Raw genomic sequence first — 60,948 nt, forward strand, 5'->3', positions numbered from 1 at the left:
TGTGAGAGACAGTGAATTGTGGCAAAAGTTCAGTGTTCAACTCTGACACTTGTGGTGTGGTGTGGACAACAGCAGGAGCCGAACCTGTGTCTCACCTAAGTACATAATGGTCCTGACATCACGTGCCAGTTGTGAGGCTTATAGGTAATAGGGGTGGAATGACCCTTACCCAAAATGCTTGGGGCCAGAAATCTTTCAATTTTTCTTTTTCTTTTTTTTTTTCAAGATTTTAGAATATTTCCACACAAAGAATGAATTCCTTAAAAATGGGACCCAGTTCTAACACAAACATGATTGGTGTTTCTTACACAATTTACACACGTGGCCTGAAGGTGATTTTAGGAAATATTAAGATCTTGTAGCATCTTACAAATGCTCAGAAAATTTCGGATTTTGAAATTTTGGATTTTGAACTTTTGGGTTAGGAATGCTCAACTTGTATTGCCAAAATACTTGCCAGAAACATATATATTTGAGGAATGGAAACCAAAAAGGTTAAAAACTAAAAATTTGTTTGAGGGAATGCCTATGATTGCCCTGTTTGTTATTCCTGGATCCCCATTTAGAGGGTAAGACTCCTGGGTTCAGAAAACTCAATTAGATTCTTTACCTTTTGGGTACTGCCACCATCAAACCTTTTGTTGGGATTGAAATATTTTTTACTCGTGTGCTCTGATTTGGGGACACTTCTGAATATATATCCCTGCTTTAAGGTGGCATCAACAGTGGCTGCTTGGCTTGGCAGCCACCGTTAGTAGTTAGCAGATTCTCAGCTAGGACAATGCATCTCTAGCCGCTGAAAGTCCCAGACAGGAACAGCACATTAAACCATTGTCTTCTGCAGAGATTTAGCTTGAATTAATTCATGAATCAAGTTTAGATCTTAGAGGGAAGGAGACCCAAATAAGACTTAGGAGAAAGCTCACAATGGGTGTGATGACTTACAGAGAACAGATAGAAGTGAATTACAGATTCTTCAAAGGAAGAATTGGAAGGCCTCCTGGTAGGGAGCCATCCTGAACTGAGTCTGCCCACACTCAGGCTGTGCAGCATGAGGCAGTCCTGAACCTTGCTGAATTTGTTTGCTTATCCCCAAATCACAGCTTAGGCTGGCTGACCTCTGGGGTCATTGTGTGCATCAGTGCCTGGCCCATGTTCTGGCATTCAGTGACAGGTTCTTCCCAGAAAAAGTCAGTGCTATATTATGGTCAATACCATGAGTGCACCTGAACAAATAAATTATCATGTAACCTTGGAACGATTATTTGGTAGAATGCTTTGATGAGGAGCATTGATAAACTGGGGGCCTACCTGAGAACATTAGAATATGGAAATGGGGTGAAGAAAGGCAGGGAAACACTGGTAATGATGAAAGACACACTTGGCTACTAAGATCATCCGGGATCCACCATCGCCCATGATCTGGAATGACCAGGGATTTGATCTAAGTCAGAATTGCCTGAATCTAGTCAGGCAGGCTGAGTAAGTAGAAACCAGTTACTAGGTTCACAGCGGGCCTGGTGCTAAGCCTCCATATACACTATCATTCAATGCTTTCACAACATTGTGACCAGTCAATTTGCCTAACAGAATCTTCCCCTGCACTGGGATTTGGGTGCTCGAATTAGCTCTGACTCATGGACTGTGAGCAGGAGGGTTCCCAGACACACCTGTGCCAAGGGAAGAACAGCTGTGGCTGCTCCTTCGCCTCCTCTGTCTCTGCTTTGGTGAACATGAAAGCCACAGGTTGGCTCACATGGTGATGTCAGAAGACGGAAATTTCCCAGACCCCCAATTTGCCTCATAGCAGAGAAATCCCTCCTCTGGCATGAAGGAGAAAATAACCCATTGTGCTAGTTCACTGGGGTGCCTTGTTTTTTACTAGAGCGTAGCTTGGTCCATCCTAACAAACACAGTGTCTAACATTTCTTTAGAGCTTGCTGCTGCGGACTTTTTACATATATTTTTATATCTTTTTTTTTTCCCACACAAAAAAAGAATGAATAAATCATCTGGGAATATACAGACCCGATCAGAGCCCGAATCTGAACCCAGCATCCTGACATCATCGCTGCCTTCGGGCCAGCCACTCTGGATGTGGGAGTGTGCAGGACAGCTTGGCTTGCCTTCTTCTGAAACCCCAGCCTGCCAGGGTGCTGTAGGTACTCTGTCCCTTTCTGTCCCAGTAGCAATATAGCCCTTCCTCTGGGCAGCACTTCGATCATCACCATGGAGCTTTTGTGCTCAGGGCTTGCAAAACTCAGCAACGTGCTATGGGCGCTCCCTGGAGAAGCTGAGAGCCCTGCTATCGACAGGCAACAGGTGTATTGACTTTCAAAACCGCAGTGTTTGAGCCTCAGGGCGCTCTTTGACTCGCATTTTCAGTCTATAATGCCACAAAGGTCCAGACAGACAACGTGAAAGGCAGGCACAGTTCCACCCAAGTGGGTAATGAGGAGTAGACTGTGACCCAGAGGGAAAGAAATGAAAGATGTGACAATAGCAACTAACACTTGGGGCCCAGGTGGCAGGCAGGGGTGAAGCCACTCTGCGGGTATAATACCATGGAATTCTCGTGGCAGTGCTGAGAGACGGGAATTAGCCGATTTCACAGGGCAGAAGATTGAGATTTAGAAAGATTATGTTACTGATCCAAAGTTACACACTTGGAGTTAGAGATGGTACTGGTATTCTTTGGAATCGGGAACCTTGATTTGCATGGCTCTTTGTTGATGTTCTTCTATAGGGATTCACTTGAAAGTATTTTCAGTATGGACAATCCACTGGGGTTCTTATTTGTGAAGAACATTTGTGAATGTGAATATATATGATCCTTATAAAAATGATGTGAGGTAAGTAGGCATACCTGACGTCTTGTTTAAGGATACTGCTGCATAGAGAAGTAAGAATCTCACCCAAGTTCGCACAACCTAGGCAGGACCTAGAACCCAGGTCTTACAAAAGCTGGATGAACTTCTCCCCACGTGTCTCAGGGCTCTCTTCTCAGGAGCCTGGAATTGCCAAGGGGCATACAGTACAGGTTTGGGCATTGGGGCAGTGAGTACAGGCTTCATAGCTCAAGAGCTGTCTGAATTGTGGCTTTAAAATCTGAGTCCAGGTTTCCACAACCAAAATAATAAGAAGGAGAATATTATTATGGTTAATATGAGAATAATATTATTCTCATATTAACCATGAAGGTTAATGGTTAATAACCTTCATGGTTAATATGAGAATTCAGCCCAGGTCCCTGGTGCGTGCCTATCATCCCAGGGGCTCGGGAGGCTGAGGCTGAAGGTTCACAAGTTCAAAGTCCACCTCAGCAACTTAGGGAGGCCTTAAGCAACTGATTGAGACCCTGTCTCTAAATAAATAAATAAATAATCCCTGGTACCAAATATATATATATTTGAACTGTAAGCCCATGGAAAGTCAGCACTCTGTGAATACAAGCTGTTATTTTCATCACCTTATAAAATTTCTTTACCTATTACTAAGAAGAATCACATTGGGAAAAAAAAAAAAACCCATCGTGACTCTGATGGAACCTGAGACTCCTACCAGTTCGTGTGCGCTTCATCCTCTGAGATTTCCCAGGATGCTAACTGCAGCCAGTGCTGGTTTTGTGGATTCAGTGGAAAATGTCACTCAGTCCCCTCTCCACTGGCTTCTGGCCTCTGGGGAGGAGAGGTTGGCTTAGGGCTGCATTCAAGATCCTGCCCACCCCGTGTGGATGGGTCCCGAACCACACCGTCCTGGGGCGGCGGCCCTGCTCTCAGCTCTGCAGCTCCCTCCTAACAGCGATATTCTCTTTGGTCTTCTGGGAGCCCCACCAGCATCATCAATCAAAGCCCCGCGTTGCTTACTCGTACTGAAGTATCCTCACTGCCTCATCAATCATAAAAGCAGTAAAGAGTGCGCTTTGGATTTCTAAGGAAAGCTCCAGACAGCACCAAAAGAAAAAAAAAATTGTGTGGGGCTGAAGGGTGGGGGTGGGGGGGCTTAATTATCAGCTGGTCCTCGGCCCATCACTCACTCTGGAAATGTCTTTACAGCTTTATTTGGGTTGTGTCTCTTTTTAAATCCTAGTAAACAGCCGTTAAGCTAAAAACCCTCATTGCTCGGCACAGGGAGCCCCACTGGTTTTGAAGCTATTATTTTAATAAGGCCTATTTTACAATTAAGGCACCATGGGCTTTAAATTACATATAAAATAAAATGTGGAAATTGAAGCATTAAGTGTGTGCCTGCCGTTAGAGAAACAGCAGCCACTCTTCGTGGTAAAATGCTGTCTGTTATCAAACCCATAGAACAGAAGGCTGGGGTTATGTGCCGCCATGATCTCTCGTTCTCTCTCTCTCTCTCTCTCTCTCTCTCTCTCACACACACACACACACACACACACATTGTAAGAGAGGTCCATGCACTCTTCTCCAGGAAGGACTTGGGGTCATGCCTAAATGGACCTAAATAATAACAATGATAATAGTATTCATATTATTTCTAAGAATAACAACTAACTTTTTGAGCACCTGCTACATGACAGGTACCAGCCAAGAACTCTCTCCATGCTCCTACGAAGGTTAAGAGGGCCCCACCACTCTTATCCCCAGGATAAAAAAGAAAATGGAGACTTAGAGAGAAGGCCACTTTTTCCAAGGTACTCCGAGCTGAAGGTAAATCATTAATTTGATCAGCTAATATTTTTGAGCACCAAGAACTATTCTGGGCACTGGGAAGTTCATCGGCAAAGGAAACAACTCTGGTCTTGCCCTGATGGCACTTGTATCTATCCCTTGAACCTTCAAGGGGTAACAAGAAAATTGTGGCATGAATTTGGGTACAAATAGGGTGTGTGTCATGAAGGATACGAGTAGTGATGGAGATGAAGGAGAGAAGGGGATTCTTTGTAAACAGAGTGTTTGATGACCTCACTGATGAGGCGATGTGAAAGCTTAAAGATCCAACCACAAGATGAAACCTAGCATGTGCTGCAAGCCAGCAGAGGGAAAGCCCTTGGTGACGCCAAGCCACTGAAGGGAAAGCAGTGTTATGGCTTAAATGTACATTGTCCCCCAAAAGCTCATGTGTGAGACCATGAAAGAAAGTTTAGAGGTGAAATGAATGGGTAATGAGGGCCTTCATCTAATCCTGCATTGATCCACTGGTAGGGATTAACTGGGTGGTAACTGTAGGGTAGGGTGTAGATGGAGGAGATAGGTCACTAGGGATGTGCATTGGGGGTTTATATTTTGTCCCTGGTGAATGGAGCTCCTTGTGCTTCCTGGTGGCCATGTCCTGAGCTGCTTTCCTCTGCCACACTGTTCCGCCATCATGTTCCACCATGTTGTTCTACCTTGACCCTGGCTCAGGACAATGGAGTCACCATCTATAGACATAACTCTGAAACCTTGAGCCCCAAATATGCTCTTCCTCCTTTATGTTGTCTTTTGGTCAAAGCAATGAAAAAGCTGACGAAAACAACCAGTGAAGTCAGATGACTAACGAAAAAGAATGGGAAACAATGAAGATGGACTGGCAAATCAGGGTCAGGCCCACCAAGACCACAGTGAGGACAGGGCCTCACTCCCAGCCTTGAGAGTGCTTTAGCCAATGGAGACACATGCTCCCACTTTAAGTAAATGGCTAGAACTTCTAGTGAGGATAGCCCGGAAATGGGCAAGGTGAAATAGGGAGATGGGTCAAGGGGTTCTTGTAGTAGCCAAGGAGGACTTAAAAGGTGAGCCATGAAGATGGAGACTGGATATCGTCAAGATATATCTTGGAGGGCTGGGGATGTGGCTCAAGCGGTAGCGCGCTCGCCTGGCATGCGTGCGGCCCGGGTTCGATCCTCAGCACCACATACAAACAAAGATGTTGTATCTGCCAAAAACTAAAAAATAAATATTAAAAAAAAATTCTCTCTCTCTCTCTCTCTCTCTCTCTAAAAAAAAAAAAAAAGATATATCTTGGATGCAGAAATAGCAAGTTGTTCATCCACCATGCATCTCTCATGTGTTCCCATGAGATCCTCCTTGGCCTCCTAGTGAAGGTTCCATTGCTTCTCCTAAGTAAAGTTCTGTTTTCCAAACTGTTGTTTTTAAGCTACTACTCACTCTCCTCGTGCTCTCTGTGGTTGGCATTTAGTGCACAGAGCTTGAAAAGTTCTGAAATGGGGACTGGGGTTGTGGCTAAGTGGTAGAGCACATGTGTGAGACACTGGGTTTGATTCTCAGCATCACATATAAATAAATGAATAAAATAAAGGTCCATCAACAACCAAAAAAATAGACCAAAAAGAAAGAAAGTCAGTCCCCAACTAAAACATATTTTGAAAGATTCTTTATATGTAAATATGCCCATGCAAACCTGACCTGTCTCTGAAGACAGCTGTCAGTGGTGTGGGGTGGTGGAGGGTGACCCCAGAAGAACTCATTTGCCTTGTAAAGCATCACAGCCCCAGGGGCAGGAGACCTTTAAGGAACAACATTGAAGGGATGTGCAGGAGTCGCATCTGCCCCAGTGACTAAGGACATCATGGTGGCAAGTCCTCACCCTCCCTCAGAAGAGGAACCTCCTGTATGAGAAACAGAGGGTGTAACCAGTTGTGTCATGAACTTGGAAACATTTCACTTTTTGTCTACAAAAATCCAGCTCCTGGGTGATACCAAGTCAAACTCGTGAACATCTGACAGCTGTTCAGTGGTTTGTGGAAAATGACCCGTGGCTCACAATTCAAGTCCCATCTTGACCTTCCAGAGGCGAACACTTCTTGGTCAACCACGACAGAGGTCCTGTGTTGGGGTGAAGGCCCTTCTCAGAGACGTGATCCTTTGGAACTCGACTTGCATCTCAGCTGCAGAGCCCAGTGTTGGCACGGTGGAGCTGAGGACCTTCCAGAGATGCTCGGTGGGGGTCTGCCTTGATGAATCTTCCTGGGAAATACATGCAAACGATTCTAAGCAGACATTCTTTATCTGGTTGTTTATCAGGACCACCCGAGGTAGAGTGTATGTTCTGCTTTCTAAGACCTAATCCGCTCACCCTCCTCAGTCCACATGCTTCCTGAGAAAGAGACCACATCATTTGCAGTGTGACCCACGCTCTGCCTTCATTTAATGGAAGACCTACCAGACGCACTCTCCTAGGAAAGTAGGAGTGAGATTAAGGTTTCAGTGGGGGCTGATCTCTCAAACAGAGGAAATAAAACCCTGCTAGCTGGGGAAAACCAGGTTTTTCTCCTGGGTAGTATTAGGGAAATTAACACCACATCCCACAATAGAAAGACTGCAGATCTTGTGGGCTTAACACCGTAAAGTGTATTTCTCATTCCTCCTTGTAGGAATGCCACATGGGCACGTGGCTGCCAGGAGGGTATAGCAGATTCAGAGATGCTTATGAAGGAAAGTTTTAAGGACGAGTCCTTATGTCACCTCTATTTGCATCCCATTGGCCTAAATTAAGTTAAAGGGACCAGGTGTCATCACAGGAGAGGCGGGAAAATGGAACCTCTCTGCATGCCAAGGAAGAGGAAATGGTACAGTGAGTATTTGGCATTTCTTAGCCATATCCGTGGACCAAAAAAAGAAAGAAAGTCAGTCCCCCAAAGGAGGGGCAAACAAAGCAGGCACAAACGACATCCTTACAACAAACTCTCATTGCAGCCTGAGTGAGTTTGAGCGGGTCCCTGTGCTCACAAACAGAAAGGTGTAGAAACAGAGTTTTCAATAGCCACAGCCCCAAAGAGTCTTCAAAAGACTTGAAGATAACCCTGCTCAAGGTCAAGTGCAACTCCTCACAGCAATAAAGAGGCGAGTTCTACACAAGTACACACCTGGGAGCTTCTAACCATCAAGGGTCTTGAAGGCACCTGTGTTCTGGTGCTGCGGAAGTCTGTTGGCTCAGGGTTAAAGTTAAAACTTTTCATACCACCGACTGAGAGAGTACTCTTCAATGCAGTCTTTTTCTTTTTCTTTTCCTTTTTCTTTTCTTTTTTTTTTTTTTTAAGTGTGTACTGTCTTCTTGCAAAGGTCGTGCTCAGTTTCCTTTCACACAAAGGGCTGTGGAGTGGGGGGTGGGGCGGGGAGCAGCTCCAGAGAGACCAGTGCAGGATTAGTAGGAGCACGTCCATGTGCAGGTGAGGGGGACATCCGGGTGCTCTGACTTCGGTGGTGGGAGGAAAACCTCAGGTTGGCCAACATCTCTTGCACTCTGCTGCCCATCCCTGCAACCCCATCCTAGGGACTTCACGATGCCCGTAGCTAACGTCTTTAAAAAATCTTCCCAGCCTCACCGTCTTGCCTCTGTGTTCCAAAGCTGCTGATTCCTGCTCTGCTCCCCAGACTCTTCCTCCAGTCTGTCTGCCTTGCTCGGCAGGACACTCCCTCTGCCTGTCATCACACAAAATTCCACTACTTTCCTCCATTCTCTGCAGTTTTCCCGGTGCAGCCCAAGGTGATCATCCACTCTCTGTGGTACCGTTCCCTCTCATTGCTCTGTCTTGTCGTTATTTGCTTCTCAGTGTCCCCTGTCCCTGCCCAGATCCCAGGACCCTGCCAGGAAGGTAGGAGTTCTTGTCACTCGTGTTTGGAATTCAGTGCAAATATCTATTATGTGACATGAAGTAGGTGTTCTTGTCACTCGTATTTGGAATTCAGTGCAAATATCTATTATGTGACATGAAGTAGGTGCTCAGTAAATGTTGCCTAAATAAAAGAATGAGATAGCAAACAAAGAGGTGGATGGACAAATCAGTAGAGGATAACAAATCAGGCCTTGGAGATTATTTAGTGTGGATCAATTGATTTGAAGCTTTGGGGCAAAGGAAGACAGTTTTGGATACTGCAGCTAAAGGCATTGCTTTTTTCTCTCTGGCTTTCCCCCCTGGAATGCTTAGGTTCTTGTCTCCTTCTCTGGGGTTTCCAACTTTAATTTTCTCTCCTCTGTCTTTTCCTATCATTTACTTCTGTCTTAGCCTCCCCAGCTGGTACACACAACCTCATGGGCATGTAGGATAGTATGAGAATGCTGGTTTCACTGGGGAAGAGACCATGCGAATCTGGCCCACCAGCATCCCCAGTGCAGTACCTGGCATGTAGTAGGTGTTCAGTTAAGTACTTGTAGACTAAAGAACAGAGTCAACAAATAAATAAATATTTAAAAGAGAAAGATCTTTTCCAATAATATGTTGCTGATGTGTTGGGAATTAGTCTGGGTTTTAGGCAGTTTTTCCCCCCTGATTATAACTTGATTGCATCTCATTTAGAACTCTAATCAAGTGGCAGTGGCTAGCTGGACCATCATACTGAGAATTCCAATTAGCATCAGTGGAAGAAGAAGACCGTGATTGATCACGGATGTCTGTCATGAAGAAAGTGGGAATGTCAGGAGAAAGTGGGAATGACTCCTTAAACTACAGAAAAATTGAAGGTACTACGTAAATAAGACTTGACTGTATGGTTCAATGCAAAGAGGTAAGAAGGAATATAGGAGGGCTGGGAGGGTAGCGTTGCCTAGGATGCTGAAGAACTTCACAACTATTTTTTATTTTTTTAATTTGGTAAGACGTTTTCAAGGTAAATTGATTTTTAAACTTCCATTCAAACGTGTAAGTAAATCTGATGACCTATTTAAATGGCTAGAGCACCAAAATATGAAGCTGCAGGAAAACTTGGATGACACAGAGACTGCAGCAGTTGTTTGGGGGCTGCTGTGGTGGTGTTTGTGGGTGCACCCCAACAGTTCCTGTGTTGGAAGCTTGTCCCTGATGTGGCAGTATGAAGAGGCTATGGAACCTGGAAGAGGAGGGACCTAGTAGAGGCAAATCCAGTGGAGGTGGTTTAGAGCCTTGCTCTCAGAAGGGGTTGATGCTGGTTCAGTGGAGAGAGGGAGTTCCCGTGGATTGCAGGTTATAAAAGGAGTAAGCCTGGCCCTTTCCACTCTCTGGCTTCCTGTCATACATGTTTCTGACATTGTGATTCCCTGTGCCATATGATCCTCACCAGAACCGAGTAAAAGCTGCCGCCGTACCTTCAGACCTCTAGAACTGGGACTGAAATAAGCATCTTTACCTGTTAAATCTCCCGGTCTCAGGCTTCTTGTGATAGCAAGGGAAAATGGATTGGGACAGATTTGGAACAAATCACCTTGAGATTCTCTATGGTACTCCTCAATGCCATTTATCAAATATTGCCAGAACTTCTTCTTTTAGGTACCTGGTAAGACTACATCTTCCCTGGCCCCTTGGCTGTGATCATAAGATCTGTTTTGGCCAATGAAATGAGAATAGAGGTGACCTGAGTTCCCTTTGGGGAAGAAACCTTTAAGAGACAGTGAGTGATTTACTCTTTTTCTTTGCATCTCCCAAGGCCAGAGCTCCAGATGGTGGACTATTTTAGCCTGGATTCCTAACTGAAGACAGCACGGAGCAGAGCGGCGTCCCCAGCTGATCCGCTGTGGACATATAGCTTGAATGATAAATAGCCCTTTGTTAACATTTTTAAACCACTGGAAATTTGGAGATTGTTTATCACCACAAGTCTGGCTGAGCCTGTCCTGTCTGAGACCGTCTCCAAATTAAGAATCATGATATGTCACGGCACCAGGTAGAGATAAGACCAGTCGCCAAGGACCAGTGACTTGGCTAAGCAGCCCCTTCTGGAAACTGTGGCTTCTGTTCGTCTGAAATATTTAGGGAAAGAATCAATAGAGGGAGAAATGAAAGCTCTCCCTCCCGCTGCTCCCCGTCATGAACCCTAGGCTCCAGCTGAACAAAGCAAGGCCTGGGCTTTTTATCACGCGAGGCTTTCTCATTTCATGCCTTTGTTCCCACTGTCCTCTCTCCTTAGAAAACTTTTCGGTCACCTTGTATCCAAGTCGGTCCCCTCTCCCAGCCCAGCTACAATGCCTCCTCTTCCAAGTGCACCTGCCTACCCTGTGTGGGGATGATGTCTCCCTCCTCTGAGGGCTCGGGCTCCTTGATCATCTCCCTGTGACCCTTTTTACTGTCAACCAAAGGGCTTCACTGCATGATTATAGGAAGGAGCAGAGGGAGGGAGGGAGGGAGGAGAAAGAGAAGGAAGCAAATCCAGGGAATCCTGGGCCGCGGCATGGAAATAACATTTGCCCCATTTGGAAAATTGGTCTCCGCCTGGTTTCTATCCTGAGCTTCCTTCTACTGTCTCCTTCTCTTGGGTCCCACAGTTGTCTTCAGAGACGCCTTTTGATTAGTTGTGATAGGTCGATTGTTCAGGTCGATGTCTCTTTGTTGACAGGTGAAGGAGAACTGTGATTCTTCCTAATTAACCTAATGGGTACTTCTTCTTCAATCCTTTTTTTTGATTGTTTGTTTGTTTAATGTTTATTTTTAGTTTTTGGTGGACACAACATCTTTATTTTATTTTTATATGGCGCTGAGGATAGAACCCAGCGCCCTGCGCATGCCAGGCGAGCGCACTACCGTTTGAGCCACATCCCCAGCCCTCCAGGTACATTTTTAAAAATTTTTTTATTGGTTGTTCAAAACATTACAAAGCTCATGACATATCATCTTTCATACATTTGATTCAAGTGGGTTATGAACTCAACTCCCATTTTTACCCCAAATACAGATTGCAGAATCACATCGGTTACACATCCACATTTTTCCATAATGCCATATTAGTGACTGTTGTATTCTGCTGTCTTTCCTATCCCCTACCATCCCCCCTCCCCTTCCCTCTCATCTTCCCTCTCTACCCCACCTGCTGTTATTCAATTCTCTCCCTTGTTTTTTTTTTCCCCTTTCCCCTCACAAACTCTTATATGTAATTTTGTGTAACAACGAGGGTCTCCTTCCATTTCCATACAGTTCTCCTTCTTGGTGCCTCATGTTATATTCTAGGTCCCTGGGATGCACATAGCATATGAAGCATTGTAACTTCGACTCCTTGAATGGACCTTTTGGAAAGACACGATTTTTTAGGCTCAGTGCAAATTAAAAATCCTGGGAAATTAAAAATCCTTGTTGGAAAGTTACTGAGAATTTCAAGATGGCCCTAGCAGAGCATAAAACCAATGGTGAGGCCCTTCTAATAGCAAGGCTCTGGGCAGTTACCCAGGTTGCCCACCCATGAGATCAGCCCTGGTGTTTGACGTGAAAGAGTTCTTAGTGCCTTTAAAGTACACAATGTAGGTGACAGATGATTTCAGTTATTAATTAGATCCTCTCTAAACTGACACTGCCTCTATCATGCTCCTCTATTAGGCATGTCCTAACCATTATATGAAGACTCTGACTTCCTGGAATCAACTGTCTACGGAGTTGGTCTCTTGAGTGTTTAGTCTCTGCGCAGAAAATGGGCTGGGATCTCCAGGATCTGAGCCCAACTCAGAGAGGCTTCTTCCTGCCACCTTTGGAGGCGTCAAGGAGGTCTTGCTACGTCCTCATTTTTCCTTTAACTACCATGTTTGTCTATAAGACAAATGTTCTACTTCTTGACAGTGTTGAAATTTGACCCACATCTTCCAAGAACTGTGGTGTTGATGACATGGGAGTATATTTTATTTTATCTTAAAATTTTTTTTTTCTTCCTACCTAAATCAAAGGAAGGTTGAGTTAACTTATGTTGTCTCCAGTTCACTTCCACATCAAGGTAACAGAGAAACTGTGGAATGTTCTCCAGTAGGGCAGACCAGCAGGAGTTCCCAGCATGGATCTGTCGTGCTCTGTGATCGGCTCGGGGCTTTGTGAGAGTACACCACTCACAGGGGATAACTAGCCTACCCTTCTTCATAATGCCAGGATGTACCACAAGATTGCTAGGAGGACCTGTAAGTCACATTGCCAATTTGTTTTTCCCCTCCTTTGACAAACCAAGTCAGTAAGTTTGGTAAGTGAGTACACAGCACAGTGAATTCCAGGTGCTGGGTTTGATTATCATTGCGCCCAGGCTATGATGCACTGTTACCTGTATTGGCCATTTATAGCTCATGTCTGCAGTGATTTGGCCAGTTTCCATACAGGTGTCTATTGTCCCATGTCAGTTGTCCCATGTCACATCAGTTGTTAAAATACATCTGCTATCATCACTGGAATGAAACCCAGGGCAATTTTCAAGTTGGTGTCTCGCAAAGGTGACTGAGGGCTCTGGAGCAGTGGTGTGGGGGAGCCAGCTCACACAGCTCTTCCCAACCCTTATTCCTTGATACAACATGATAGCTTACAACTGTACTACGGAAATAGGTGAATACTGCAAACCAGAGAGGGCCCTGGTGTTCTTTAGAGAGAGTTGATCTGTCAGCCCGTCATAGATCTTAGGTGGGGACAGATGTGTGGCTCCTTTGTTGAGTCATTCCTCCCTTCTTTTAGCCATGATGGAGTCAAAAACAGTTTTTGCTATATAATTTATCTCCCAAAGTAGGACACTTTAAAGAATAAAAGAAGATGCTATTAAAAATGATAACCAGGACGGTGCAGAGTAAAAGGAAACTGTCCTTTACTGCCACCACATTGCATCTCTTCTAGGCCACTGGGCTTGTCTCTCTTTAGGACATAACTGATCTCTTCTGTCATCAAATGCCATTATTTACTGCTTCGTTTTCCCGTAAGTACTATCAAGGGCTTCAATCAAGGACTATGAGAATAGTTACATCAAAGCTGTTTTTTTTAAATCATCTAATTTAAAGAAATTTGGAGTTGTGACTCCACAGAGTAATTTGAGTGTCCTATGAAAACAAACCACCTAAACACTCCCACGTGGTCACCCTGAGAGCGTGTTCTTACCCCAGTGGGACTGCCACTCCTACAACACTCAGACCCCAAGAGTTTGAAAAGCACTGATTGCTGCCAGTCTCTATCCTCGCAGTGTGGATTTGACTTTTGAAATGGATCAAAAGTCCTTTGGCATTAAGTCTGATGAAGAAAAGAAAGAAGCCCAGCCGGGTAGAACCCTTTGGTTTAGAACAGGGTGAAATCAGAAGGTCATGGGATGAAGTTTCCTGCCTAGTTAGCTAAAGTGGCTTTGCAAATAGACCCTCCCAAGGAAACATTTAAAGTCCAGTTACACTCAATTCATTTGGATAGGCGTGTTTGATTTTTTCAAATCATTCCAGGAGCTTTTGGTCACACCTTACACAGCACAGGCACGAGAGAAAAGCAAGGTTGCAGTGGTTTGAAGAACTCCCGGTGGCCTGATATTTATGTCACAGATTCAAAAGAAGCTTACCTATGCATTTTTTTCAAGTCGACCGCAGGCTTTGAAATTTTGCTATGGAGAGAGAGAGCAGTGGCTCTGGTTTGTAGACTTAGAGATGGGGTCCTCACAAGAATTCCTGACAGTGAAACTAAAGTGGAGCCCAGCTCTGTTTTGTCTCCATTTGCTCCACAAAGAATCAAGAAGCTCTGGCAATGTTTCAGGGCTCAGCCCTGAGTCTGGGGCAGTGAGGAAAATTTGCAAGACTCCTATTCCTGCAGAAGTTCCCACCTAGCAGGAGAGACTTTGATCCCACAAAGCACAAATAAAATGATTAGTTTCAAGCTTCTGTGCCAAATGCCACAAAAGGAGAGCCCTCCAGAAGAAGGAAAGTTGAAGCCAGGAGGTGAGGGATGAGCTGGTTAAAGGAGAGAACAAGCTGGGAGGGGGAGAGAACAGCTTGTGCAGAGACCCAGGAGCACCCATTGGGACCAGCCATTCTGCTTCAAAGATCATGTGATCAAACTCCTTTTTTGGTAAGTGAGGAAGGAGGAAAGGTCGGGTCTAGAGACCAGATGTCCTGACTCACATCTTGTTCAGGGCATTTCTCAGCATTATTCTGTCTCTTCTTGAATTCCAGATGTCTCTGGAACATGCAAAGAACCTAATAGCTGGGGGGAAGTCAGCAGAGTGTTGCTTTTGAGGTTAGCATCTGGGACTATACACACACACACACACACACATACACACACACAATGCACACACACACACACAATGCACACACACACATAAACGTACATACATATACATTTAAATATATATTCACATGCATATGTAAATACAAGTAGATGCACATGCACACACACACATCTGTGTGCAAACATATATAAATGCATTTACATGCAAGTGTACACACAAGTACATACATATGCACACCACACACACACACACACACACACACACACACACACACACACATATTTGTTTATAAAAAAGACCATTTTTTTCACTTTCACCTGAGCAACAAGGTAGAGTAGCAGACAGGATGCTGAGCTTTACCCCTAGCCATATAAGTACAAGTCATACATCATTCTGTGCCTCTGTTTCCTTGCCTATAAAATCTGGTCAAAGTAATGGGACAAACCTTGTCCAAGGGACACATTGGATTTCAGTGAGATGATAATCAGATGGTTAATATCCAATTGTTAGATATACTCAATACATTCTTATATTGTCATGAAGCAGTCAGAAAAATTGGTGGTTTTAACTGATGGTTTGGAGGGGTCTTCTATGTCAGGACACTATGACTCAGCCTCCTTCTTTGCTGTTAATCTGCAAATTTTTCTTTCCCACAAGGCCACTTGGTAGAGGCTTCAGAGATCTAACACCCTGAGAACCATCCCAACAGGCGAGGAGCAAAGCCCTTCCAAGCAGAGTTCAAGGTCAGGAGCTTTGGAATCAGTTTAAACCCAGCTCACTCTCCTGCTCTGTTACTTTCCAGCTCTGTTACCCTGGGAAAATGTATTTAAATCTCCTGGAGACCCAGTTCCCTCATTTATAAAATTTGGATGTGAATATTTCCTTCATAGACTTGTGAGAAATAGGGGCTATTTTTGGAATCCCTGGGGCCCCGTCTGGTACACAGGAAGCCTCCAGAGGATGTATTTGGCAGGTCAAGTGCTTTGCTTCCAGCAAAAGCCCCAAACATCACGGAGCCCAGATGTCCTAGGTGTCTGTTGTACCATATTGGGTCTGTCATTCCTTAAACACTAGAAAGTCTTTTTGGAAAACTATTTGTATTTTCAAGCATTTTCCATATCTTGGTGTTGATTTGATTGCTTATTTATCCAACAAAACATTTTACAGGTCGCCTACCGTGTGTCAGATACAATCCTAGGCATTCAATGTGCATGCTTGCCCTCGTCCGGGAAGACAGAGAAGCAATAAGCCCAGCGGTTTAGCGAATTCTGAAGTGTGTTAGAAAATGTTCAGTGTGAGAGAAAATGACAGCAGTGTGGGGGACTGGGGATGACAAGCATGGGGTGACAAGTGACGCTTTCCCTAAGGTGGTCATTGTAAGGGTAGTTGGAAAGAAATCATTTCAGCAAAGACTCACAGGAGGTGAGAGAGTGAGTCCATGGCTACACCTAGAGCAGAGTGGAGAGAACATTCCAGGCAGATGGAACAGACGCTTGGCTGACTTGAGGGAAGAATGACAAAGAAGCCCGTCTGAGCAGAGGGGCCATGGAAGAAGAGAGGGTTGAAGAGTTAGGGGAAGGCCAGGTTATTTAGGCCTTTGTAGGCATGGCTTGGATTTTACCCAGAATTGACAGATTTGGTCAGGAGGTACTAGGATTCTGCTTCACGCATAGCCACCTGTTTGAAGTCACAATGGCCAGCAAGGTGTCAGAAGTAAGAAGAAATAACAGCATGTCTCCTGGGAGTTAAACCAGTGTGCAATCAGCAAGTTTATTAGTTTACCATTTACTTTTCTTATCTGTTCCGTGCCCTAAGCCCTTCCTTTGGTGGTCGTCAGGATATAAAGCTGAGTATATAAAGCAGAGAGGGTTCTGACTCACAGGGAGGTTTCAGTCTAAGGGTCTCTCCACGTTGGCACCAAGAGCAGAGGGGGACATTTAATCCTTGTTGGTTTTTTTTTTTTTTTGAGGGGGGAGCTGTCCCCACTAGAGTGCCCTGTCAGAGGTTGAACAGCATCCCTGTCCTCTACCCACTAGATACTGGTAACAGATCTTCCGGTTCAGAAAACCAAACACATCTTCAGATGTCATAGACATGCCTGAGTGGGGGTGAGCAGAATCATCCCCAGAGAATCACCAGTCTAACTAGAAAGATACTTTTGCCATTATTTCTGGCTGGTGATACTGGATGCTTTTTCTGTTGTGTTTTGAATCCTTTATTTTATGAGACCTGAAGGCCAGCAGAATCCTCCTCTCCTATGGACTGAATGTTTGTGTCTTTCTCAAAATTCATGTCAAAGCTCTGGAGCCCAATATGATGGTATTTGTAGATAGGGCTTTTGGGGTGATTAGGTTTAGATGAGGCCATGCAGGTGAGGCCTCCAGAAGGGGACTGGGGTATTCATGAGATGAGAAAGAGAGCCCAGAATATAAGCATTCATTCTCTCTCTCTCTCTCTCTCTCTCTCTTTCTGGCATTTCCAAGGTAGGAAGAGGGCCTTTGCTAGGAACTAAATGGGCCACAGCTCCTTGATCTTGAACTTCCAGCTTCCAGAACACTGAGAAATATGCCTGTTGTTTAAATCACCAGACTAAGGTGCTCTGATATGACAGTCCAGTTGACCAAGGCAACTCCTTTACAGATCGGAATGCCCCAAACTTGCCTCAATACCTACCCCATCAGCGGAAGCAAGGACCTAGGCTGGACTAGTCATGGGTATTTGTTCCTAGCTCTATATCCAAAGATAGAGCTGCGGATAGGCAGAGCCCTTAAAGATAGAGCTGCGGATAGGCAGAGCCCTTTGTGGAGAGTTCTTTTGCAGTGATAGTGGGTGCAGCAAGATAGAGTTTGCAGGGAAGAGAAATGGTCCTGGAGATAGCCTGATCTAGAGAGAAACAAAGTCCAGTATCCAGTGTCCCATTACCAAAGGAAACATTCTCCTGTCACGCCATTCTGGGACTGGTTGGGTCTTTTCCAGGCTAACAGTTGCTGAGTTTGGTTCCCACTGATGTTTGACACCCTGTCCTTTTTCTGTATGAGGTGGCTCACTTTACTCTCTATTGCTTGCTAACAAGAAGATAAGATACTAAAAGGCAGAGACTGTACTGTGACAAAATGAACTATAACTGAGTAATTTCTGTTCATTTGGGTATTTCATACCCAAATGGCCCCTGAGTTTTTAAAAAAGAAGAAAGACCCCCCCCCAAAGTTTGAAGATCTCAAAGAGACTAACAATTGGGGGTGGGGCGGGAATCTGATCTAGATGTGCAGAGCTGGGGTATAGGACAAAGCCTTAGAGAGCTCCAATGAATCCAATACTCCCAATATTCAAATTTATCTTGAAGTACTAAGGGAAGAAGTGATGTTTTTACAAGAACATTTTTGTGGTTTGTTTGGGGCCATTAATGGCCAACCTTCATGACCTAAGACCTTCTGGTTATCTCTACTGGGTGAAATCTGTGTTTGTTAAGCTGGTCAAGTTTCTATAAGAGAATCACATTCTGATGCCTTAGTACATTGGTTGTATGTAATGAGAGAGAGAAGGGGAAGAGGAGAGAGAAAGGAAAGAGAGAGAGAGAGAGAAGGAAAGAGAGAGAGGAGACTAAACGCATCACATAAAGAGGCTCAACTCCTTTCATTTTGTTGCTGTGATCTGATTAATTAATATTCCCATTTTATAGATGATATAAGAAAAGCATTGAGTAGTTAACTCATTTGCCCAAGATCACAGAGTCAAAAGAGGCTGAGCAGAGAGACTGATGACTGATGGACTAAAGGGCACCTACTCCCTTCAGCATGGCGGTTCGGTCCACTGGCCTTGAAGCCATAGATTCAACACATTGGAGCATGTCAACTGTGAACTCTGCTGCTTACAGGTTGTTCAAGTGTATCTGTAACTCCAGTTTTCTAAAGGTTAAAATAAACAAGGAGTATCTTACCTCTTAGGGATCTAAGAAGAGTAAATGAGTTGATGTGAAAACCTAGAATAGTGCCCAGGATGAAGGAAAATAGTCTATAAGTGTTAGCTTATGTTACTAATGTTATTGTTATTTCTTCACCTATACCTTAGGCAGACAGAGCATCCGTCAGCTCCTTGTATTGCATTTTGATAGGTTCTGTGTCCCCAGCTCCTCATCTGAATGGCTGACACATGTTAAGCAGTCTATAAGTATTTGATGGGAAAAACAATGAAGAAAGAGCTGAATTGTTGAAGAAATTAGCAAGAGATGGAGAAGATAATTGAGTCATTCTACTGTGTGAAGTTGGAAAGTGGAAACACAAATAATCACCTGTGTTTAATATAACTAATGGATCAAAAAATGTGCCTTCCTTTCTTTCCCACATGAAGGGAAACAGCAGGCCCCAAGACCCCCAGGCACCCGGCCCTGGCTCCTCCTCACGTTCTCTCTCCTTCTCCATTGTGTCTAAACCCCAGGCTGGTCTGTGCTGTGAATTTCATGGCCATAGCTTATGCCAGTAAAAAGCCTTTCACGCTCTGCTAATGTGGCATTTGTTTGGTAATATGCAGGAGAGAGCATTAAAAATAAATCCAGAAATGGCATCTTATAAATTTGGATTTTCCGTTCTCATAATTTATAGGAGTTCATGTTAGGGAGCACTGTCTTATGCATAAATACCATTTCTTTGTAAGCTGATGATGGAATTTATATCAAAAGGGGTCGAACATATACTTCATGAACTCAGCATCCGCTATTATAAGCCATTTCATGTATAACTGGAGACAAATGATCTCTTCCCCTGTTTGTCTTAACTTAAAATTCAGTTGGTTTGCTTGAATTCATTTCCAAGGCCCAGGAGTGGAGGAAGGGAACCCAAGATTTATACACCTTTAATATAATCAATTCTAAACATATCTTTACACAAATAATTTAAAAATCTATGCATCATGAAACACCTCTATTAATTTCAGGATACACAGTTTGGTGAATTTTTATGTGATTGTGGGTTTGTGTGTTTAAGGAGATTTTTTTAAAAAAAATCCATCCTCTTTTTCCTTCTTGCTCTGAAAGAAATTTTAACAGGTATGTTTTGAAATAAAATCCCACAAGGAAACAATCCCTCCAGACAATTAAACTGGGAGAAGGTCCCCTGAGGGCAGGCCAAAAAAAGAAAATAAAGAAAAAAAATCGGTAAAAATAATTGCTGTGCTCGGTTTCTGCTGCATTTAGCTGGGCATAAATGGGGACCTATGCACACACTCACAGAAAACGCACACATAGACACACAATGTACGTGTGTCTTCCCCATAGCAGGCTTGTGACATGGCTGTGTGTAACTACCTGGCCAGACGTGGGGCCTTGTTGGCAAAAAGCAGTGATTTGGAGGTTGTAGCCAATATAAAATAACAATCAAGTCATTTACAAGGTTCTGCCAAATATTAACCGTATATCCAGTTCTCCTCCAACCTTCCAGAGCCCCTAATGTGAACCAGGCCAGCTCTCCATCACTTTACAATATTCTGGAACAGGGGGTGGGGGCTGTGGGTAGGTGGGGGTAGCCAGTGTACACTTGTAAGAAATAGTTTAAGGGATTGTGTTTATTCCAAGATAATGATGCGGTTTGTTGGCCTTTTTTTTTTTTTTTAAGTGCCAGAAATATTGTTTAATTGCCCTCCCCTTCCTTAGGGGAAACTCAAAGGTTAATTCGTCCAAGAAAGTGGGGTTTGCATATTTGCCCTGAAGATAACAGAATTACTTGAGCTGTGGTCGAGGGTGTAGGAAACTGTGGTTTAAGGCCAGGTGGCCTAGCGTGCTTTGGCAGGGAGGACTGAACTTATGGTTTTGTGTCTCTGTTAGGGAATTGATTCGGATGAGGATCATGTGGTACCGGGTTGGATTCCACACTTAGGAGCATGCTCAGACAGTTAATGTTACATGCATATTTATTATTCATTCGGTTTCATAATTTTGTTGAGCACTTCAGAAGAGATCACTGATTTGGACCGTGGCCTCTACTTGTTCACTCCTTTTTTTCAGTAACCGCTTTGGAATTCGTACCAAGGTGCCAGACAACATAGTTGACACACATTACGATCCTCTTTAATCTTCATAACCCCTGGAGGTGAGCACTGTTTTATCTTCATTTAGAGAGGAGCAAAGGAAGCTCGGGTGGGAAGGTCAAGGGGCTGTACAATTCTAAGCTACGCAACATCTCCTGACTTGGTGGTCCATGCTCTTGGGGTGCTCTGAGTCTTCTGTTTAAGGTGGCATTAGCCATCCACATCTGGTCCCTTCCACAGACATTTCTAGTCTTTGCTTTCCAAAGCCGTGACCTGGGGAACTTGTACGCTTCCCAATCTGCTCATGATTGTAAGATTGAATAGATAAATAATTCCCGAGTAAGTCATGCCGTTGGAAGAATGGATCATATCACTCTGTCTCCCTGCTGTATACATCTTGGCCAAGTTTTTCTTCACTCTCTACAGGCCCATCAGACCTTCCTGTTGAAGGCCTTGGAGAACTGACTGCAATTTCCAGTTTGAAATTAAGCCAAGTGAAGGCTTCGGCAATAACAGCAACAAGCCTGGTCTCTCTGGGTCTTCTCTAGCAATTGCACTTCTCACTATTTCATTGGAAACAGAGGTGACATTTCATGTCAGCCAAGACACTGAAGTCTTACGGTTAGTCTCCTTTGAATGTATTTCTTTCTTTGTTGAGTTTTTTTTTTTTTTGGTGGGGGGGGAGTGCAAATTCTTCAGCAAATGGAGTGTTAGAATAAACAGCTCCACATGCATTTGGGACAGTGTTTTAAAGGGAGTACCAACCTATGTACTCAGGAGAAGCAGTTTTAACAGCAGAGCTGTTATTTTAACAATAGGTTACCAGATCCATTGGGCAATCTGACTAAAAGCCCATATTTATTTCCCTAATTTTATAAACATTTAATAGGTCCTTATTAAACACATCAGCCAGCATGATTTAATAACACAATCAGTCTAGAAGTTTAAGAAAATTGAAAACAGGATTTGAATGTAATGCAGCCACAATTACTGGAGATTATAGGGAATCATTCCCATATGTCTCCAGTGGAGAGCTGCTAATCTCTGTTAGTGTGGAGGTGATTTCCTTTGGAACCCTGCCCAGCCTTCAACAGCACCAGGGCTGAACAAATTAGATTTGAAAGTCCCCAATTTTATGACTAAGGTAATATACTCTGTGTATTTAGAGAAACACTGAATTCGTATTTTCACTGGCTCTCAAAGGCTGGACAGAGACCTTGATTTCATTTAGTTTGGCTCCGCTTAAAATATGGTCATAAGTTTGAAGGGGTCAGCATATGTTTTTTTGTGTGTCTTTCATAGATATTCTGACTCCTCTCCACCCACAATGCTGCAGCTTTGCATCATGACGTGGTGACGACAGATCTCAGGAATGTGCTGCAATTAGACCTGGAAGACAGCCTGAGCCTGCTGCTTGGAGCCTGGGGACCTGTACCTCCCTCCACCAAACTTTTGAGCCCCCACCTCACTCCCTGTCCTGTGCTCAAGAATGGCTCTTCTTGTATGCTTAGAATAGCAACTTGGTAAACTTGGCTTTGTCTTTCTGTCTTAGGCAGCTTCTGGGAAGTGCGGAGTCTCAGCAAGGAGACAGAATTTCTTGACTCTAGGTGAAGCAGTAAGGGACAGTAGGCCAAAGATTAAAGTCCTAGTGGTTGAGCAAAGCTGAAAGCAACTTTCTTAGCAGCCCAGGATAGGGACTAGGGGCCTCCACCTTCTGTTCTCCTCCCATCCTGCCCACCCCCATTTTTTCATTTGTTCTTATTAGTTAGATATGATAGTAGAATGTATTTTGACATATTAGACATATAGGAAGAATAGCTTCTCATTTTTCTGGTTGTACATGATGTAGAATTACATTGGTCATGTAATCGTATAGGAGAGTAATGTCAGATTCAGTCTATCATCTTTCCTATTCCCCTTCCCCTTCCCTTTTCTTTTGGTAGAGCCAGTGCAACACAGTAACGATAACCTCCCAGTCACTGAGCCTTCTAGACCCAGCACAGAATCGAATTAACAGTTGTAAGTCTCTCAAGGGCTCAGTGAGATCAGTATCACTCACTGTAATTTACAGAAAAGGAAACTGAGATTCTGTCACTTGACAACTTGCTATGTTCCCAGCAATGCAAGGAAGCATATCCACAGAGCTTTGATCCTGAAGTTCCTATCCTCTTTTTTATGTTCTTCATGTCTATATATCTATTTTTTTAATCCATGATACAAAGTTGATACATTGCACTTCACTTTTATGTCATTTTTGTCTTTCCTAATTTAGAAGAGTTGATCTGAAGTTCGTCTTCTGAACTGCTATTTAAAACAAGTTGCTTTGAACAATAGCAAAGGTAAGGGGCTGGGGATGTGGCTCTATGGTTGAGCACTTGCCAAGCATGCATGAGGCTGTGGGTTGGATCCCAGCTCAGCATAAATCATACCTGGATGCATACAAACATATTTTGTGCGTATTATGTATGTATGTCTTCCTGGCAATTTGTACCTTTCCAATGGTTCTTTTGGCTTTGGGAGACACAGAAGCAGCAAAAGGGCAGAATCAAAAGACCAGAGGAACAACTTTGGGTAAGGTTCAGAAGACATGTTGGGCCACTTGTAGAGAATGAGACAAAGTAAGATGTTAATGTTCTTGAGTTGAAGTTTTTTCATAATTCAGCATGTTTCAGGCACCATTCTAAGTACCTTTCTCATATTTCCCTTCATTTGAATCCTCCCAATCATCCTACGAGGCAGTTTGACTCTAAAATGTTTCTTATTTCACCCACATGAAGCAAATGGTTCTCAGTAACCTGACTAGTAAGTGGCATAACAGAGATTTCCACTGCCCTCCTGGGGCTGTTGCCCATTGTATATCAAGTGCCTCTCACCCTGACAAAACCAAATCGGGAACCATGTTACTTTTAAGACTAGTTTTCTGAACTGTATTTGTCTGACCTTCACTGAACCCCTTTCCTGAAACCCTTGGTGGGTTTATCTAAGTGGAGTGAGAATACAGTCCTGAATTCATTGTGCTGACTTTACAACCCAAGCCCACACCCTCCTTCCCACCACACACATGCAGTACACTCACGCATGGCTAACACACAACCACACATATATCCAGTGACATATCTTAAGGTTATATGTGCTGGGCGTTTTGCAAAATTGACCCTTCAGCAAACAAGAATACCAGAAATCTCCATTTACCGTCATCCAAGCCAGGGAGCTCATGGATCCTAAAGGCAGTGTTAGAATACCCAAGGATCTGTCTATACACTTTTCTTTTGTTAATTCCTTTAATTTAGAACAATTGTTGCCTAACTATAAAAATTACCATGTAGAGAGTTGCATGCATTAAACCAAAGGGTAGCCATGAACATGATGGTCACAGAGGGCTCTGCTTCCCCTGTGGCTACCCAATCAAAACATCCCAGTTGAGCACCCCAGATGAGTCCCCACTGAGAGCCGGCTCATTGTCAAAATGCTTCCAGGATTTAGAAGTTCCCCAACCACCTCCTTCTCCTGTGTCCTTCACTCCAATTCTGGAGGTAGCCAGTCTGACCCCACAAGGCTTGTTAAAGTAAATTAAAATAGAGATACCAGGCCTGAAGAATTCCTGAGCACACTAAGCCAGGTGTTAAGCCTCTAAGTGACCTCCACCTTACTTGTTTGAAAATAGAAGCAAAACAACTTGAGTGTTCCATGTAAATGTCTGTATAAAAGAAAAAGAGGACTTACGTTCAGCCAATCAGTGGGCATCAAAACAAAACAAAACAAAACAAAACCTAGGGACTTTCCAATGGGATGGACCATTTATAATAATTCTATAACCATAACTAATCAGATATTTCCTTTATATCCTATTCATGCTACAAAAGCCTTCCTGCCATGAAGAAACGAAACAAGCCCATCCCATTTTCAGTTTGAAGCTGAGTCACGGTTTTCTCAAATAACTCAAATATTGTGCCTCACTTTACCTTATTAACAGGTGGCATATTGATGCACCCATTTCACTGATGGTGACTGTGGCACAGGGAACAACCCCATTTGAAGTCAGAGGATGCTAACCCCTCCGAGCTGTCCTGAAATACAGTAGCAGATTGCATCATGCAGCATTGTACCATGAGAGACTCAAATGGCTGCTAGGCAAATGGCAGCCTGAGGATTTAAGAGCTCTTTAAAGGAAATACAAATATGTGCCATGGAAATGGCTGAGAACACATTCAGCTAAATAAACAGCAGTAGGTAGGCTTTTTAGTTTCTAAAGCACAGTGTCTTCTTGAATATTTTCCCATTCTATCTCCAAGTGGTTTATTTAATCCAAGTTGGTCAGTGCAGATGTTCTACCACACCCTCGGGTGGATTTTAATAACATAGGTATTAGTAGCTCTGTGTCTGCAGAGCATGACCTTTTTGGAACCCACCCGCCTGGCTTTGCATTCTTGCCTCTTTCAGGCACGAGCTTGTGCCCATGTGAAGTTCACATCATCTCTGTGTGCACCACAGAGAATCTTCATCTCTACAATGGGGACAGCAATGGAATCTATCTTTTGAGTTTGTTATGAGGATTATAGTAGTTGATCCATGTGAAGATCCTGGAATAGGACCTTCACACACTAAGAATCTTGCCAGCATTATCTCCTGTACCATCAAAAGGGGAAAATCATCATGATGGGGGTCACTGAACAAGATATAGATTTCGTTTGAGATTTAAAAAAGAAAATTGTATCGCATGGAGTGGGCAAGAATGAAGTTTTAGATCAGACAAACCTCAGTCTGTGTCTTGGATCTGCGTCCTATTGGAGTTGACATTTATATAACTTCTCCAAGCCTCATTTTCCTTATCTGTTAAAAAAAAAAATGCCCACAGTATGAGGATTAGTGAATGGAAACCACAGGAGGGGGTGGCATTCCTCAGAGCCTGGGAGTCTGGGTTCAGACCCTCAGCCTCTTCCTACCTATGTGACTGCTAGAGTTTGGATCTTTAATGCCACCCCCCAGGCCCATGTGTTCAAGCTTTGGCCCCCAGGCTGGCACTACAAGGAGGTACTAGAACATTGAGGGGGAGGAGCTAATGCCAGGTCTTTGGGTTATTTAGGATATGTCCTTGAAGGGGGCTGTGAGAGGATGGCCCACTGTTCTTCCTCTGCTTCACTTTCTGGCCCTAGGAGAACAGACCAGCTCCATTACTTGGTCCTGTTGGACAGTGGTGCCTTGCTGTGGGCCTGAGGGAAAGAGGCCACTCCATCAGCCATGGGTGACTGGAACCGCTGAAACTGTGAGCCAAGGACAGAGAGAGAGAGAGAGAGAGAGAGAGAGAGAGAGAGAGAGAGAGAGAGAGAGAGAGAGAGAGAAGACAGGTAGAGAAATATATAGATAAATATAGAAAGATCTACATATATATAAGGTATTTATTATAATAGCATAAAACTGACTAACATGGTGATGATGGAAATGACATTTATCCTGTCTGAACCTCAGTTTCTCCATCTGAAACAAAGGAGCAATAAAGCCTCTCCTGTGATGTTGGGTGACAGTTAAGTGAGACCTGTGTGCAGTTCCTAATGTGTCATCGGTGCTCAAGAGATTGTAACAATGTTGTCACTCTCCATCTTTTGGAAATGACCTGGATAACTGCTACCTCCAAAGCCATACCACATAATAAAGTCTTTATTTTAATTGTTCTAAGATAGATATAAAATTTAAAGCTATTTCAGGTGTACAGTTCCCTGGTATGAAATGAATTCACAAGGTTGTATGCAAATTGATTTCTAGGACTCTTGATCTTGCAAAATTGAAACTGTCATCATTAAACAAGGACACCCCATCCCCCTTTCTCTCAGCTCCTGGTAACCATGTTCTGCTTTCTGTTGCTATAAATCTGTCTATCCTAGGCAGCTTCTGTGAGTGGAATCGTACCATATTTGTCATTTTATGGATGGTTTATTTCATTTATCACAACATCCTCAAGATGCATGCACCTTGTAAAAAGTGTCAGAATGTCTTTTATTTTTTAAGGCTATCTAATATTCCAGTGTTTGTTTTTTTTTGTTTCTTTGTTTTTTTTGTCAATAGATATTTGAGTTGCTTCCACATTTTGTAGATTAATAAATAATGCTGCTCCTATGGACATGGGTGTACAAGTATCTTTTTGAGACCCTGTTTCCAATTATTAGGATATATACATATATATCTTTAGATTATATATATCACTTTAGAGAAAGACATTTTTAGAACAATTTAGAGCAGATGTGTTTAATGAAAAAATTTTGTTTTATTTCTTTCCATAGAAAAATAAAGAAAACATTCTTAACAGAGAGGAAAGCTATAAGGATATTTTGTGATATGGCCACCATAAAATCCCCTTCCCTAGAAGCAGTTTAAACAGAGGCTCAGGGAAGGGAAGGCATGGAGGGCCTCTACATATTTGGGTCAACCCCTTCCCAGCCCCTCAGCCTGTGAGGCCCACCACTTCTACCTCTTGGGAACTGGGACTTTAGGGTGTCTACTTGGGTCCTGTTAAAAATAGTCACCCTGAGATGAAATAACCTACTTAGTTCATACACGCTGCTGTAACAAAATACTTGGGACAGAGTAATTTATAAAGAGTAGAAATCTATTTCTCACAGATCCAGAGGCTGGAAGATTCAAGAACAAGATGCCAGCAGCTTGGTGCCTGGCGAGGGCTGCTCTCTGCTTCTGGTAGCATGTTGAATGCTATGACATCACAGGCAGAAGGTAGCAGAGTAGATGAGGCCCAAGTTTGTTCTGTCCTGCCTTTTGATAAGGCACCGGTCCCCTCAGAAGAACAAAGCCCCTATGATTTAGTTACTCCCAAACTAGCCCTTCCTCCTAATCCCGCCACAGTGTTTCAACATGAATTTTGGTGAAAATGATATTGAAATCACACAGCCACAGAAGGATAAATTCTGCATGAGTCTATTTATTGAGGCATCAGAGAGTCACATGGTGGTTGCCCCAGGGCTGGGAAGAGAGGGACAGGGGGAGTTGCATTCACTAGGTATAAAACTCGAGTCATACAAGATGCATGCAGTTGAGAGATCTGCTGTACAACCTTGTTCTCAGAGTCCATCACGCTGTATTGTTCACGGAAAACTTTGTTCCAAGGACAGATGTTCTTAGCATGTTAATGATAACAAAATGATTGGTGCTGGGGCTTCTGGAACCTGGCTGGTGCTGGTTTCTGGATGATTTCAATGGTACACAATGAACTGGCCATGGCTTCCCGAACCTCCCTCACCAGGCCACGTCTACTCTGTGACTTGAAATGCTGACCCTTCTCACCACTTCTTATCTCTGCCTAAGGTCAGCCCTGACAGCCCTCCTCTTTGACAATCTCCAGATAATTCCTCAGTGAGCATTAAGCTGGGTTTCTGAATGCAACACCAAATCCTGCTGTGTTTGCCTAGTTCAACTCCATGGTAAGAGGCCAGGAGAATCTAAAAAGTTTATAAAAAAAAAATCTAAAAATTCAGTTTCCTGTGTGCTTTTGTGGCACACAAACCCAAGGCCTGTCTGGCACTGTCTGCTGCCTCATCCTTGGGGAATGCTTGCTTTGCCCTAAACAACTGGGTGACTCTGAATTCCCTGCCTTTGGCTATTTTTTTTTTTAACTTAATACTATTTGATTCAACTTTTGCCCACAGCTCTCAAACCTTAATTTAATACGTACTTACTCAATCAAAACTGGAGGAGCTTGCTATGAAACAGAAAAGGAAGGTCAAGATGCAGGGGAATGTGCAGAGTAAAGACCAATGGGTAGCTTTGGCCCACTTCTTCTTTCCATTGAGGATGAGGGTGTGGGGCTACGGGTCATCCCACTCACAACAGGAACCTGCGACAATAACCCTCCTGTAATAATTCCTTCTAATATGCAATGAACTGAGAACCTTTCAAGCACTTTATTTTCATATGTGCTCCAATAACTGAAAACAATTTGAAGAAGCAAAATATCAGGGCCAAAATATTTCAAAGAGATATATTTTTTTTTCCACGCCCAGCTTGAAAGCAAATTGTAACTTTCTAAGCAAGCAAACAAAAAGGGCTTTTATGCATATCTGATTAGCTCATTTCCTTTGATTTGGGTGAGTGATGTCATGGGGGCCCAGCTGTGGGTTTGCTGCAAGTGATTTCCCTTGCTCGTGTTTCAGCCGTCATCCCTGCCCCTAATGGAATTACTTTGACTGGAACCCAGCGTTTTTCATGGTTCACCTCTCCTATCAGCTGATACTCAGGACCCCGCTGGAAAGAATGGGGAAAGGCCACAAAGGCATTTAAAGGCCTAGAGAACATGAATTTCATATAGACCGTTATCACTGTACAGTTGTCTCTTTGAAGCTTTTTTCTTTCCGATGCCTTAGATTCTTCTCAGTCTATCCTATAAACTAATAGTGAGCATCTGAAGTGAATGAGAATCTGAAGCCCTGGGGTTCTCCGAAGCCAGCACGACCCACCCCTTCCACCCCCACATGCTTACAGCAGAGCAGACACATTAACTCAACAGGGAATGGGGTGGGCCTAGGAGATGAACCAGGCGATGCCCAAGGGCTTTGGCTTTCCAAAGCTGCAGACTCAGGTCTAAATGGGGAAGCCACACCTTGCTAGAGAAGTACCTGAGCATCTGGAAGCCTCAGCTTCTTACAGGTAAAATAAAAAATAAGAAGCTACTCTAAGTAAGCACAGTGTGGGAGGCGGTGAGCATGTGGAGACTGGAAGCCCCTAGGAAATCTCTGTACCCTCAATCTTGCTGTGAACCTAAACTTCTCTAGAAAAAAAAAAAGAAGTCTATTTAAAAGAGAAGGAAAAAAAGAATAGAAAAAAAGTCCTGCAAATTGGTGCATGGGACACAGCAGCCACTATTTGTGACTTTCAAAACAATTAGATATTCGGTGGGGGCTCATTTGCTAGGTCAAGGTTTTCAGCCTAGGCACCAGTGAGAGTTGACTTATTGGTGAGTGTGGGTCCTGTGCACTGCAGGATGTTTAGCAGCACCCCAGCAGTAGCTTCTCCAACCCCCTACCTCGCCCTCACCATCCTCACCACTCTGAAAATGAAAAACACCTCCGGACATGGCCAGCTGTCTCCTGAGGGGCAGAACTGCTCTTGGAGGAGAGTCACCAGGCTGGTTAAGGGAAAAACAAGTCTTGCTGCATTGAGTAAAGCACTTTCTGGCAAAGACGGTGCTTTCTTTTTTGAGTTCTGCTTACTTGTCTCTATGGCGCTGGTACCCTGCCTTCGTCTGCTAAGCTGAACTCACATCACAGTTACTCCCCACCCCCCAGGTCCTGATCTCCAGTGGGCACATCTAGAATGCACTGCCTTCCCTCCCTCACTCTCTTTTGGTCTGGACCCACCCTAGCTTGAGTTCCCTCTTCCTTCAATAATAAACCTTCCCCAATCCTTTAAGTCTTCGGAGTCACCTTCTCTTTCCATATAACAGCTGTGGTTTTTTTTTTTTTCCTGGTCTTTGGGAGACTGCCTTAGAGACTAGGAGTCTGAGAGCAGGAAAGGACCCCACAAATGAGGTAAGCAGTATCCTCCTAGAGCTAAAGGAAATGGGGGCCCATTTCCCTTCCATTTTCTCCTAGAGGAAATGGGGGCCCAGCAAGTCTAAAGGACGCGTCCTGCATCACAGCGTTGGTGATAGTGGAGCTGGAAATATAACCCTGCCTAGTCGTCCTCAACCTGGAGCCCATCCTCCCAGGATCCGGTCCCTGTGTCCAGCCTGTGCCTTTATTCACAAATGGCTCCTGTCTAGACAGGTTGGCAGGTAGAGATCTTCAAGAGGACCAGTTCCTCTGGTGGTGCTGAAGTTAAGAGGCTTTTCTCCTTTGCGCCTCCTGCTAGACCCCTAACTCTAGCCTGCATCAGAACCATCCAGAACTTTCTAGAACATAGATCATAGGCCCACAGCTCTGGAGTTCCTGATTCTGTGAGTCTAGGGACAGCTTGGGCCTGGGCTTCCCCAGTGAAGCTCATGTACTGTTCTGAGGCCTTCCTTGAAGGGCCTGGACATGAGGAAGGCTAGGCTTCAGACAGACCTGAGCCCTTACTCCACCACCCTGGCCAAGTGACTCACATCTGTTGACCTTGGTTTCCTCACTTGTGAAATCAAGATGATAATGACAAGTGCCCATAAAAAATAGTATTATTGCTTATTAAACATAATATCTTCGATTTCTGGCTCTTACCGACAACCTCCATTCAGGATGTATCCTGACAAAAGAAGTAAAAAGAAGTCCATATCCCTAATTTTTTTGAGAAGAGAAACTAACAAGTCAGCCAGGCCCAGGGAATGTTTTTAATTTGGCCAAACATTTGGTGAAAAATTAATTTCCTGGCTATTTCTATAACATGGCAAAATGGCCCTTCTTCACTTCTCCCAGTCTGCCACACCAGTTGGGCAGGTCAGAGAACAGTAATGAGTGTGTTAAAAAGAACTATTTGGTAATCTGGTGTTTTTTGTGGAAATTCAATTCTGATTTGGAGCCTCTTTTGGTGACAGCCCTCCTCTGGAGAATGAATCCCTCTATTGCCCTTATTGCTTTCCAAATTGTACCTGGTTCACCTTCTGGACAGGCATCGACCTCACTCCAGCCCAGTGGACATGTCCCCTTTCTGACTGACCTCTTTTACCTATAAGCAGCTTTGCTTTGCACCTTGCCTGGGAAATGAGTACTTCCTCCATGTCTCTTCTCTCCAATTAGAGTAAATATTCTCTCAGGACGTTAATTATACTTTCCATTCCTTTTGATTTCTTCCGTGCCTGGCATCATTCTAAGAAGAGTCAATAGATAAAGTTGATTAAATATATATTATGTGATTTGCATAGGATTAATATCAAAGCTTTAAAACAGGACACACGGAAATCATTTCCTGTGTCTTTATAGTTAAGATTCCGTTCTCGTCATCTTTCAGGTCATTGGTGTTGTGTACAGCCGATTGGTTATTGGCAAACTCCTAACAACTGCTCAAGTGGGCTACCTAGAGGAGGATCACTCCTAGGGCAAATCTATATGCAACACCTTCCTCTGATATTATATGAATAAATTTTCTTTGGGTGGATCACCATCTTAGGAAAATGAACCATGTCTGGCTTTCGATTGTCATATTACTTTGTGACTGAAATTATGAAAGCATTATGCTAAGTGAGTTACTCAGCCTTCTCAATTTAAATGGATGCACATTAAACTCTTAAAATAATAAAGCCCTCTGAGTAATGGGAAGTGGAACAGAAGGGAGGGAGTTGAGAAATGGGATGAGGGCTTCTCATCCTAGGTTGCTCACTGTGTCCCACTAATGTGGAGCATAAAATAAATAATGGGTCAGTTGGAGGATGTGTGGTTTAATTTGTATTCCCTCTTCTTTTCCCAACTTGTTTCAATTTGATATAAGAATGGTTCTGCCAATTGTAAGTAAGATAGGAAAGACACTGGGGAGAGAACCTGACCACAGGGGTCTGTGGAGTGTCCACTAAGTCTAAAATCCTGCAGTATTCTGGATGGGATTTCTTGTAGCAATTTTTGTTGTTTGTTTTCTAGAATGTGTCACTTCAGGAAAACCATTACACTTCAAGTTGTGTTTCCTGCTGACTCTTTATTGCTACACCCTCAAAGAGGACTTGGTGTATGGATTTCATTTTACTAAGCTTTATGAAGAGGGACTCCAGTCAGCAAGAGGTAGGTCTCCAACAGTGGGATCTGGATGCAGATCGTGGGGTTTGCAAGGACAACTTGATTTTCCCACAATGCCCTTCAGTCTTTGTGTGTAGCACTGGCTCTCAACCATGGGCCATGGCACACAGTGGCCCATGGTGCCATAAATAATGTGTTATGGATGTGATATGCACCTACAAGAATTCACTCTTCATAGACTGAAATGGAATCAAAGACCTCCCGGGACAAAAGTCAATGCCATGTACTCTAGTGTGAATTCTAGGACAGAGCTCAACCATTGTGCCAGCTTATGGCTATGGAAGTAAAATTTGAGTATCTCAGGTTGGAAGTGATTTTAAAAGATGGAGAAACATATGAGATATGTCTCATCCCTGTGGCCCAATGAATATAGGATAGTGAACAGGACCTAGATCTAGGGGACTCCTGTTCTGCCACTTTCCACCTGTGTGATTTCAGACAAAGCTATTTGATTTGGGAGAATCTTGTAATTCTGAAAATTAGGAGAATAAGAAGGCCCAGCTCAGAATAAGAAGGATCAGATGGAGGGAAGCATGTGCCTCTGCATAGTAAGCTATTAATTTTAGTAGCTATCAATATTATTATTATTTATTAATATATGCCAGAGTCTTAGCAATGGGCCTAGCACACAGTGACTGCTTAATAATTCTTATGGCTACTATCTTTATTATTGGTTTTCAAAAAAAAATTTCAGGCACTCTGTTGGCAGTTTTATTTCTTATCTTCTCTGTACATGATCCTGAAACACCAATTAAAAACACCAAAATGTGTTTCTTTAGTGGATAAAGAAACTTTTCAATTAAACTTCCTTTATTTCTTCTGTGGTATTTCACCCAGGACTTCTCCTTTATCCAGGGAAGACCTGTCAAATAGAACTTAGCACACTGTGGTTTTCCAATAGAGTCCAATATTTAAGAATTATAAAATCCTTGTGGAATGTGTTATTTTGGAGCACCCTGAAGTTGTACAATGTATTCCCTTAGAAGAAAGAAATCTCTGCTTTACCTCTTTTTATCTTAACACCTAAGGCTCAACTGTGGTGAGAACACCAAATTTTCATAAAAATCATAAAAGCTAAAATTCATAGAGTCAATGTCCTGGTTGTGCAAAGCATGAGAATAAGTGGTTTCCATGTGTGAGCTAATTTTTTCTACATGCAGCAACATGGGTGATAGGTAGCTGCTGCTAACCCATGCTTCACATAAGGAAGCTAAATTGAAGAATCTGTTAAATGTGTTTTCCTGAGCACGTTGCAGAGCTGAATCTTCAACATGTTGCAATCCAGAACCCAGGAAAGGCTGCTAGGTGCCCACTGTGTGGGCCAGCCAGGCTTGCTCACATTGTTTGACTCTCCTGGACTGTAAGGTCCTTGAAGGCAGAGTCATATCTCACTCATCTTTCCGTCCTTCTTCTCCCTTTTGTATGCCTAGAACCTGAGGGATTCTTTATAAAAAAAAAAAAAAAAGCTCTTTAAATACTTAAGTGGTTTTACAGTTCAATTGCCATTGGCTGCATTTTGTCATTATTGAAAATAAATGATGGGGGCTGGGGATGTGGCTCAAGCCGTAGCGCGCTTGTCTGGCATGCGTGCAGCCCGGGTTCGATCCTCAGCACCATATGCAAACAAAGATGTTGTGTCTGCCAAAAACCAAATAAATAAACAAATATTAAAATTCTCTCTCTCTCTCTCTCTTTAAAAAAAAGAAAAGAAATGATGAAGGCATGTTCCTACCACCTTTCTTTAGATGCAGAGAGGGACCCTGAAAATAGTTCCCAAGTTGCTAGATCACAGAACACTATCTGTATCCAAACCCCTCAAGTGGATAGAAGAAAAATTTGGATATTTTTTTGTCCTCTTAATGCCTCAAACTTCATTTCCAAGTGTTGGATTAACTCTCCAATTATACCATGCATCTATGTCCAGTAATGTCTGATGTATGAATAAATTTAATTGTGGACCCAGATGTTCCATTCAGGAGCAATTTGTCTGTAATTTAAGGAGGTGGTCCCACACAGATCAATTGGAAAGGAGAAAATTATAGTGATGTGTTGAAAGCAATTATAGCCAGAGAAGAGTGGGTAAACGGTTTCTGCCAGGGAGGCAGGATGTTGTCTGGGACCTCAAAGGAAAGCGTACTGTGTGTACTTCCTTTCCTAAACATCTGGGACAGCAGCCCCCACCTCTCAGGATGTCAGCAAGATCCGATATGAACCACCCAAGAAGGAAAGTGCCCGTCCTAAGTGGAAGAACCTTGAAGTTAAGCCCTCCCTCAACTAAAAGTAAGACTAAAAGCATTAATATTTTTAGTGCAGATACTTGGTCCTGATTTTTGTTATATTATTTATGATGGTGACAGTAATATCACTGTATTAGGACTCTCTTTCTTATAATTGATATAACCCCCCACTGCTATAAGCATTAAAAACAAACACACTTTAAATAGAGCTTCTGGAATCAATAGACTGGGTAGATATGACTTTACCACTTGATACAAGGCTAACTGATGTGACTAGGACCCTGTTTTATCTTTCTATTTCACAGAGTCCCATCCCTTGGCACCATCTCCTTTATCAGCGTCCACATGCTCACACAATGACTGCAGCAGTCCCTCATCCTACATTCTCTCTGGATTACTTCTCAGAAGGAAAAAATGATGCTCTTTTCAGGGCTGTTTGCTAAAGTCTCATTGCCCTGGTGAAATCATGGGCCTATTTCTGAGCCAAGCACATTGGTCAGAGGTGGACTTGGGACCCAGTAATAATTTAAGCTTAGCACACATGCTTGGCTGCAGAGGCCAATGGGTTAGGAGTCCCCCAGAACAGTTACCCATGATAACTGTCAACAGCTCCGCCATTGACATGGACTGGGAGCCACATGTTGGGCATTACCCAACAGCCGCTCAGTTGTTCATTCAGAATACATGTTGAGGTCTTACCAGGATGAGCAAAACACACACAGTCCCTGCTCCCAGGGTGGGAAGGGAATGTACCATGAAGTCTGTGTCACCATCCGCATTTCACAGATGGGACAATCAAGCCTTCGTAACATCATTTCATTTCCCAACCACATTACAATTGCTAGGTGAGAAAACAGAGTTCTAAACTCAAAACTTGGTCTCCACAGCCTATGTCGTTATGGACTCTAAAGTCCCAAACTGTCTGGTTTTGGGGGCATAATCTCACCTGGTCTAATAAATGTTCATCTGTGACAAGGACTATCATCATGAAGGTAATGCATGATAAAAAGAGAGGGACAGAATATGAAAAGATTTGAGGAATAGGTATCTCCCCACTCCACATCAATAAGTCAATATTCATTTCTTTTGGATATTCAGTTGTCAGAAACCATGAACTGGCCAACTCATTTTTGTGAAGGCACTTTCATTCAAATTATTTCTCCACAATGCTGTGAAAAGAACCACCAATGTAGTCTCAGATATTTGGTCTGTGAGAGTACCTCTGCAGCTCCTTTGTCAAGATCAATGTTGTCGACCCTGTTTGGCTTCAAGAGTTCAACAGACACTGGGGTCACGTAGCTCAGTGGTAGAGTGCTTGCCTCGCATGTGGAAGGCACTGGGTTTGATCCTCGGCACCATATAAAAATAAAATAAATGTATTGTGTCCATCTACAACTAAAACAATTTTTTTTTTAAAAAAAGTGTTCAACAGGCCACTTTGTGCTCCTCATAAAGAAGTAGAAGTTCAGAGAAGCTTAACTTCTGACTTACCCAAAGTAACTCAGCATGTAAGAGATAAAGCAGGAATTTAGATCACCTATTTTTTAAACTCATAATATTTGTTTCCCCAAACTTCTGCCACCCTTCATGATCTTTTTGTCATATACTTACTAACTGTATTTAAATATTCTATTCTCATTTTAAGCAACAGTACTTTTCAGGTGTGTTATTGGGTGTGTAATTTTCTAAGACACATTCAAATAAATATAAAACCATTCAAAATTGAAAATCCATCCATGAATGCTCTAATACTGTCTCAATTTCCGTCAGTGGCCATGTCTGGCTTATGGAGAAACCTGTTCTATGCTGGGCAATTGTCTCACCAGCTAGGTGACCATGGTTCTAGGGCCAGAGTTTAGGCATACAGACAGGCAATTTCCATGGAAAGTTTTCTTTCTGAGAAGAGACCTATGCATATCCACTGATGGGGGATATTTTTTGGTTCCTTCCATCCAGCCCTGGCTTCCCCAGACAGTCACGCCCCCACACTGTGCTCACTTCCTGCCTTTGCTCCTGAGTGAGACATACTTGCCATTTCAAAGTGGACCCCACTTCCCAAACCTCACTAAACCTGGATGACTTTTATGATTCCACAACTTGTGTGAGTTTTTGTGTTGTACTTTTGTAGTGGCTGTCAACCCTCATGATTGTTCAAACTGAGATGTACCTATTTTGGGACAGCAACTTTGACCATGTTAATGAAGCTATTCCCACCTCTGCTTTATTTGGTTATAACCGTGTTTGATTTCCCATAAGTTTTCGCACTGCTTGTTGAACTTCCAGCTACTCTCCTAAGCCACTTAAGGATGAAATTCCGATCCTCAAGTGCATTTTTATCCCTAATTATTAGGAAGGAAGGATTAGGTAAACTGCCTAATACCTTTCTGTTTTGACACAGAGAATAGGAGAAATAGAAAAGATCCATTGTGTTTGAACACATTCCTTCCCCGAAATCCAAGCTCTTAGAGGCGGCTCATTTGTTTCACCATTTAACAACAAAATTAAGGAAGCCTGTGTTTGTCATCCTAGCTATTCTTGGCTGCCATGATGCTCAGGGAGCCTGGGGTAAGGAATATTTGTGTATCTTCTTGAGGGAAAGAGGTTGCATCTTTGTGAGGTTGTTTTGTTTTATTATTTTTAATTTTTTTAAAATTTTTTTCTCATGAGAATCGATCAAGTTGCAAAAAAAAGCCTGTTTTTTTTCTTCAACTCCACTTTGGGGAGTTAAGCGGGTGACTTATTGCTGTCGAAAACTCCAGAAAGAGTTTCAGATTCTTTCTCCTACTCTTGCATAAGCCTCTTCCAATATCTGTTGCATTAGTGGAAGGATCTGAGGCACATTTAATACTTACTGATGCTCAATTCCTGGGCTGACGAGGATCTCTGGAGAGTTCACCAGAGGACTCTAGTGACACACAGGGTTGATATCTTCTCTTCCCTGGGCCTCTGACTTTGGAGCCCCCATGATGTCCTGGTTGGATACAGTCAGACAAGTCTAAGGTTAAATCTCTCTTCTACCTCCTAGCTGATGACCAACACTATTTTTTAGCCTGGCTACACCTTGAATCTCCATCTCTAAAATAGAGATGATAATGGCTCCTACATTATGGAGCAGTTTTGAGGTTCCACGCAATGATGGATAGCTAATGCTGCTTATCTCTAGCTAACTAGTCTTTCTGCCTTTGAAACTGTTGTTCAGTTTGTATTATACACCAATAAATCTTCCTAAAGCATTGCTTCCATGCCCAGCAAGCAGGATAATAAGCCATCTCCAACTTCTGAGAACTGGCCAGATAAGGAAGACTTGCTGTTGTTAGGATCTGACCTGGAACTCAGGTTATCACATCCTCCTGTCAGACATAATCTCAACAAACACCATCAGATAAGGCCACTCTGTGACCATGATAGAGTAAGACACAAAGCAAGATAACTTGATATTTTAGTTCAAGCATGCCGAACAGGTTGTTGTGTACACTACAGAAATACCAAACACTCCTAACCCCTTAGCTAGGTTGAGTTTGGCAGCCTCATTTTCTTTTACAGTTTTATCCTGACTCAGGTCTTTCCTCCTTCTAGAAAAGGTTATTTTGATAGTCAATTATAGAATTATTCCCACTTTCCAACCTCACTTAATCCAGACTGAATAAACCCCATCAACCCCAAATCCACCAGCCAGTGCCCAACTCCACTAAGAAGTCCTTTCTAACACCTTCCCACTGAATCACCCCATGGATCCCTGGGGAGGGCACTCCCCCTTACTGCCACAATAAGAAGCCCACCTTGTTCAGCATCAGCTATGTTTCTGGTGCTTCTTGGCAGGAAGGCATTGGCCCTTGTCTGGAATTCAAAGTCCTGAATCCTGCTAATTTAAGAACCTAATAGATTAAAGATAATCTATTCAGTTGCCTTCTATTGTTTTGTCAACTCTTCTAAGTCCTTTTCACTCTGTCCTATGTTATGCATTAAGCCCCTTTCTCATCATCCCCTGGCATGTCCTGAGATCCTTCTCTCTCTCATTCACAATTCTTCCTTTTTCCCTCTTGCTTCTGGTCATGCCATTTCTATTCTCTTTGATGATTACTTCCTCTCCTCATTCAGTCTGAAATAATAATTAAGCCCTTACTATGTGCTAGCTACTCTTCCCAGAGGCAACCATAAATTGATTTACTAAGGATGGACAGAACCTCTGAAGCAGGTGTTGTTACAATGTCCATTTTACAGGTGAGGAAACAGAAACACAAAGTTAAATAAAATTTTGAAATTCACAGGTCAATAATTGACCAAATCAGTATTGAGAAATCTTCTATCTTCCTAGTAAGGTTGTTAGAAGGATTTGTAAGCTGATGCAAGTGCAGGGTTTAACTTTGTGGAATTTGTAAAATAATTTTTGGTGCTCATCCTGGTTTTGTAATTCATATTTTGCTGTTGAAACTCTCCTTTTCCATTTCCCTCTGTGTGAGGTCTGTGTCTTGCCTTAACTCATTCATTCATAGAGGTCTGTCTGTCCCAAGGTTCAAGCAGTCTTTCGGAGCTTGTCTGACACTTCTTTGCCTTCCCAGGAAGAAAAGTCACCTTAATTATCTGCTTATTAATTAAACATGATCTTAGGAGTTGCTCCAATCTAGCATGCTTTATTAAAGGCTTGCAAATTCAAGTGCTAACATTCCACATATTAAATTGAATTAAAGACACCTAACACAGAGAGGGTATCCAAGATGCCCAGAGCTTTATAAGTACAGTCAATACTCACTATGGAAGCCCTCCAAACCATTAGTGGAAACTCCTCAACAAACTAGTGACCGTCTGGTTAAAGATTCACAGTTCCTTCAGGTAGATTCAGAGTTTGTGTAAGATAGTTCGAGAGTCAACTATTTTTTCCTCTTTATTACAGCAAATATGTATTGCAGGCAAAATTTAAATGCTTCTGCACTGTGTACTTGCTAAAAGGCTCATTAGGTTTTCTTTTAACTCACATTTAAGGATTTCTTTTGGTTTTTACCTTGAAGACACACCACTTCACTACTGGGAGCTTTACCATTAGGAGGGTCTTGTAGAGTATGGCTTCCACCCCAAAGGAAAAGCATTTTCAAATAAGCTTGAGATGGAACATCTTGGATGGGGATGAAAACTTTTGGGGGGTATCAGAGACTGAATCCAGAGGCACTCGACCATGGAGCAACATCCTCAGCCCTTTTTATATTTTATTCAGATACACAGTCTTGCTGAGTTGCTCAGGGCCTTGCTAAATTGTTGAGACTGAGTTTGAACTCTCCATCCTCCTACCTCAGCCTCCTGAGCCCCTGAGATTACAGGTGTGTGCCAGTGTGCTCAGTGGGATGAAACCCTTTTAATGAGAACATAGAGTCTAGAAAAGAAAAAATAAATCTCTGGGACATCATTGAAAGTTTTGGACTTTGTTTAGTCCAAAGATTTTGGGAAACCTAGGATTTGGGAGATTCTGAGAAGTCTGGCATGTGCTAGTGTATTTGAACTTTCATCAAAACTCTCCCTTTGATGGGGCAGGAACAAAGCTAATTTGGTTGCAACCCTCTGCTTTCCTTGCTCATGGAAGAGCACGCTGTCCTTGCACCCTCAAAGTCTCTAGTGCCTGCTCTTTAAGGAGATCTCCAAGAACTCCCCACAGCCAAGAACTGAAAGAGTGCTCGGTTGGAAGTTGACTACGGGCAAGGGGAGATCAGGGGGGTTAGTGAGAAGGACAAAGATGAGGAGAGAGCATTTTCAAAGTTTTGCAGTCAGATATATTTTGGTCCCTGTGCTGTCCTCTGGGAATCATGAAGAGTTTTGAGTTGTTTTCATGGGTTTTGTTCCTGGCCTCTGTTTCTGAGAAGCTGCACTAGGACTTGACCACATCTAAGCCTCTTACTTGGGAGTCTCACGTGTGATCCATGAAAAGGATCATATTCAGAGTGGATTGGATTCAGAATATTACCATAAGTTTGTGGTACCATGCTTCAAGAGGCCTGTAGCACAACTTGAATGCAAGGAGGAAGTTGGAAAAATTCAAAATCAATTCATTGAAGGGCCATGTTTAAGAGGGATGTGTAGCTTGGAGAACAGGGGACTCAAAACTATCCTCGGAGCTGTCTTAAAAGATCTGAGGACAGGTGATCCTCAGTATGCATGTGATTCCATAGGGAAACCAAGACCAGCAGGAAATGGATATTGTCTTTGCTTAGCAACAAACGATTCAGTTAGAAGCCAAAAGAGAACACTCTGGCAGTACTGGCTGCAGATGGAAAAATTCTAGTATCCAAGAAGAGCTGTAACTGAGAATATTTAAGTAAACACAATAACCAAAAATAAATTCCTCAGGGGAGATATTTAAACACAGTATATAATTCAATCAGAATGAGATGAAAAAAAAATGTGGTAAGGAGTGAATATGAAATCATTCATTGCCAAATTTGGCTGACAACTGGAATACCTGTCCCCAATCCCAGAGATGCTTATAAAGTATATCCAAGGAGCATATATTTTCAAAAAATAACAAAGTAAAAGAAATAAAATGGCAGTTTATCGATACAAAGGAACATTATTAAGCCATCAAAAAAAGAATGAACATGATAGAAAATGGATGAATCTGGAAACATGTAAAATGAAAGAAGTCAGTCAGGACTTACTATAGGATTCCATTTGCATTTAATGTCAATATAGGTGAAACTGCAGAGACCAAAAGCAGATTATTAGTTGCTTAGGGCTTGAGGAAGTGGGAAAATGTGGAAAGATTTCAATGTGGAGACTGGAGATGCCTGGAAATTTAGAGACAAGACATCTTTGGGGGAAATGGAAATGCTCTAATTTATTGTGGTGATGCTTTCACAGCTCTGTAGCTATGTTGGAAACATAACGGATTGTATCCTATAAACAGAATTTATGGTATGTGAATTGCATCTCAATAAAACTATAATTTCTTAAAAGGCAATCAAGATGATACTGTACTTGGTGAGATTTGGGAATCACATCTCAGTCAGTTTCAATTAGTATCATCTGAGATTTTGTTATAGGCTAGTAATATCCACATGCCAGTCCCAAGATTCAGAGCCAATTGAAACTAGGGCAATTGAAACTTGTTTTTTAAAACTCCCTTCTGAGTTTAATATGTTGCTTCCTTAAGACTCTTAGGAACTGATGAACTTTAAGGATACCATTCCTTTGAGATGCTGTGATCTACCAAGTTTCTGTTTCGGTCAGGATTGAGGAACTTGAGATCTGGATCAAACTGCATTGACATTTAATTCTATCTTTCATATGCTGTGTGAGATTGAACAAGAGATTTAACCTCTGTGAGCCTTGTTTTCTTCATCTGAAAAATGAAATTAATAATAGTATCTACCTCTGAGAACTTTTGAGGGAATTAACTGATAGGTACAAATTAAGCCAGTGCCTAAAGTATATAAAGAACCCAATATTAAAGACGATAACCATGATGGAATGATGATAACCCTCCCCTAGAAAGAAGGAATATACACTGGGATGGTAGAGGGCTCCAAGTATCCCATAATAATGCGATGGCCAAAATAGATCAAGTTCATCTGTAGTGGGTTTCGTGGACTGTTAGGATCTGTAAACAAGTCGAGATGGCGCCTGGCATTTTGCCAGAGGGAGTGGTTTGTGAAGTAACGCCAGCGAGCCATTAAGTGTGGAGATTCCTTATTGGTTGACTGCTGTATCTAGTTTATGTTAATTAAGATAAGCTGTGTGGAATGTATATATACCCCTCCTGTCCTACAATAAACGGCTCCCACTCCTGCTGTATCAATGTACACAAGTTGCTCATCACCCCCAGTTATTTTACTGCAGCTGGACTTTGGCAGTGGACAAAGATTATGAAAATGTAAATTGGGGAGTGATATTCTTATTCAACAGCTATAGGATTAAAAAGCAAAAAGCTACAACTTTCCATTTTAATGTAACTTCTTACAAGATGCTGGGTGTGAACACTGTGGTCCTTCCCACTAGCTACAATGACTCAACATGATGGATCCTCCACCAGAGATGGGGCAGATGGGGGATGTGTCTGAGAGGACTCTCCATGAGGTGCAGGTGAAGTTTGAGACTGGCAATGTCATGGACATTATAGAATCAACATACCAAGTTGGAAAGCCACCAAGGATGAGGGAGAAAGACCGCAATGGGAGCCTTCTGGGAGATCTGACCTCGATCACACACATACATGTGGAAAACATATTGTGGCACAAACTTTTTAAGCCTTTATAAGTAAAGAAAATGAGAAAGATTGATGATGTGGATTCGGCCAAAGGCTCCCTCCACTGCTGTTGCTGTCTTTGTTGTGATCCCCGCCCCCTTTCCCCATCGTTGAACCAACTTTAAAAAGCCCAGGCTTAATGAAAATCAGAACCCAGCCTCCTATTAGTGTGCTTTTGGCAGCCTCAGACCTGGTGTTGCTTTTCTGACCAGTTTACTGATTAGTGTTTATTGCTAATCATCTGTGGCTGAAACAGGATCCCAGGAGTGGAGAGACCAGGGCAACAGCGTGCCGTGTCGTCGTCGCAATTATCCACAGTGTTTTCAGCAGGAATCATTCAACCCAAATCCACAACCACAACAGATGCCGCAGCGTGCCAAGCCCCAGCAACTGGGCAGAGCAGCCTTCCCTGGGCACTTGGCAAAATGCCCCTCTGCGCTGCCCTGTGCCCGAAGCCCTGCGTCTGCCCCGAGTCAGTTGGGGCAGGATGAGGGAGTGGGAGCACTCTGCACCTGACGTGACACGGGGAGGCCCTGAAATCCACTGTCCACCTAATGCCCCCGCAGAAACTGAGAGCTTCTGTGAGTGAGGCTGGCACACTTGGGCACAGGGAAGGCCATGGGGACCTGCCAGCAGCGTGCTTTGAGCTGTGTTGACTCTGCTGTTTAACCTCTCTGCACTCAACTTTCCTGATGAAGAAACGTATTCACTGGTATAGTATTCCAACAAATATTTATTGAGTTCCTACTATGTGCCAGGTTCCTAGTGGTAGAGGGAAGGCAGCAGGTGAAAAAAATATTAAAATTCACAGGATCAAAATAATTGATAGAGATATATTGACACCCACCCTTCAACAGTGACCTAACAAAAACTCTTATTCTGAGCACTTCGCAGCAACTCCTAGGCAAAGATTTACCCGAATAGGTAAGATTATATCATTCTGGACCAAGTTCTTTGCCTAATCATTGCTGGATTTGCTGACATGGCAGTTTCATTGTCTGGAAATACATCTTTTAACAATTAATTCTCCTTCTCTGCTTCCAAAAGTAAAAGGATGAAATTCCTATTTTTAAGCTCATTTGGAAAATATGAAGAAATTTTTTAAAAAATCATCCATCATCTTATCACATCAAAAACAACCATGCTTAGCATTTGGGTGTAGAGTAAGGAGATTTTTAGACCATGAAAATATGTGGGTTTTTTTTTTCCTTTTAATCTTAAACTAGTAGATATCTGCTCGTATTTTCTAAAATCAGCTGCTTGAAATAACAACAGAAATGCAGTATTTGAGCGGGAGAGTTTACTTAGGAAATAGTGGTTTCTGCCCTGCGTACAGTGTTCTTGCTAAACCAGCGAGGTGTGAAAAGGTTAGAAAATGATTCAGGGTGAGACAATAGTGTTTTATGTGACGCTTTATAAGCACATTTGCTTAAAGGTTAATAAATACATTCTTCATCTATGAAGAAAATGCTAGTATCCAAGAGAGCTATAGCTGAGCCAGGAGAAGGTTTTTTACATATTTAAGTAGACAGATTTTTACCAACTGTCTTTTATGTGCCAGTAATTAGGCAAGGAGATTAGGAAGTTCAGGTACAGAGATGCTCAGTCCAGAAAACAAACGACCCGAAGCCAATAATAATACTCAAGTTGAGTGTCCTAGTAGAACATGCTGAGAAGGGAATACAGGTGCTATGTGATCATACAGCAGGGGTCCTAACTCTCTCTGGATAATGAGAGAATCCTTCCTTGATCAAGTACACTTTACACTGCCTTTGTGAAAGGCAGCGGCTTCCTTCTGGTCCGTGGTGATCAGGTTAAGACCCATATTCCAACTATGTCAAATAGCACCCCTACCCCAGGGCTGCTTTTACCATCTTTGAGATTTTGGTCCTGTGAGAATGACAACATGGTAAATCTGGAAATGAGCATCCTGTCCCTTGTGGCCAGCAACTTTCCTCGGAAGAGTGTCACTTTGTGGAGACCATCTGCTGGAGTGCTTCCTGTAGCATTGATGGCTGGTACCACCTTGGACCTGGATATGGGGTTCCAGGTATTGCAGCTGGACACAAGTTTGCACAACAAGGATGCACAAGGATACAAAGAGGGCCAGATGGCTACGATCTACATATTGTGGGGTCGGGCTCCAAATTCCTTAATAGGACACCCATAGCCCAAGAGTTAATAACAAGAATCAACAAATGGGACTTACTTAAACTAAAAAGTTTTTTCTCAGCAAGAGAAACAATAAAAGAGGTAAATAGAGAGCCTACATCCTGGGAACAAATTTTTACCCCTCACACCTCAGATAGAGCCCTAATATCCAGAATGTACAAAGAACTCAAAAAATTAAACAATAAGATAACAAATAACCCAATCAACAAATGGGCCAAGGACCTGAACAGACACTTCTCAGAGGAGAACATACAATCAATCAACAAATACATGAAAAAATGCTCACCATCTCTAGCAGTCAGAGAAATGCAAATCAAAACCACCCTAAGATACTATCTCACTCCAGTAAGATTGGCAGCCAATATGAAGTCAAACAACAATAAGTGTTGGCAAGGATGTGGGGAAAAGGGTACTCTTGTACACTGCTGGTGGGACTGCAAATTGGTGAGGCCAATTTGGAAAGCAGTATGGAGATTCCTGGGAAAGCTGGGAATGGATCCACCATTTGACCCAGCTATCGCCCTTCTCGGACTATTCCCTGAGGACCTTAAAAGAGCACACTATAGGGATACGGCCACATCAATGATTATAGCGGCACGATTCACAATAGCTAGACTGTGGAACCAACCTAGATGCCCTTCAATAGATGAATGGATAAAAAACAATGTGGCATCTATACACAATGGAGTATTATGCAGCACTAAGAAATGACAAAATCATAGAATTTGCAGGAAAATGGATGGCATTAGAGCAGATTATGCTAAGTGAAGCTAGCCAAACCCTAAAAAACAAATGCCAAATGTCTTCTTTGATATAAAGAGAGCAACTAAGAACAGAACAGGAAGGAAGAGCATGAGGAAAAGACTAACAGTAAACAAAGACAAATGGGGGGAGAGAAAGGGAGAGAGAAGGGAAAGCATATGGAAATGGTAGGAGACCTTCAATGATACACAAAATTATAAGAGGTCGTGAGGGGCAAGGGGGAGGGAAAAAAAAGGGGAGAGAATTGAAAAACAGCAGAGGAGGTAGAGAGGGAAGATGGGAGGGGAGGGGAGGGGGGATAGTAGGGGATAGGAAAGGCAGCAGAATACAACAGTCACTAATATGCCATTATGTAAAAATGTGAGTGTGTAACAGATGTGATTCTGCAATTTGTATTTGGGGCAAAAATGGGAGTTCAAAACCCAATTGAGTCAAATGTATGAAAGATGATATATCATGAGCTCTGTAATGTTTTGAATAATCAATAAAAATAAATAAATAAATAAATATGAATTTTTAATCCCCCCCCAAAAAAAAAAAAACAAAGAGGGCCAGATGGGTTCTGTAAGAGGTTGTGGCAAGATTCACCCTGATCTTTGCAGTGAACATTGGGAGAGTTCTGAGTGACGTCAACAACGTAAATGAACAAGGAACCCACCACGCGTGCGAGTCAATCCCACATCTCACTTGCCACCTCATTGCCATTGTTACATAACGGTAAAGTGAAAAAATAAAATCCATGCCATAAATAAACAACTGTCGTTTGATATGACATTGACCCGCACATCTTAGGGATGATCGATCTTCAGGTACTACTGCTCTGATGCTTTTTATACAAATACAAATGCACCTTTATTAAATTACGGTAAGAATGTATCTCTACATGTTATTTCAGTGTCAGTGTTGAAAGACAAACAATTCAAAAGGATGAAGCAGCCTGTTTCTTTCTCAAAGGGCCTTTCCTTCCTTCTGGTTTCTTCTGGAAGGCTTTACTCAGGAGAGACTCCTACTGCCCATTAGACATTGTGATAGTACAATTGAGTCAATGAGATGGAAAGAAAATACCAAGATTCATCCCTTTCATGGTTGTATTTAAGGGATATAGACATGAAAGAAGCTAGTCTGAAATCTTAACTTTTCTTCTATTAAATCTTTCCTTAGGTGAAGGATAAGCCTTATTCATTTTATGCCTCCTTAAAGAAAAACCCAACACGTGACCCAGGTGATGTCATAACCAGGCAGCAACTGTCATGTTGGTGTCACCATTAATTATATAACTAGCATTCCGGCATAATCATATAGAAAGAATACTCCATTTAATTGATCACACAATGATGGGCCTTTCCATTTTCAAGGGCGTTTCAAATCAAAATCTTTCCTCCTTTGATCAGAGTGTGTTGTGGAGTTTGTTCTCTGGATGGGAAATGTGAACTCTCCAGGGTGAGAACTTACTCTAAAAACTAGACACCCCTCTTTATTTACTCACCAGTGATTAAAGACAAGCATTGTGCATTTAGTTTTGAAAATGCACGTTGTTAATAAAATTCATGAATCTTCTAGTATAGTATCAACTGCATCTACCCTTGACCAGATAGTTCTGTACCTTTAAATATCTTCCATCTGAAACTCTTGGAACTTCACTGGAACATCAATGAGATCCCTGTCAGCATTAACTTGTTTCAGAACAGCAGTTCTCTCCAGGAACTCTTGGGATAGTGCAGCTGATCTAAGGGCACACCAGGCCATATTAATAGCAAGAACAGCAAAGCCATGGCAAATTGCAGCACCATTAAGAAACAGCCTTTTTTTCTTCTTTTCAGATAGCCCTGACTTTGTCCATTTTCAGAGTTAAAGCACAGTGGGTTTTTCAGCGTCAAAAGTAATTTAAAATAAACACTTACATTCCATTCTCCCAGCTCAGATTTGGGAATAGACAGAATCCAAGTGGGAAAGAATTCGACCTCTCCAGCTCTTTGGGAAGAGAACATGGGCATCTGAAGGGGGCTGATACTTCTCCTCTAAGCTGGGCTTTTGTTACCAGGAAGTGGCATGTTCCTTACTCTGCCGCCCAATACAGTTGAGCCTGTTGGTGCAGTCAAATGTCATTTCTCAGGAAAAAAATCAAACTCAATTTGGCAAGATTTCTGGAGAGGAATGAATCCAGTCTGGGGTAGAATTGACAAAGTGCACCGATTAAAACAAGCATTTCTCTGTGCCTATGTGTGCCATCCTAGGGTCTGAAGATGATTGTTTTTAAGGAAATACAGGGATTTTATACTTCAGAGGTGACAAAATGTATTCTCTCTTTTCTCTTAGTACAGCTTCCTTCCAGAAGGGAAATGAATCTCTGTCATGTCCCAGTGATGAGAGAGGAAAAACGTCCTCTGTTGACTGAGCAACTGGATTCCTGGGACTGATAGAGTCAACTGGATATTCGAAGGCATGCTGTGTCTTTGTAATGTACATGTCAGATTCTGTGTTGTAGAAGCTTCGTTTTGGTGTTATCAGGACTCCTATGATGTATACGGGATTTCTGTAGGTCCTATGTGTGTTAGAAACTTGGCCCCAGTGTGGCAAGAGGAGTCATGGAATCCTTGAGTTGTGAAGCTTAATGGAGATCATCTCAAGTTGGAAAGGTATTAATATAGTTTTAATGAGACGTCAGTTAGTTGCTGAGAGTTAGTTGTTGGCACAAGACTGACCCCTCCCCATCTCTCTCTGGTTTCCTATCTCAGCAGGTGATCTCTTCCTCTTGTACTTGCTCCCTTCATGATTTCAACCAAGATGTCGTGGAAGTAAAATTGATGCAACAGCCCAATCTTGGACCTTTAGCCTCCAAATTTTGTGAGCTAAATAAACCTCTTTTCTTTTTAAGCACCTAGCCTCAGGTATCTTGTTAGAGTAACAGAAAATGGACTAATACAAGCACAAACTCAAATGAGTTTTGTAGCCTAAAGATACATGGGTGGATACAGAGATCCAAGTGACAGAGAGTCCAACAGTACCAGTTGGCACTGTGCATCTTCAGACGGCAATATGAATGTTGCCTCCTAAAGCAAAAGTGCATAGTAGGTTAGTAGGTGGCAGCCCTGGGGGGGGGGGGGTCTCTTCATTTGGATCAGATCTACTTAGTCACTTGGACATTTTACTCAGGTTCCCACAGTTCAAGGATCCAAATGAAGATGAGAATTGTTTAAAGTCATCAATTTTAACAGCCAAACGATTGGTACATCCATAGCATAATAGTGCCTAACCCATCATACTTAACTGGTAAGTATTTTCAGAATGTGAGATTATGTGTTGTTTATATAGGTAAATCTCTTTCTCTTCCACTAAGTTATTATTGTGGAAACAGAGACCCCATTAGTTATGTTTATCTTTGTGAACTTGGTGCAGGCCACAGCCCAGAGATGAACATTGAGAAAGCATCCAATTAATACTTATTTAATAAATGAGAAAATCAAAAACCATTGTTCTGTGGTTAGCATTTGCATCACTGTAATAAAAAAAAACTGACAAGAATAACTCAGAGATGGAAAAGTTTATTGGGATTCACGGTCCCATAGGTACCCATCCATGGATGGCTGACTCCATTGCTCTGGGCCCAAGGTGAGGCAGAACATTATGGAGGAAGGGCCTAGTGCAGGCAAGATGCTCTGCTCATGGCAGCAGAGAAGCAGAGAGGGGGAAAGGTGAGGCAGCAGGAAAGATGCACCTTTCCAGGGTACACCCTGAGTGACCACCTCCTTCAGCCATGCCCCACCTGCCTACAGTTACCACTCCGTCCATTCAAACTTGGATGAAGTGATTAGGTTACAACACTCACAATCTAATCATTTCACCTCTGAATATTTCTTCACCAATGAGAGCTTTGGGGGAACACCTCATATCCAAACCATAACCCCTTCCCTCCTTGTATATGTGAAAACTATGTTCTAAAGAGAAAACTCAGGAGCCATAACCCAAGAGGACTGACACCTGGTGTAGGATCCCAACTACCATTGGGTACTTACAGTCAGACCATGAAATGTCTGTAAGTTCAGACTGCTTTATTTTGGTCCATGTATAATTCATCATTTTAAATTTAATTTTTATTCTTAGTGGGCAAATTATAATTACGTATGCTTATGAAGTACAGTGTGATGTTTCTATCTATGAGTATGACATACAATGATCAAATAAGGTAATGAGCATATACATCACCTCTTAATGGTTATTATTTCTTCATGTTAGGAACATTCAATAGCAATAATTTTAGCTATTTTGAAATATACCGTAAGTTATTGTCAACTAGAATCACCATATAGCACTGCAGAATCTTAGAACTTATTCCTCCTACTTATTTTCAACCTGATAACCAGCCTCTCACTACCCTCCTATCCTTTCCAGCCTCTGGTAACCACTATACTCCACTTAGTATAATGTTAAGTGAATAGAATGTTAAATCAACATTGCTCATTCATGTTGACACCAATGACTAGATTTTAATCTTTTTTAAGGCTGAACAATATCCTACTATGTGTACATATTATATTATATTCGTCCATTCATCTGTTGATGGGCAACTAGATTATTTGCACATCTTGGCTATGAACAGTGTGACAGTAAACATGATAATGCAAATGTCTCTTGGACATACGAATTTCTGTTTCATTTAGATATATACTCAGTGGTAGAATTGCTGAATCATGACATAGTTTTTATTTTTACTTTGTTGAAGGAACTTCATTCTATTTTCCATAATGGCTGCCCTAATTTACACTCTCACTAACAGTGTATAAGTTTTCTTTCTCCAAAATCTCTCCAGCATTTGTTAATTTTTTTGTCTTTTTAAAAATAATCATTCTAACTAGAGTTAGAATGTGTCCTGGTATCTAGAGTGAGACGATAGATATCTCATTGTGGTCTTAATTTACACTTACTTGTTGGCCAGGTAAAAGATGTTGACCACATTTTCCTTCTTTTTTATTGTCATTTGTATGTGTTCTTTTGAGAAATATCTATTTAGATAATTTGTCAATTTAAAAATTATATTATTTGTGAGTTGTTTTGTCTTTGCTGTTGTTTGCTTTCCTTGTATACTCTGGATAGTGACCTCTTTTGTCAGATAATAGTATTCAGAAGGTTTTTATATTGACATGATCCATTTGTTTGTTTTTACTTTTTTCCATGTGCTTTTGAGGTCTTATCCAAAAACAAACTTTGCTCATACCAATGTCTGACAGTGTTTTCTCTAGTATTTTTATGGTTCTGGTCTTACATTTAAGTTTTTGATCCATTTTTAGTTTATTTTGTATATGGTAAGAGGTAGGGATAGAATTTCATTCTTCTAATATGGACATTCATTTATGTTAACATTTATTGAAAATACTGTCCTTTCTCTAATATATGCTCTTGGTGCCTTTGCAAAAAAAAAAATTAGTTTGCCATAAATATGTTGACTTATTCTGGATTCTTAATTTTGTTCCATTGGTTTATGGAAATGTTTCTATGCAATGGATGTTCATGAACATGGGTCACCTTTACTTCTGATTTGTGTGTGTGTTCTCCAATATTTTTAATCAATTTTTTAATAGTTTTCATTGTAAAGATATGAATGGATTCTTGCACTGAGAAATGTTGGGAACAGACCAAACTCACTATTTTATTTATTGTAGAGACATTCTTGAGGATAACAGGTGATGGCCTGTTTATGAAGACTCTCAGAAAACATTTTCTCAATCCTCTGAAATGGAAACATGGATAGCTCCTGAACACCACTGAGCCTTTCATCTTACAAAAATGTGCATTGTGTAACATATTGCAAGTTTTTTTCTTCATATACTTGTGCAGTCAAAGGTGACTTTGAAGGCCAACTTCAGTCATTGTTTCCATATGTTTGCTTTTTATTTCAAGCCTATAGAATTTTATAATTCTATTTCTCTTTCTCTCATATTGATTTTCTACATGTTTTACTTTTATTGTCTTTTTGTCTGCTCCCTCAATTGTATTATTAGAAATAAGAACCCAATAAAATCTCCAGTACAGGCAATGTTTGTAGTGATGGTTAGGAGTTTAACTGAACCTGGGTTCAAATGCCAGCTTCTTTACTCTATGTGACCTTAAGTTTGGGACTTAACCTCAGTTTCTTTATGCATGCAATAGGGTAATGACAATACCTACATAGTGACTTGTTACCAGGATTAAAGGAGAGAATTAATATAAAACATGTAGCCCAGAACCCAGGACACACAGGGTGCATTATTTTATTATTTTCTTGTTTTAGCTCTACATCTTATGCCTCCACCTAATCCATTAATCAATGCTCCAGTTTCTCAAACTTGACATTATTGACATTTTGGGTCAGATACTTCTTTGTTGTATGGCATATCCTGTGCAGTGTGGGTTATGTTGCAGCATCTCTGATTTCAATCTACAAGGTGCTAGTACTGATTCCTCAGTATTGTGAAAACCAAAATACCAGACATTACCAAAATTACCAAGAGAAACATCATTTGTGGTTGAGAACCACTGCTCTAGATGTGTCCTGATATCTACTTTTGATGTGGACCATGCTTTCTCCATTAATTCTCTTTCAGATTATACTTTCCCAGATCAGTTTCTGTGTTGTTGGATTCATTCATTTTCTTAAATGCAAACTTAGTGACCCACTTAGACTTCTGTCCATCGCTAGTTATGCATCAAACATTTATTGGGCACCAACATTTGCCCTGAAGAGACCCATCCAGGAAGGGAGTTTGGCCACGTGTGCAGACCACCATGGCGGGGTCCAGGGACTACTCACAGTGGGTGATATAAAACATTTCTGTCCTCTATGTTCAGAATGAAAACACAGGACACATGCTTTGACAGGAGATTTTTTTTTTTTTGGTCAATAGTTCATGTGAAATATTATAAACACAAATAAAATTTTAAGTTGGTAAAGGTTCACTGAATTATCCTTGTGAGAAGGATAAAATTATATGAAATTAGAAGGTGCTTAGAAGGACCATCAGAGGAAGGAGTGATTAATTTTTCTAGTTATAGACAGATAATCTGATTCATACTGAGGCAGTGATAATTGATAAGAGGTTAAAGTGAGGTCCTTACCTAATGTCATTTACATATTAATGTAGGGCTATAATCTGCTAAGTAAGTGCGATTTTTAATGGGGATGATGGTTATAGAAAAGAAACCTAAACATTTACTGTAAACTAAAAGGAAAAGCTATGGGGGCACATAGCTGGGAATGTTCCCTATAATAAACAAAAAGAAAACCAAACACATATTTAGCAAACAACCTAGATCTGGGTCCCTAGTTTGGGGATGTTAGCTATGGCCAGACAGCAACCCCTCAACCACAAGGAACTTGGAATAGAGCCAAATAAGATTTAGAGGTAGATTCTTAACCCTGGTGATGACGATAGGAAACAATATAAGTCAATGATAAATGGAAAAAGTCTTGGCAGTAGTCCTCTTAATTTTTATTAAAAAAAATCAAGGAAGTATGACTTTGGCAAAACTTTCCTTCCTCTGTTTTTCTCCTTATATAGCTGGCTCCTCACCCCCGAACAAACAAGATCACTCTTAAGTGAACGGTCATCTCGAGGTATTTAGAAATGTTGGCAAATCCATTGCTTTTATTTTTTTTTTCTTACTATGCCTAGTTTTTATTTATTTATTTATTTATTTTTATTTATTTATTTTTTTTATTGTTGGTCGTTCAAAACATTACATAGTTCTTAATACATTATATTTCACAGTTTGATTCAAGCGGGTTATGAACTCCCAACTTTAAACTCTGTGCTGCTAATCACCAAGGATGCCTCATGATAAAATTTCCTTCTGATATCTACTGCACTTCACAAATTGTCCATTTTCCAATACAAGTATCTCCGAGTATAATGCCCACTAGTGTGAATGTGTAATGTGTTTTAATCGCTAGATTGTGGTGAATTTTGAAGATGGAAAAGAAAATGAGAGGGAAGACAAACAGCTCTTTGAGGAAGGGTTGGCATTGAGATTCTTACATCAGGAGATATCCTGAAGTTACAGAAGACCCTCTATATCTATTTGCCTTCGAGTCTATTTGGAGCTGTATAATCCAATTCAGGCACTAGGTGAGAAGACACTAACACAAACCAGAAATCCATTTTCGTTGTGTTTTCTAAAGCTCAACTTTGTACAGTTCCACAAAAAGCACAAGGCTACTTCCCCTGTGGGTATAATAGGGTCATTTTAAGGACACGTTTGTTGGACTTGGCTCTCTTGGCATCTGTTCAGGACAGCTAACAAAAGTCAGTTGTCTTCTTACCTTCTGATCACCACCCCACCCCCAACAAATCACTAGCAAATTCCACTTGCTGAGTGTCCTCCATTAGCATAATGGTGTATTTTAATTTAGAGAAGAAGCATGTGTTTCCTATAAGAAAGTTGTTTTAGGTCTTTAAATGTCTCTGTCAAACACTTTCTTTTTGTTTGGAGAAATAATTACAGATCAGTACTGTTGAAACCAAAACATCAGAGAGATTGCCTGTCCCAGTGTTTCTAATTTGGTGGACGTCTGCTCAGTGAATGACTACAGTTTAGCTTGGCCATGCCAAGAAAAACATATCCAGTTTGACCATCACAAATGCTGACTTGGTTATAAGGGATGACAGTCCCTGTACTTGGGTTGTTTTCCTCACATGCCAGGAAAAGAGCTCTTCTTCTGCAAGGGCACATCTGTTTCTGCAGCTCCATTAATGGCAGACACCAGGTGGAACTGTGACTGTTTTCTTTACATGCTATTATACCCCTTTTGGGGAGACACCTATGTTGGTCCATAGATACTCAGAATCACCACCATAATGGTGGTGACACCTTGGCTGATGCCTCCACTCCATAAATGCTGCACCTTGAAATTTTTCCAGTCCCAGACCTGGATGTGTTTTGGCCATAACATGGTGACTACTAAGGTAAAACCATCCTATATAACACACATGAACTGGGAAACATGCAACCTTCTAGGTATGAGACCATGGGTAATGTTCATGCAATTATATGAATTTGCTAAATTTTTAATTTGGGGAATGTATTAGTTTTGTAGGAAAAAACCCATATTTTAGATAAGCGTCATTGAGTCTAGGAAAGGAAAGCAAAATAAAAAAATATAATCCAATGTAAAATTCAATATAATTCAAAATATACATAATTCCAATTCTAGGAAATATGTAAGTGTTCAACACATCACTGGGGGCACAGAAGAGAAGAGAGCAAGTACCAATAAGCAGTGTTGGTGGGACTTGAACCAGCATGGACTCCTACAAATCCATAATGGTAGGCAGCACTCGCAATGCTTACCTTCTGCTGAGAGCTACTCCCTTAGACATTTTCATACTTAACCTTAAAATATCCCATAACAGTAGTAATGGATTCCTCCACTTTTTTAAAGATGAGAGCTTTGGGGTACATAGGGAAAATTTACCCTAGATCCCTTGGCAGGTAAGTTTCACAGCTAGTATTTACTACTGATACACTAAACATTGCTACCCCACTTACCTTATTCTTTAGAAGGAGAATCATAAGAGGGGCAGGATTCTGAGAGGTTACTTTTCTTGGTTCTCCATGAATGTGGGATAAAATGGTGACCAGGGAGGGGGAAGGAATTGATAAAAAAAAAGAAACAACTCAAGCAAATAGCATTTCCTCCACCTACCTAATAGCCTTTGTGCCTGATATTAGGTTACAGGAACAATGGAAAAGTTCTTTTTCTGTATAATTATGCAGAGGCTCTGTGGCCTCTTTGAGAATAAAATGTAATGTGACATTTGGGGTTTAACTTTTAGAAGTGCACACTTTTTGCAACATTTCTTTGGGGGATATATAAATAAATGTGAATGTGTGTGTGTTAATTGTCTGCACTTGAATACCTGATTAGAAATGTTCTGCTCCCAAATGGCACGAAGTTCATGTTCCAAAGTTCCATAACAGTGTTCCAGACCTGTTTATCAGATACTTTGCTGGTGCTACAAACTGAAGCATTTTTAAGAGGTATAATGTGTTTATGCAGGTGGTAAATCTAAATCCATCAGAACTAAGTTCTCTACCTCACTGCTGAAATAGATAAAGAAAGTGTGAGAGGTATATAAAATGCATTCGATTTTATGCATTACTCAACTGTAGAAGTACATTAAAATTCTGAGCCTTCATCTAAATGGATGAGATAATATCATTTGGCATATATTAGACCAGTTCAGATATTAGAGATTAATTTGTGTTTAAGAATTAGCTTTCAGCCTCATTACATTTTCAAAGAATCCCTCACATGTGTGTCTATCAAAAGGTAGACCAGAATGACACTTTTTGTATCTTTTGTTTACTGAATTGCAGTGTCAGGATAATAAATGCTGTGGCTGGAGTATGTGTGTGTTTCATTTCTCTTAGGGAATTCTGTACTTCAAGGGCTTTCCTCTTCAACATTGCAGATAAAACACTACATCACACTCTTTAGTGAAAGAGACACTTTCTCCTTCAAGATGCCTGTTCAGCTGTTCTACAGCTGAAGAGCTGGGAAGACTTAAATTACATTCTTTTTCCTGCCATTAAAAGGGAATAGGGGGGAGGGGGAACAAGAAACTTGCATCTGGTTTGATTTCTTTGCCAAATTCTTCATTTAATTGTTTTGTAATTTGAAGAAAACCACAAATGACAAGATGAAATTGCTAGGAATATAAATACCGAATTTAATTGTTCATGTCAGGATTTCAATTCACAAACACTGGTAATCTGAGTCACAGGTTTTTTTGACCAACAAACAAGAAAAGAGAATTGGAGGATGCTGCTAAGTTTGTTGAGCCTCCATGATCAGCGTCCCCCACACCCCACCACTGTGTTCACAAACTCCTTTCAATCAGAAATAGAGGAAGAAGGAAATTGGCTTCCCTTATCCCTATGGATTTGATCCCAACAGCTGGGATCCTAGATAAGTTTTCTCAACAAAAACCATGATGTCAAGACCCAGGTCCAAATAAAGCAGAATCTGAGTGTTAAACGTGTAATTTATGGGATCCTGCAAGTTCAGAGCATCCCTGATAGCAATGAAATTCCCCTAATAATGTGCCCTTTGTTTGATGCGCAGAATAAGCTTCCCTAGAACAAGAGTCATCTTAGCCTCTTAGCCTCGTTGGTGTCATTGTAAGTTGGGAAATATGTATTACTCTCAGCTGCCAGGCTGAGTTTGCTTCTCTTATTCCTCTGCTTGGAACAGTGTTGCATATACAATCATGTTCAATTAGGAATTGTTGAAAAAAAGAAATTTGTTGGATGAGCAAATGCACAGTAGAATGAGCCCTCAAATTTTTATAAAGTAGCTGAATAGAACAACTCCTTGATTATCTACTCTGTGTTTGTTTCAAATTTAGGAAGTCTCCAAATTCTAGCCTTCTGGATTCTTTGTAGATTTCATCTCTTGGGATGCCTCTCCAGTAGAATAGTCTCCACCTTGACCTGAACATTTTCCTTTTGGTTTCTTTTCATCAAAATTTACTAGAGTTGTACCATAGTTCCTTATACCTCAGGTTTGTGCAGTATTAAATTTAACAAAGCTGCTGGTGCTGATATGACATTGACCTACAATTGCTCAATTTGCCATCCAGTACAGACACTTTCCCTTTATGAACCTTAACACAGTTGACTGATAGTTAGAAATCTTTGGGCCAATCATAGAGTCAAGGGGAGCTACAGAGACAAAGAAAAGGAAACATTTCTTTGTGTCTATAGGCCAATGTTTGCTTTTTATTTGAGCTTAAACTTGAAAGGGGGGATTAGTGCCCAGTTTGATGTGAAGGTCCTGTTTTGTAAGATTGCACGAGTGATTGGGTATACTACATAGTAAGACATTTAAATGATTTAAGATATTCTTAGTATTCATATTCACAAAATCATAAAACAAAATTAAAAGGTCACCAAAGGGGGAGAAGTTAGAATTGGAAGTCATATAAATCATTAGGAAAATATATTTTGAAAAGTACTTACTTATCCAGAAGATCTTTATAAGATTTTAAAGAACATGAATTCAGCATACATGAATTAAAATATTTTTTCAACAACAGGTCAATAATAGACATGATCATTATTTAATGAGATATGGATGTTTCTTAAAATTTATAATTTTGCCCCAAGAAAATTACAATCACAAGTTTTCCTCTTTCTGACAATAGTGGAAAACTTCAAGCCAACTTAGTTATTCATCTGAGATAGTCCATATTATAGTGTCTTTTATTGTGTTTACACAGAATTCCACCCATCTATCAGAAATCTTGGTTTCATCATAATAGGAAAAAAGTGTCCATTTTTTCCTCAGTAAGAAAAAGTTCTTACTTTTAACAGTTGCCCTGTTGTATCTGTCAAGAACTTGAACTTTTAAGGATATCAAGTGCTGCAGTAAAAAAATGCTGCTGGTAATGAATTGTATGGTTTGGGTTTTGATAATCAAACAAATGAAAAGAAAGGTTTTGTGTATTACTGAATTGCATCAGGGTACTTTCCAAAGATTTTTTTCTCTTATCATGTAGATTTTTGTATGATCCTATTGGTATAATAGATGAGGTAGATCAAAGATTTCAGGATTTGGTGGGTGGACACTTTTTTGGTTCTCACACCTCTCAATACACCATTGGATTAAGAACCATTGCTATAAGATGTTGCTAACACCACTGTTACCATGTGGATTTGATGTGTTTCTCAAAAGCTCACTTGTGAAAAAAATGCAAGAAGGTTGAGAGAAGAAATGACTGGGTTATAAAAGTCTTAACCCAAACAGTGACTTAATCCCTGATGGATTAACTGAGTAGTAACTAAAGGCAGATAGGGCATGGCTGGAGGAGGTGGGCATTGTGGGAGCATGACTTTGGGGTATATATTTTGTATCTGGTGAGTGGAGTTTGCTGCTTTCTGATCATCATGTGAGCTGCTTTCCTCTGCCACACCCTTCTGCTATAATGTTCTGCCTCATCTCAAACCCTAGGGTTTGGAACCAGCCTTCTATGGATTGAGACCTCTGAAATCCTGAGCCCCCAAATAAACTTTTCCTCCTCTACAATTGCTCTGGTAGGATTTTTTGGTCACAGCAGCAAACTCTTTCATGCAGACTTCTGAGACCAGTGCCATTCACCAGCCCTTCCCTGAGAATTCCTTGGATAGAGACAGACAGCTAGTGTGTCTTTGGTGATATGTTTTTCTGATAGGGTAGTAGTCATCTTCTTTCCCACCACAGAGACATTGCACTCATCGTACTCTGTGAACTACCTACTGTCTTCCCCTTCCATAGACATGAGTCCAGTAGCCATTTATGAAACTGGTGACTCTTCCCTCACTAGTCACAGCAACTTGTACTGGACATGACACAGAATCAAGCAGATATCCCTTCCAAGAACTCTGTAAGAAGGACCAGGAGATAATAGAGCCAGACTACTTGACATGTTGGATGTCAACATGGAGACCTAAATTAGGATTACCAAAATGGTGGTCTTTGTCCTGAAGAATCAGGACAAAAAGTGAGAGAAAGAGGAAAATAGAGGGTTCCCTCAATTTCTTCATTCTAACTGCTCCTTGGGAACCTATTAATTTCTATCTTTAGTAAGACACCTCTATTGTCTCACAATCGATTCCCTTTTTACATTTTCTTTATTTCTCCCTTTTGTTATCCAGGAATGAAGTTTCTGTTAGTTGCCACCATGATGCTCTAATGAATTCCCTCGAGAGGCTGGAAAACATTGACCTGATCCTCCCCATTTGAGCCAAGCTCTTTCAGGACCAGGGAGCAGGAGATAGGTATCAAGCTTCTGGTTCCTTTGGGATGCTCCCATAGCCATTTCTGAGATTGGTCTCCAGCTCCTGTAGCCAGCTATCCTGTGAGAGAGATGACATAGGGGTTAAGACTAAGGGATTTCTCCCTATATTCGAATCTCTTGGGAAACTTTCTCAGATCTTCAGAGCTGCCCAACTTTCTTGGGGGAGGATCCAAAAACTATGCCCTACTTGAGGTTCTCACGCTTCTCCCTAACAAGTTTATATATGAGCACATTATATATAAATCTTAACTAGGACCTTGGTTGGTGGGAATCTTTCGGCAGGCATCTTCTGATGACTTCAGTGCCAGCTGCCAATTACCAGAGCTTTGTTTTGAATAGATTTAGTTACACTATTTGTAGAAGCCAACTTGATTATATTTCATATTTTAGACTTTGACTTTTGATTTTCTTCAATCTGGCATTGGGAGACATTGTACCCGTGGCTTTAAAAGGACAGTCTTACAACCCACTCATGCACTCTGACCTTGGACTGCTATTTTCACTGTGATAGTTTCATTTTCTTCAGCATCTCGGTGGATTGGAAAATATGGGTCCAGCATTTTATTAATTTATTTTAAAGTTCTATAATCATTCTTTCCTTAGTGAGCAAACATGTTGATATTCTCAATTAGTGGCTCTCAAAATGCAGAGTACCTAGGAATTATCTAGAGGACTTATTAAAACATAAGTCAAGTTGCTGATTCAGTGTTGCTAGAATGGGGCCTGATCATCTGTCTCTCGTGTGTTTCAGTGTGATACTATTGGTGCTGGCCCAGGGGTTATACTTTAAGAATCACTTTTTAAGGCATCCAAGGTGAAGTGGCTCTTGACCATCCCCAGGCATTCCTCAAATTGCCAACTTCTGATCTTCTTCAACCACTAAATTAGTATGACCACATAAAACTCAACCTGGTGAAAACTTATTGAGAATCCTTGGAAAGTACCATATGCCACTCAAGGACATAAGAGTCATTGTTTTCATTTTTTTATGGTTGTTGTTAAAACCAGAACAACAACATATACTCTCAATAATACTTCCTACTGCAGCATTTGATTATATTTAAGTCAAGTAAGCCAATTCCAAATAACCAGGGGCAAAATATTTTATCTGATAAGTGGTTACTGATCCATAATGGGGATGGCAGGGAGTAT

The 60,948-nt window shown here is 41.6% G+C and overlaps 1 long non-coding RNA gene across 1 annotated transcript; it reads left to right on the forward strand.

Moving 5' to 3' along the window:
- The first annotated feature begins 11,078 nt into the window (after positions 1-11,078).
- LOC120885826 (uncharacterized) lies at positions 11,079-52,016 on the forward strand. Its single transcript, XR_005728559.2, has 9 exons — positions 11,079-14,707; positions 15,528-15,613; positions 20,866-20,950; positions 21,315-21,509; positions 22,191-32,572; positions 48,302-48,621; positions 48,721-49,057; positions 49,139-49,255; positions 51,643-52,016. It is a non-coding gene; the product is annotated as an uncharacterized LOC120885826 (long non-coding RNA).
- The last annotated feature ends 8,932 nt before the right edge of the window (positions 52,017-60,948 follow it).

The sequence above is a fragment of the Ictidomys tridecemlineatus genome, chromosome 1 (assembly GCF_052094955.1).
Source record: "Ictidomys tridecemlineatus isolate mIctTri1 chromosome 1, mIctTri1.hap1, whole genome shotgun sequence".
Lineage (NCBI taxonomy): Eukaryota > Metazoa > Chordata > Mammalia > Rodentia > Sciuridae > Ictidomys > Ictidomys tridecemlineatus.